At 35.2% G+C, this 72,089-nt stretch overlaps 7 protein-coding genes, 2 long non-coding RNA genes and 1 pseudogene across 10 annotated transcripts in view; 5 read left to right on the forward strand and 5 right to left on the reverse strand.

Annotated features, from left to right (window-relative positions):
• Positions 1–5,019: 5,019 nt before the first annotated feature.
• On the reverse strand, positions 5,020–12,097 carry LOC134246276 (uncharacterized; the record flags this gene model as incomplete). The annotated part of the gene is made up of 3 exons (XM_062728605.1): positions 10,426–12,097; positions 10,171–10,338; positions 5,020–9,603 (listed from the first exon to the last, which is right to left on the reverse strand). Coding segments are annotated over exons 1-3 (6,424 nt in total), but the record flags the coding sequence as incomplete, so codon positions are not given.
• A 4,465-nt stretch (positions 12,098–16,562) lies between these two features.
• Positions 16,563–33,990, forward strand: LOC134246272 (uncharacterized). The gene is made up of 6 exons (XM_062728601.1): positions 16,563–16,576; positions 18,588–18,682; positions 18,890–19,122; positions 19,368–19,528; positions 33,603–33,784; positions 33,899–33,990. The coding sequence occupies exons 2-6, from the start codon at positions 18,607–18,609 to the stop codon at positions 33,943–33,945; spliced, it is 699 nt and encodes a 232-aa protein (XP_062584585.1). The 5' UTR covers positions 16,563–16,576; positions 18,588–18,606; the 3' UTR covers positions 33,946–33,990.
• LOC134246271 (uncharacterized) lies at positions 24,917–27,248 on the reverse strand. The gene is made up of 3 exons (XR_009987607.1): positions 26,576–27,248; positions 25,280–25,374; positions 24,917–25,135 (listed from the first exon to the last, which is right to left on the reverse strand). It is a non-coding gene; the product is annotated as an uncharacterized LOC134246271 (long non-coding RNA).
• Positions 26,988–29,385, forward strand: LOC134246269 (uncharacterized). 2 transcript variants are annotated; one of them, XR_009987605.1, is made up of 4 exons: positions 26,988–27,077; positions 27,259–27,364; positions 27,594–27,721; positions 28,981–29,385. It is a non-coding gene; the product is annotated as an uncharacterized LOC134246269 (long non-coding RNA). The 2 variants fall into 2 exon arrangements; XR_009987606.1 differs by lacking the exon at positions 28,981–29,385 and adding an exon at positions 27,968–28,231.
• Positions 33,991–38,787: 4,797 nt separating the features above from the next.
• LOC134246273 (uncharacterized) lies at positions 38,788–41,602 on the forward strand (annotated as a pseudogene).
• A 13,671-nt stretch (positions 41,603–55,273) lies between these two features.
• LOC134246274 (zinc finger protein 2-like) lies at positions 55,274–58,291 on the reverse strand. Its single transcript, XM_062728603.1, has 2 exons — positions 58,225–58,291; positions 55,274–55,943 (listed from the first exon to the last, which is right to left on the reverse strand). The coding sequence occupies exons 1-2, from the start codon at positions 58,248–58,250 to the stop codon at positions 55,430–55,432; spliced, it is 540 nt and encodes a 179-aa protein (XP_062584587.1). The 5' UTR covers positions 58,251–58,291; the 3' UTR covers positions 55,274–55,429.
• A 2,823-nt stretch (positions 58,292–61,114) lies between these two features.
• Positions 61,115–64,125, forward strand: LOC134246277 (ATP-dependent DNA helicase RecQ-like). The gene is made up of 4 exons (XM_062728606.1): positions 61,115–61,388; positions 62,470–62,632; positions 63,217–63,728; positions 63,938–64,125. The coding sequence occupies exons 1-4, from the start codon at positions 61,115–61,117 to the stop codon at positions 64,123–64,125; spliced, it is 1,137 nt and encodes a 378-aa protein (XP_062584590.1).
• Positions 64,126–64,578: 453 nt separating this feature from the next.
• On the forward strand, positions 64,579–68,640 carry LOC134246278 (uncharacterized protein K02A2.6-like). Its single transcript, XM_062728607.1, has one exon. It carries the CDS (start codon positions 64,579–64,581, stop codon positions 68,638–68,640), a length of 4,062 nt encoding a protein of 1,353 aa, XP_062584591.1.
• A 1,284-nt stretch (positions 68,641–69,924) lies between these two features.
• On the reverse strand, positions 69,925–71,635 carry LOC134246275 (uncharacterized). Its single transcript, XM_062728604.1, has 2 exons — positions 71,500–71,635; positions 69,925–71,361 (listed from the first exon to the last, which is right to left on the reverse strand). The coding sequence occupies exons 1-2, from the start codon at positions 71,512–71,514 to the stop codon at positions 70,207–70,209; spliced, it is 1,170 nt and encodes a 389-aa protein (XP_062584588.1). The 5' UTR covers positions 71,515–71,635; the 3' UTR covers positions 69,925–70,206.
• Positions 71,636–71,821: 186 nt separating this feature from the next.
• Positions 71,822–72,089, reverse strand: part of LOC134246279 (uncharacterized) — a gene marked incomplete at its 5' end in the record, with an annotated part of 628 nt that continues 360 nt past the window's right edge. The window contains 2 exons of the mRNA XM_062728608.1: positions 71,822–71,971; positions 72,087–72,089. The exon at positions 72,087–72,089 is cut by the window's right edge and continues 360 nt beyond it. Coding sequence (XP_062584592.1) covers positions 71,822–71,971; positions 72,087–72,089 — 153 coding nt within the window. The remainder of the gene's footprint in view (positions 71,972–72,086) is intronic.

Below are 72,089 nucleotides of genomic sequence, written 5' to 3' on the forward strand. Positions count from 1 at the left end.
GACTAAATTTGTAGGAGGAGTAGCATTTTCAAAGAATTTCACAGAAATTTCTATTTTTAGTAACAATGCCAACACCGTTCGTCGAAATCAAAAACCGATACACAGAATTATGTATCTTAGTGTAGTCTACTTGTGTGCCAAGTTATATTGAAGACATGTGCTTGGATTTCGAGCCACAACTCACAAGAAAAGGAAAAATGCTCACAGACTTTTTGTTATTTTACATAATTATAATTATAAAATTTCATCAAAATATTAATGTAATTCAGGCCGGGTCTTTTACCTAAGGGCAACTTTTTTTTACAAATGAATTGAAATTTTAGTTTTAAACATATATACTAGTAAACAGATTTCCGGACAACGTTATGGAGTAAAAAATAAAAAGACAAAAAAGCTTTTTGCTCTCAATGTATAACTAGCTAGAGGTACTGTGATCAAAGAGCTCACTAAATGATACCCCCGCCTCCCATATGAATATATACATGTATGGATATTATGGCAGTGTCCATGGTTTGCTATGGGAAATCCAAAATATGTAACGGATACATGTATCAATCTTTTGGAAGATCTCTTGCCCTATCTGTATTGTTTTACGGGATAACTCGTGGTGTCCCATGGTATTCAGAAGCCACCAAACCTCTCGTCATAGGTAAGAATATAATGTCAGTGTCGATGTTTTGCTATGGGAAACCAAAATATGTGTCGGATCATAAAGTAAATAGGAGGTGCACAATGGCATTATCTAGTAATTTAAAAGATTCTCTGAAAGAGGAGTTGCGGATAAGAGATGGATATTCTAAAGCGTAACAGACAGACGGAGGGATGTACAGACAGACGGACAGATATTCCGATTACTATTGGATTTCAATCAGGGGTATAAATACAGTATATATCCCTCCCTTGGGAGAAGAAGCATGGACTCAACTAAAATGGAGCTTAGGAAAGTCAAAACTATAACGTTATATACCCTTTGCCCTAGTTGTCAATAATAAAAGAATCATGAAAATTCTGGGTTTTTACTAACACTTCGTCCAGGTAGTAGGGAAATTAACAAAACAAAAAAATGTAGTGGTCGTGAGGAGGGGGAGGGTAATCTACATCGATTTACAAAAAAAGATCGAAGGCTTGTTCTCCATTAAAATAAAACTTTTTTTGAAAACAAATATCTAATATAAAATGGCTAAAAACGATTTGAAGTGTAATCGTTACCCTTGATGATATAAGAGATCGGAAGCAAATTTGATAAAGCTTTTCAGATGATAGAATCTATTCTTGTACATCGTCAATAATTACACTGCTGAACATTTTCTTATAATTTACACGTTCTGCAGTTTCTGTAGTAGACTTATACCCCTCGCTTGAAAAGCGCATATAGTAATCGGGTTGTCTGTCTGTCTGTCCGTTACGCTTTGGGCTACCCATCTCTTATCCACAACTCCTCTACATCTCATACCACTGAATAAAATTTGATGAGACTTTACAAAATCTTTATTACATATTGCCATTATGCACCTCCTATTTTACATTTTGACCCGACACAGATTTGAGGTTTCCTATAACAAAACATAGATACCGCCATTATATTCATATGTAAGGCGGGGGTATGATTTAGTGAGCTCAGTGCTCACAGTGCATCTAGTTTATTTCAAAATACTAAATATATTAATTTACTAATTTGTTAAAACATAATCACAATTTAACAATAACTGCGTTGTTGGCTTGTACATGTAAAAATCAAAATAACATTCACTAAGTGAAAAAGTACAATAGGAATCAAATTTCATTTTAATTAACTAATGTCATGCTGGTATAGGAGATATAACAAGAGGCCCAGGGGCCATATCGCTCACCTGAGTGTAAGACCTTTACTTGCAAGAATTATGCATGTAGATGTTGAGTATGAATTTCTTTTTATTCATTTTCTGTAATTGGGCTTGATCTGAGCATAAAATTGTTTAGAATGGCTTTCTTTTCAACCAGTGCTTAATTAATGCTTACAGTGTACCTCATTATCAATTTAGTCATAAAGAGGTCAATCTCAGTATTTCTGCGGAATATAGCACTTGTACTGTCAACTCTGAAGTGTACTATGCTTTTATTGAACAATAACATTTCTCTCCTTTTTGGGGGGTGTAACATTAGCTATGATAGTTACTGTGGAATCACAAATTTTCGTGGGGGGTTAATTTTAGTTGTTTTCGTGGTATGACAAGACCCACGAATTCATGTCTACAACGAAATGTAAAATTTCACACACATAAGTACTTATTGATTCTTGATCCACGAAATCAAATCCCCACGAACCAAGAAATTTTCCTCAAACCACGAAAATTTGACCCCACGAAAATATGTGATTTTACAGTATAATAAAAACAGAAAATGCGAATAAGATTTTACTTTTATTTCTTTACAAAATTCAACAGATTTGGTGAAAATTTATCAGACAATTAGTAGAGAATATAATGAAAACTAAGAAGCGTTAATAACAATCAACTATCTAAATTTCATATGATTTCAACAGACATATATAATCACAGTATCAAATATGCAATATTGCAACAATTTTGTGACAGAAATGCAAAACTTCCTGACAATAACATTACATGTAAACATAGATGCTTTTTAAACAGTTCAAAATTTGTTTAGAGGAAAGTTAAATACATCAAGGTAATCGTTTGAAAGATACAAAATATACTGTATTTATTTTTAAGTTCACTTAATAGTAAATCTTTCCTATACATAACGAAAGCGAAAATTGGAAAGATTCCAACTGAAAGTGAATAATTATATGAATAATTATATGACACTGACTTTGAACATCAACTATTATTTTTAAAGAATTTTTAATAAGTAACATTTACCGGTAATTGGAGTACCTGCAGGAATCAGATAACCTAAACTTGATGGTAATATTCCAAAATGGAGTGATTAAGATTTTTGCAATCAATAATTTTGATTTTAAAGCCCAGTCATGAGAAATTATAGTGATCCACCTTTTTTTCCCTGTCTTTTAAAGGAAAAATTGTAATGTTATAAAGAGGTAGGTTTACCTCCCTTTACGGGCTGGCCATTGACCCCCTCTTTTCATACTTACCTGGGTATAAGTCGATTCTCATGAAATTATAATATAATGGTGGTCACATATTAAATATCTCAATGCTGGAGAAAATTAAATATCAATTAGTATGGAGTTAACTGAAATCAGCAATATACTAGTAGCTTAGAATGAGTTGTCAGTTTCTGTCTGATTATGCAGGTTGCTTTCCTATTCTACACAGGTATAAGCTAAAGCTAGTAAAAGTAAATGTTTAAAGCTGAATGACTTGAAATACAAAAATACAATAAACTTAACATTTTAAGACAAAAAAAATCCAAAAAGATAAAAATTCAAGACAAATTATTTCAACACAAAATTTCATATATACAATGAACATACATGTAAATGATGTTAAAAGAAAATATTTGCTCTGGGAAAAATATTAATTCATATACACTGTAAAAATTTATACTCTCATGTACTCCAGTATTGTTCAGCAGGGACTAAATGACACAAGACATAGTAACATTTTTAAACTTACAATATTTCTATACAGCAAAATTTTATATGAACAGATGCCGGTAATATTCGATGAATTTACTTCATAAAATTATAGAATACAGTGTTGAACATATATCAAAGATACCAATTACTTGATGCAAGTGCAACTCTAATCATTATTAAGCAGAACTCATTATTTTCTTTAAAGTAAACTTTGTAAACAATTCATGTAATCTCAAAATATTTCATGTATACCGGTATTCAAAATACAAGTTCATGATATTCATATGTATAATCATTAAAGAAAAGAATCTAAACAGTAAGGGTAAAACTATTATCTCACAAACATCAATACAATATATTCATAATTTCTAAATATTAATTAACACATAATATATACAATGATCATCATTTTTTTTTTACATGAATGATTGTTATTGATGGTACATAAATTTCCCTTAACATGCAACATTCAATTATTTGTACATTTATTGTCTGTTAAAAATTAACCCACAATAAAAATTCATAATGAAGGATTCCTGTTTAGTACAATCATTTTAGTACAGTTATTTGCAAATTTTTAAGGCTATTCAATGCATACATATAAAAAATAGTTTAAAGTTACTAAAAACAAACAAGATTTTACATCAAGTAATTGGTGTCTATAAGATACTGTATACAGGGAAATATTCGCCCCATTTCATTTTTCCCACTGTCATCCATCTGAGGTAAGACAAATTTAAAACAGGGTAAATTAAAAGAACACGTAGTATGATTTCTTCAATAATACTGTGAGTGGGGATAATTTAAACGCTGAAAAAATTGTGTGAAAGGCTGAAAATAACACAGCCAGGGCGAATATAACCCTGTATACAGCAATCAATGTACCAAATGTCACTAAGTGACACTGGCACATCGATAGGTGGGAGAGGGGACAAGATGACGTATCTCCCCCAAATAAATACTCTTGCGTCCCTTATATCAGATTTATAAAGAATATGTACAGTAAATCATTTTATGGTCCGACCAATATGCCTCAATCACATCAGTTTCACAATGAGGGAAGTTTGTGAAAATCAAATCAAGTTGTGAACCTGAATCATGAGTTACCTTTTTGATCAATTGTGTGCATTTTAAATTCAACTTCATAAAGTTCAGAAATTCTTTGTGACCTGTAAACAAATCAAAATTGAAATCTCCAAGAATTATCAATTTTTTCTCTGTGTCTACAAAAGGTTTCAAGTGCAACATAACTTCACGTTCAAATTCTTTAAAAGAACATGCTGGGAACTTGTATAAAACAACTATCTGCACTTCTCCAAGGTCTCTGAAATTTATTAAAGCTATGATGAATTCAAGCAAAGTGTTACTGAATTTTGAGATACATGTCATCAAATGGTCTTGTTTAACATATAATGCTGTTCCATGATGAGGCCGATTGCTGTCACTTCTCTTTTCATGATTAAACAAAGTCAAGTAACCTTCCATCATAAAATTCTGTTCATCATTGATGGTTAGTCTTGTTTCTGAAAAACCAATAACATCTGATGCTACAACATTGGGTTCATTTTTAATTTCATCAAAATGTTTGTGAAGAGATCTTGCATTATTAAACATAATTTTTAGTTTGTTCTGCTCTGTTTTGTACAATGGAAGATAACACAGCTTTAGAGGTGCTTCCTTCCTCATTCTTTCCATTTCTTCTACAACTTTATCATCAACAGTTAATGCTTGCTCATTGAAATTCAGAATATGCAATTTGTCAACAGATCTAACTCTACTAAGAGCTACATAATGAATGTGGGGTGTTTTCCTTATCCTTGACTGAGATAAATCTACTACAATTTCATCAACAGTGCAGCCCTGAGCCTTATGAATTGTCTTACCTGCAGCTGGTCTTAAAGGAAACTGTATTCTTTGATATGTAGTTGAATTGAAAACAAAAGATCGCTGACAGTCAAATATCGGTGTCCAATCATCCATAACACCATCATGGAAAAGATGTCTGTATTTCTGTCGAGCAATTCTCCCTACTGCAGAATCCAAAAACTTCACCCATACTATACTTGGCCTTGATACACCAGGTAATCTGTTTTCAACAAGAAATACAGTACATGATGAACCATTTGTCAAGCCATCAGTAACATCAATATTAACTGTAATGTCATATATCATTCCAATGGCTAGAGTTAGTTTTGTCATGAGATTTGCAGTTTTGCTAACATCATCTTGATTTTGCAATGATCTGAGTAGTCGGTCTTTCACAGACTTACTGTGGTCTTGGAGGACACTGTCAACAGCTTTTACAATAACTTTTTCACCAGGAAGTTGCTCTATAAGTTTATTGTTATATTCATCTACTTTTGCATTCATTGTGAAAAGATGGGGAGCATTGTGTGGATAATTTGGACTATTTTCAGCAATGATGCACCTGTGAATTATATCCAAGTCCTCAGAAGTCATCTCATTGTGACGAAGACGGTTCAAAAGCTGTGCAAATTCTAAATCATCCTTTTGTCGCATTACTTCATCTAACTCGAATAAGGTGAAGTTTTCTTTCCAAAGATTACATGCAAGTGCTTGGGCATTTTGTTTTAAATCTTGAAAAATCCAGCCATCCATAATTGGTTTCAGTTGAAAGAAATCTCCAACAGCAATAATACTGATGCCTCCAAACGGCCTCTTCAAACCAGTAAGAAGCTGAAGTCTGCCATTGATAAATTCCAACTTTGCATTGCCAGCCATTGAAATTTCATCTATGATGACAACTGACAAATTTCTGTATTTAGTTCTAAATGTGTTGAGTTCATCACAATGCATATTTTGCTGCCTTTGGTTAATTTTCTGGTGAAATGCAGAAGCAATTGTCTGACCACCAATGTTAAACGCAGCTTTACCAGTGTATGCACAAAGAAGAATTCGTATATCGTCTGGATTTTCACCCTCCTTAGCACATAAATACCGATGTAAAGCTTGATAAAGCGCTTTAATTAACACTGACTTCCCAACTCCTGCACCTCCTGAAAGATATGCATGAATAGGTTCCTGTTTAGACTTGATCCATTGCATAACATGATTGAAGAATTCGCGTTGCTTCAAATTTAAACTGGCTACAAGCTTTAAATACTCATCATCAGGTAATCTAACAGAACTCTGTTCATTTAATTGTCTTGTTGATGGAATTCCAACTTCATTTCCTATATCATACTCTCTCTGTTCAATTGGCCTTTCTGGATTAAAGTGAACGAATGTTTCAGAATCAACATTTCCTTCATATTCATCATCTGCGTCAGTTTGTTGAGCACCAGGAGCTAATTCATCATATGCTTCTGTCAAATCATCCTGCGCCATCTGTTCTGCCTGCTCAAGCACATCAGCATTGTGTTCATACTGTTTGATTTTCTGAGCCAAGAAAAATTTTTTCTGGTTAAATGACTGCTCAAAGCTCTGCTGTCCACACAGAAGATCAGAACATTCATTTCGCCATGGAGTGAACAGCATTAGTTTTTCTCTATAGTAATTTTCTGGGTTTGTCTTTAAGCTATAACGCACATATCTTATAACTCTTGGTGTTTTTCTGCGCTTGATTTTAATTCCATTTCTCAACACAACTAATGTGCTGTCTTCTTTAAATTCACCCTCAGTATCACTTCCACTATCTTCATTTTCTGACTGGTGCCTCTCATCATCATTTGTTTCCATTTCAGACAGCTCACTTATACTTTCCTTTGGGAAAACTACATCTAACTGTGACACATAGTCAGCTAAACACCAGTTTTCAAGTTGTTTTGGACGTTTTGCATATCTTTTGACTATGTTACTGCATTCTATGTCTGTGGAATTAGCATTCAACTTTTCAAGTTCTGAATCAGGTTTGACAAGTATTACACGGTCATCAACTGGAGATGTGTTTATGAACATTACATCTCTTGATGCTTTTGTAAGGGGCATTTGCAAAACTAGATATGCAGCTTCTTGTGCTCCAACTTCAACACTGTTAAGAAATTGATTTCCAATGTGTCTAACTTGTCTCTTAATGTCAAGATTGCCCTCTCTTGCTTCCTTAGCAGCTCTACTCAGCAGCTCACTCATTCCTCTTTGGGATTTACTTATGTATGAGACAATGTACATTGCACAAGCATATGGATCCAAAACATACTGAATATCAATGTTTGCTGCCCAAGCATGAAGAAGAGTACTGTTGTAAGCATTCACTCTCAAGTCACAGGGTTTACGTTTTAAAAATACCTTGGGTGTTCTCAAAGAACTTCTGATGCATTTTATATAATCATCTTCAGAAAGTTGTAGTACATTCTGCAAAAAGTCTTGGAAAGTGCAGCTTATGTCACATCCATTTTTAAAGTCATTCACTTTGTCTTGCATAGTCTTGTGCATTTTCTTGTATTTATCAATGTCACTGTCCAAAGGTTCTAATATCATAGTAGCTTGGAGTGGTGGAAGTGGAAATCCAAATCTACAAACAGCCTTTCCTTTTTTCTTGCATGTTTGTGAGTGTTTATGAACCTGCAATTCTGTCAAATTGTCTTCTGTATTCCTTTCACACTTCAAGTAGCTGTCAACAAATGCAGCAATTTCCTTGTTATCATTTTCTAAGTATTTTGGAGCATTTTCAATCCAAACAATCATGTGAACATGTGGTGATCCCCTCTGTTGAAATTCAACTCTATAGAAAAAGTCCTGTATCTTACCAATAGGATGATGATCACTCTTAAGCACAGTATTCAAAAAAGTCCGAAAACGATGATCAAAATACCTTGTGCATGTAATCGGATCTTTCTGAATTAACTTTGACTTTTCAGTCCATGTCATGCTCTCAATTTCAGAATCTGTGTACTGTTTGTCATCGTTTAAAACTCCTAATGCTCTGATCAGATCATTCCAACGTGTATCTGCAGCAGAAAAGGACATAAACCAAGTTGGTAGACCAAGCTGTCGTATCATTGCAAAAACGTCTTTCTTTCTTGTTTCAAGATAAGGAGGAGAATTTCTCAACTGTTTGAAAACATAAAATCCCTCATTGTGTCTAACAATGTCATTGATTTGATCAGGATTTCTTATTTCATTTGCAGTAAAGGTTTTCCCCTTTGTTTTGCACTTTCTAAGGGCTAAATTGCATTTGTCTGTTACCTGTTTTAGTTGAATCTTTTTCAATTTGAAAAACAAATTTGGTACCGACTGTGCAGCACGTCTATCAACACTTCGTAATTCCCACTTGGCAATATCAGCATATGAAACAGGTATTTGACGCTGATCGTTTTCTACCTTTCCTTTGCCACAAAATATTGTAGGAAATGACAAATACTCAGCCATTTGATCTTGATACAAACTAATTGGTCGCTGTCCCTCTCCTGGAGCAAATGTGAAGATCTGATTCATGTCATACGAGTCACTGTCTAGTAAAGTATCACGATTTCCATCCTTACCACTATCAACTTCACAGAATTCATCAGAGTCTGATTCATCTGATTGGTCATGCATTGCTGAATCTTGATTGGTGTGACCCTCTATAAACTCTCTCATTAATTCGCTTGCGGAATTGGTGACCTCAAGGAACCAGTTGTCATCTATGTTTATGTTTGAATTCTGATAATATTCACTGTTTTTCATTAACCAATGTAAAGCAATCAGAACCTTTGTAGGTCGGATATTTTCATGACAATAAGAGTGCTGAAAAGATAGTTTCCTTTTTAACTTCACAGGTATTGTAATATTTTCATCAAGTCTCCTGGGAAGACTGTTGATTGTTGGTTGAATGTCAACTGGCACGTTTACAACATTTCCTTTTACTGAATACTGCCCTCCTCTTGGTAATTCTCTTATCTGCATGAAGGGAATTCTTAAGGATACGAGTCTTTCTTCCAATGGTAACAGATTTAATTCACTTGGTTTTTGAAGCCATGTCATTCCATTTGCAATAGAGAGTTTTGGCGTTCGACTTTCTTTTAAACTTGAATTGCATGTGTTGCATATCCATTCCTGCCCATTTACAGACTTTGTATTAGTAAAATACTTCCTTTTGATTTCAGCATGCAACAAAACATTATCTACATTTGAAACACTTTCGTGAAACCATGTCTGTTGGCAACATGTGCATACAAACACAGGACCCAATCTTACATTGTTGTGAAAATTGTCAACACACTCAATTGCATCAACTCCAAATTTACTTTTTCTGTATCTTTGTTTTTCAGTTTCAATATAGTCCGAATTCCCCCGTGAGTGTGCTTTAGATTGTTTTGCAGCAATATTTTCTGATGATCTATACTCTTCATTTTTTCTCTTTTCTTTCATCTTCAATCTTTCTTTTTCTAACTGGTTAGAATTTTGTCTCATTTCTTTTTTCTTCTTTAAATCTCTTGTTTGCTCATCATGCCTATACTCTGCATCTTGTCTCTTGTTTCTTTTACTGTCCCTTTCCCTGTCTTTAAACTCTGGATCTTTTCTCTTGTTTTTCTTACTGTCCCTTTCCCTGTCTTTAAACTCTGGATCCTGTCTCTTGTTTCTCTTACTGTCCCTTTCCCTGTCTTTAAACTCTGGATCTTTTCTCTTGTTTTTCTTACTGTCCCTTTCCCAGTCTTTAAACTCTGGATCTTGTCTTTTGTTCCTCATACTGTCCCTTTCCTTTTCTTTGAACTCTGGTTCCTGTCTCTTGTTCCTCATACTGTCCCTTTCCTTCTCTTTAAACTCTGGATCCTGTCTCTTGTTTCTCTTACTGTTCCTTTCCCTGTCTTTAAACTCTGGATCTTGTCTCTTGTTTCTCATACTGTCCCTTTCCTTTTCTATGAACTCTGGTTCCTGTCTCTTGTTTCTCATACTGTCCCTTTCCTTCTCTTTAAACTCTGGATCCTGTCTCTTGTTTCTCTTACTGTTCCTTTCCCTGTCTTTAAACTCTGGATCTTGTCTCTTGTTTCTCATACTGTCCCTTTCCTTTTCTATGAACTCTGGATCTTGTCTCTTGTTTCTCATACTGTCCCTTTCCTTTTCTATGAACTCTGGATCCTGTCTTTTGTTTCTCATACTGTCCCTTTCCTTCTCTTTAAACTCTGGATCTTGTCTCTTGTTTCTCTTACTGTCCCTCTCTTTTCCTTTAAACTCTGCATCTTGTCGTTTGTTTCTTTTACGGTCTCTTTCATTGTCTTTAAACTCTGGATCCTGTCTCTTGTTTCTCTTTCTGTCCCTTTCCCTTTCTTTAAACTCTGGATCTTGTCTTTTGTTTCTTTTACTGTCCCTTTCCTTTTGTTTGAACTCTGATTCCTGTCTCTTGTTTCTCATATATTCTCTCATGTAATCCTTTTTATCTTTCTTTATCGCTGTTGTTTTTAAGTGACCAGTATTGGTACCAGCAGATTGTTTGTTTGTGAGAGCAGTTGTTGTTAACTGATCTAATCTACAATATTGATGTGTACTTTGATTATTACTAGGGAAGCTATGAATAAGTGTGCGAAAGGCAACAGGCATCACTTCAAACTCAGTTGCAAATTCAATGTGCATACTTTCATACATTGCATACAGAAATCCTAACAAATCATCTAAGCAGCAACTGTGTCTCATCAGAGACTTTCCATCACATTCAGACAAACCATTTTCCCCATGAGAATGCGAGTCAAAAAAATAAAAATCATTGTCTGAAGCTTTGTACAGTGCTGAACATATCGAGCCAATCATTATTAATACATATCTAGATAACCCCAATGCTTGTTGCAGACATTCATGTAGAGTTTGAATTTGATTTCTGTTATCATCTGTAACTAATAAACCAAACAATGTATCAAACTTGTCAACAATGTGATGATTTTCACCAGAATCAATATGAAGTGGTAGTTCATCAAACATCAGTAACCTACTTTTAAAATTTCCAGCACTCTGGAGATTCTTCACAGCTGTGCTGTACAAATTATCTCCCTTGAGCAGAGTCTGATCTAAAAAGGAACTAGTAAATGAAAAATTTTCATATGAATTTGACAACATCATAAGTGAATTGCATGTACACTGATTACCTCTTGAAAATGATGAAAACCTCATGCTTCCCTGATGGAAGGATCCAAACACGAGATTATCTGAATTCTGATGCATACAATTACCTTGCAGTGCATGTGTTGTTTCATTTGGTATATTGTTCATTGTAAACGGAGTAATATTCTGAGTTGTAATCTGAGATATATTCTGAGTAAGCAACTGAGAGGAATTCAGAGTAATCATTTGAGGCAACTTTTGAGGCAACATTTGAGCCAGAGGCAACATTTGAGGCATAGTTTGAGCCAGAGGCAACATTTGAGGTATAGTTTGAGCCAGAGGCAACACTTGAGGCATAGTTTCAGTCAAAGTGGTCTCAGGGAGAGCCGCAGAGACCACTGTCACAGGGGTGGTAGAGATCACCCCTGCCGGTACAGATGTCATAGGTGTTAGGACGTGGCCTACACCCAGAGGCACAGATGGTTGGACGTGGCCAACATCTGTGGGGTACTTGTCACCCACATCTGCCTTACAAGATTTCGTCTTCTTCACAGCAGCTTTCTTCCAGCTCTTCTTCCTAGGCATTCTGTGATCTACAAAAAACATAACAATGTTATAATCTATAGTATATAATAAGGATCAGCATAGCCTACACATGATACTAACACACATTCTCGAATTCATAATGCTGCCATCACTGACACTTTCAGATTTGAGAGCAGTTGTTCGAAACTACATTGCAGATACTTTTAAAAATATATACTTACCGGGGGTACTTTAAGTTTGTAGCACAAATCAAATTAAAGAAAGCAGAAAGTTGAAAAAATTTAAAACCTGAAAGTTAAATTCAAAATCACATGCAAAACATATGACAACATTCATTTAAAGAGGTCACTTGTGTTGCACAGTGGTTAAAGGCACACACTAAGGAGTTTATCCTTAGTTCGCTGGTTCGAATCCCACTGTGGGATGTGGAGACTGATCGCTTGGACGAGACCCTTTAAACAGAGCTCCTGTGTCTCTGTAGGTGCTGGAATGAAAAAGATCCCTCACTGCTCAATTGCCCTGAGTGCCAAGTATTGGACAAAAATTTGTAGATCTCCACTTGCAAGTGGTGGCATCTCATACGAATGAAAAATTCAGAGGGTTGTTAAATAACATACAATCAATCATTTTATGAGAAACGCAAGTTATATGCAATTTGTAAACCATTTTCACACAAGACTTACCTTGAACATGTGACACACATTTAAGAAATTATATGTACCATATGAATGTATACAAAATATACTGGCATAGCTTTTGTGCAATAAGTCCAAATTACATACCGTGTAGCGGGTTATTTTAGTGGGGTGCTAATTTTAGCTTATTTTGGCATTTTGATGGTAGTCCACTAAAATTTTAATCACTAAAAACAAAATATACTGGCATAGGTTTTGTGCAATAAGTCCAAATTACATACCGTGTAGCGGGTTATTTTAGTGGGGTGCTAATTTTAGCTTATTTTGGCATTTTGATGGTAGTCCGCTAAAATTTTAATCGCTAAAAATAGTCAATACTCATCTTAGTGTTAATCTGCAAACCGCTGAAACTCTGTCAGCTAAAATAAATTACACCAATTTATTGGCATACCTTTGAGCATGCATAACACCAAATTTTACACCCGCCAAAAAAACTTGCTATATGGTACCTAACCATTGTGGTATTCCATAAAAATTTTCTTTTATCGTGTTTATCGAGAACTGTGTGTACATTGGTATTGTATTTAACCTGCAGTCAAAATTATAAAAGCAACCCTTTAAGCCATTTCATTTTTTTCTCCCTTATGCCACTACATGTATCTTTATTTTTTCATAACTCGTATCTAAAATTACAGTCTGGATTCTTAAAATTTCCTATTTTGGTCAAAACCTTTTATTCTGCCATTTCCTCTAAATATTCCTATAACATGTTTTATAATTTGCTAGCATTTAATACCTTGAAATTTCTTTTGAAAAAGATTGATTAAAATCAATTCCTTTGAATTACATCATTTTTATCATCATAAAGTCTGCAAGTTTTGGAAGTATATATAGTTTTCTTGTCCACAAAAACTTTAACCTTGCTTATAACCTTTGATTGGCTCCTCATCCACTATGGCTTTCACATTTCACAGGTGTATTTCTTGTGATAAGACTTTCCAACTTTCAATTATTAAAAGAAAAATTAATAAACATTTATCATTATGAATAAGTTTAACTTTCCAGTGTTTATGTTATTTGAATTAAAAATTTCAATTATAATTCATTATTTATCAATTATGCCCAGCTAATTATTACCGATAATTGATTCTAATTATTTCCGATTTCCCATCACTAGAACTTGAATCAGACTGCTAATTAAATAAACCACATTATTATTATTCTACTTTTATATAGCACCTTATGTAAATATGTTATTACCCTGAAGCACCTTACATGTATAAAACAAGTACCAGGGGCGGATACAGGATTTGTGGTTGGGGGGGGGGGCGTGGATAATTCTGTTGAGGCAAGAGGTCTGGGGGCCGCCTTAAGGCCCTTAGTAGGTCCAGGGCGAAGCCCTGGTGGAGGCCCAGGGGGCAAAGCCCCCGGAAGCTCTTGGGTTTTCATGTATTTTAAAGTAAAATCAGGCACATTAATAGTGCATATTTTTCAATTATTTTTGTTAAAAGTATATAGCATATAGGTGGGGGCCCAGCTCCCGGAAGCTCCTGGGTTTTATTGTATTTTAGAGTAAAACCAGGCACATATTAACCAGTGCATATTTTTCAATTTATTTTTGTTAAAAGTATATAGCATATAGGTGGGGGTCCAGGGGGCGAAGCCCCCTGAAGCTCCTCGGTTTTCGTGTATTTTAGAGTAAAACCAGTGCCGCACAATAATAGTGCATATTTTTCAATTATTTTTGGTATAAGTAAATAGCATGTAGGTCCAGATGTTTGAAAAATAAATGTTTTGAATATTTCACATTTCTCATTGTATTGTAACACATGTCACTATATAATAAACGATTTACTTACTCATAATGGTATTGGTTAGTGATGTATCAAAGTACGACGTGTTTAATACTTGTCATGTCATACTTTGAGTAGTAGGGGCGCAGCCCCCGGAAGCTCCTGGATTTTTGTGTATTTTAAGAATAAAACCAGGCAGAATAACACTTATTTGATTAGTTTTGTATCAAAATGTGGCATTATAAGTATTAGTCACATCATACTTTGAAAATTTTAGGGGGGGCGTGCGCCCCCCACGCCCCCCTTAAATCCGCCAGTGAGTACAATATAAAACAAAGAACAAGTGCAATATAAAAGGCAGAATTGTAAAATCATGAAAATGACACCTTTCTCCTATTAATTTTTTTTTAAATAAAAAATACCCAAAAACAATAATGAACTGCAAGTAGATCTATAGTCTTTTTATTGTACTGTTGTCTTTTTTAAGCATTTTACGCACACTACTAATAATGTCTATGCTTTTTTTTAGCCAATTGTCAGGAACCTGTGTAGGCGATATTCTTCATCTCTGCGATTGACACAAAATCACAATTTATGTAGGAGTTTCCTTTCTGCAAACTTCGACAAACACTTCGTACTGCTGCTAAAGTACTTTCATTAATAATAAGTTATCCTTTATAAATATGTCCTGATGACAGGTGTACCTATATGCGAGAGTTGTCACTGTAGACGACTCACATTTACAAAAGTTTTTCCCCTTTGTGGGAACTATCCGGGGTCAACCAGCGTAAGGCACTGTTTTCCCTCTATAACCTTACCAACTTTATAGATCAGTATCTTACTTCTACTCTTAGTAATTAAATCTGCATGAATATGATCATAATTTACCTTACCCCATACTCTGGCAATACAGGTACAGATCCAAATTGTTCGATAACGTTTGAAAATTAAAAATATTAACAAGTAACTTAAAAAGGACAAAGACAGTGGGAAAACGAGCGTTACGCCGACAACGGGACATAATTCTTAGAAATGTAAATATATTAATTATGCAATGACAAACTATTAGTCTATTACGCTTCCTTCTACTAAGTAAATCTAAAAAAAAAAAAAATCTTCTCAATCTTTCTTAACACTAGTAAAATGTAGCAGTGCCTAAATGGACTTGTTTTTCTCCATGTGACTTTCTCCGAAGGAGACTTCAACTGCGCAATACGATCGCTGTGCCTAAACACTGCATATATGCTGCATGAACAAATATACGCAAGGTAGTAATTATTCAGCTAAATCCTTTACTCTTCAAACCTTACAGAATGAAAACAACAATCAGCAATGAACACTTTTGTTTCAGATCAAAATTCGGTTACTTCTTCACCGTCCACATCAAAAATGGCTGAAGGAGTGAGCCTCGTTTTCATTTATTATGTACACCGCGCCCGATCGAAAAAAAAATAAACAAAGGTAAACCTAATCCGTTATCATTTCGTACGGGCACAAACTAGACAAAATTGAATGCGCACTAAATAAGGTTGCTTGCATATTAATGTAACTAATCATGGCTCTGTTGCTTATGAGATCTAGAGAAGAAGATTTTTAAATTTTAAAGGTTTTCTGATGTATTCTTATTTAAAATTTACTCATCCATTACGGACCAACCCTTACCCCAGGGGTCATGATTTGAACAAACTTGAATCTACACCACCTGAGGATACTTCACTATGAGTCTAATCTTTCCTGGCCCAGTGGTTCTTGAGAAGAAGATTTTTAAAATACATCATTACTTTTTCACAAATTCCTAATTATCTCCCCTTGAAAGGGAGCATGGCCCCTCATTTGAACAAACCTGAATCCCCTTCACCTAAGGATGCTTTATTGCAAGTTTGGTTGAAATTGGCCCAGTGGTTCTTGAGAAGAAGATGAAAATGTGAAAAGTTTACGACGACGACGACAACAACAACGACAACAACGACGACGACGACAGACAACGGACAGATTGTGATCAGAAAAGCTCACTTGAGCCTTTGGCTCAGGTGAGCTAAAAAGGTATGATAATCAATATTTTGTGGAAAGGACTACCTCTGCATTATTGGGTAAGACAGATGTATATGCATTCTTTTTTTTTTTTTTTTTGCAACATGACAATATTCAAATAAATCTTCACAAATAACTGATAAAATAAATCTAGCGAGTACATTGCATAATATAATCAGTGTAACGTATTCATACCCCTTAAATATTTAAACTGTCACGTTCGTATGGACACATATACTATATACATTTAATATTGATCGATTGATTTTGTTCAACGCCGAGTCGGCAATATTCCAGTCATATTTCGGTGGTTAAAAGTTATGTTAACGCTTAAAAATATTTTGGATTTCTCTAGATCTGACAGCTTCCATTGAGGCTACTCTTTTCGGAAACCAGAAAAATGATCTTTAGATTGCCGGGATTGTTATCTTGGACACGAGGCACAATTAACCGTCCCATCCGATAGGATTTAAAAATTTGTAAACAGGCAAATTTATAATAACAAAAATCTGCTAACTTGAATTTAAACATTTAAATCTTACTCTAGAAATCTGTAAAAGAATATGGTTTACAGTTATTGCACAGTCACGAGATATGTCTTAAGGAGGATGTTCCCAGTTTAGTTAATATGACTGAGTAAACTTTGATTGCCCAATGCGTATGTTTGATATAAAAACTTAGTCCTGTAGTTCCATGCCAAAATTACATGACTGGTTAACTTTGTTTTGTATTATATAAATTTTATTATTATCACAAAAATCCCAAAATATTTGCCAACTTAGATAACATACGTAAGTTTTTACTTAGTATTTTAGATCAGTGGAGGGAATTTTCAAATAAACAATTAATAATGAAGTGCATTATTTGCGGCACTATCGCTTTTGTGTTCCAGGGAAACCAGTATGAGTTGGGATTCAAAAAAGTTCAACAACAGAACTTAATTTTGTTTATCAAAGTGATATATAGTACTTTGTTAAATATCAAAAAATAATCAAAATGGTGTTCATATGTGTTCACTAAGCAGAGTCACGATCTTTGAGCAGACTTTCCTCTATTACATTCCCCCTTTCTCTGCCAGAGAATGGATGCTTGCTATCCTTCTAACTCTCGATTTACACGAAAACTAAACTTTCATCCATGACAAAATGCTCTTTTTATTATAGATGAGCCAACCACCCCTATATTACGCTTCTTCTAAAAGAATTTTTAAAAAAAAAAAGGAATTCGAAATATTTATAAAACATGTGATAAAACCCAAGTTTTACACCGGCACCTAGACACGTGACACTTTAAAATTACCCTATGCATTGAAGGTTGCCCGAGTGCTAAATACATGTTTTATAAAATTTTAATTGGTCAATGACCCTTGTAAATATAGATTCGACTTGATAACGTGTGGTTTGCAACCCGGAAATATGTCAGAGAAAAGCCCCTTGGAAAATTATGTATATGCATGTATATCTTTCACTTGCAATATTTAAATAAATATATTTTAAATTTGACAAATTTGTCAATGGGAAGGGGACAAAATGGGAACCGTTGTTCCCTTAATTTTCCGGCGGATCTGTTTATATGGTATGACATTTATTTTTTGCTTTCTAACCTAACAATACCCATAAGAATAGTATGGCCGGGTTTATCTCTGCATTTCTGAGTAGTAAATAAGGCATGCTAACTAATAGGTTTAACGTAATAGATAATTATGTGAATATCTATCCTAGCATTAGTTTTACTCTACAAGCATCTCGTGGAGGTGAGACAGTTTAAACCGAGTTTCCGTACTGTAGCTGGTGTTAGCACGAAAAAAAAATATCTCACTGCTACCTCAATGAGTATATAGATCTAAATTCTGAGCCCTCTCCCAGGAAGTGGTGGTGTCTAATTATATGTTAAAATTTTCGAGAAGGACGTTAAACAAAACCAATGTATATATACATGTATTTAACATTGGGATTTTAGTATGTACTCGTAATATTCTCTATACAGTCATTTTCACAATCTTTAATAATATTTTGAAACATCTCTTCTCAATATATTTTGTGTAAAAATATTAATTTTTCCGTTTAGTAGATTACATACAGGACTAGATATGAGAATTCATATTATGATCATCGTGATTGAACTCCTTATTTTGAACTATATTGTATGTGGAGTGACAGCAAAAGGTAATTGCAAGTATTAATATTTCAACTCTTCAGATTTTTTATACGAAATTCTTATTACTACATATGATATTCTTTTGAGTACACTGTATATATCAATTGCTGTACAAGCTTAAGTATAGATCACATTTTAGTAAATCATAAAAAATTCATAATAAAAATGTTTGGCGTCTTACATACTTAAATACAGAATAGACTGGTTACTTTCAGGAGACTGGGAACTTGTTTTCCATGCTCTGAGCGGGAAAGGGGAAAATGTCATGAAGACGTGGCAAACAAAGTTTAAGAAAGAATGTGATATCTTAAACTTAAACAGCTGTCCTTGTTCCGTTAAAGATGGTTGCCTACCGTTGTCTTATAGATGGGAAACAGCAAAAGATCAATGTCCAAAAATCCTAAGAAGTATCAAAGTTGACTTCTGGGAATGTCTCAATATTCAAAAGGTGAAGATAATTTATTTTAAACTTCATGTTTCTTTTTACCACGACAGTAAGATATTTAAAAAAAAGTGAATGAACTGTTAGATATACAGTGTCATGATTGAAGTTACGATTGAAGCAAAATAATATTAATATATTGTTGTCTTATGTAACGATGAATGTACTGTTCGTAGGATTTTGTGATAATATACTCGGATCCCTAACGTTCACGACTAAATTTTAACGAGAAATCACCTGTTACTTTAAAGGTAAAGGTTGAACTAATTTCTAAAGAGAAGACTGTGGCATTTGTCGAATTTGATGGAAAAGGCTCCACTTACATGAACTGGTTCCATAAAAGCAGAGTACAAAAAAGCAGCTGGCCTGATATGCGAAAAGGAGGACGATTTAATTTTTTTTCTCTCAACAAGTAAGTGGATCATAAAGTTAAAAGTAGAAGAATATATATAAAAATATATATACTTGTATAAATAAATAAATATTTTTTTTTATATATGAAAAGAAAACACAAAATCTTCAGCGTTTTCATTGTCATTCTTCAGAAGCTTTACAAAAATGTATAACCACACAACAGTTAAGTATAAATAACCGCGAAGCGGCTCATTAAAGGTGCATGGACACAGATTTGAAGTTAAATAATATTTTCTGTATAATATCACGACTTCTATATTTTAATACCATTTCCCATAAAATATATTAAAAATTTTATTTCATCTTAAAGTTATTGAAACTCCAAATTTTTGGATGGGTTTGATTGACACATCCTTGCACTCTCATAAATTTTACCTTTATTCTTTATACTTAGGAGAGGTTTGAATCTTGTTTTGTATTACCCGGTAATGAGAAATATTAAAACCTTAATCCGGAAAAATAATTATATTCAGAGTAGAAATGTTAGAAAGCAAAACTCCTTCACAAGTATCGTCATTCAGAGCTAAGTGTTTTGTACAGATTTTTAAGTTAGCAAATTGATCACACTCGTGAAACGTACAGAGTTTTTGTAAAGAGGGCACGAGCTCCGTTTTGTTGATGTTTACGATTCACTGGGTGCGTTCAATGGTTAAAGTCTGCATACCACAACTGCACGGACTGACAATATACTGTATGTTTTGCTTTCGAACATTTCTACTCTGAATTTTGTTTTATATTTTTCATTTATACACAACAAGATTGCCACTTTTCCTAAGTATTAAGAATAAAATTAAAATTTGTAAAAGTGCAAGGAGGTGTCCAAAAAATTGAAATTTTAATGCCTTGTAGATGAAATAAAGATATTTAATTTATTTATCTGTGAAATGCTATTAAAATATATAAGTCGTAATATTATACAGAAAATATTAATTTCAAATCCGCGTCCATGCACCTTTAAAAAAGCGTAAACTGCTCAAACCCAGGTTATACCATTATAACTCGGGTAGGTCTTTTTTTTTTAATTATAATATTTATATAACTTTTAAAGTCTTACATAACTTTTTAATCAAATGTTGAAGCTTTACAATTCTGAAAAAAATATTTTTAAGTCATGTAACACCTCTGCTGGCCCTTATTAAATTACTTCCTCATGTCCATCAAGTTTTCTAAAAAGTTCAACCTTTTGACCCAAAATTGATAGAGGTCTTCTCTATGTAAATGTATCCGACCCATATTGAAAAAAAATCAGTGATATTTTTTTATGGCATAAATTTGTTAAATACTTCATTTGAGTGTATTAACACATTAAAAAAAATAATACCAAAGGAAATAAAAAAAAAAAAAGGCAGTCTACGTTTCTTCTGTGGTAATGCTGCCCTTTCTTGTCTCCTCTGCCTTTCCATCTTTTTCCTTTTGGCAAACTTCTCCGTGAAGTATCCTCGAGATAGTCTATGATCCTTGAATGCTTAAAAAACTTTTTAATTCATTTTTACTTATTCTTGTCATCAAAATCAAGTCACATTGAATACATTTTTTTTTACCAAAATATTATAATTGAAATCATCATAAATAAATGTTTTTCTGTTCAAAGACTAGTAGCATATCTTCATGTAGCATGGTGAAGTGACAGTAAAAATCGGTAGTTGCAGCAACAGAACTTGATTACTTTTAACTAATAAAACATTAATATCATTGTATCGTCATATTTCAAGTGCATCAACCATTCTAACTATTCATCATATAATAAATACCTATCTCTTTCCTCACTGCCTTCTCTTCTTTCTTTGACAAAGCCCACATCCTGGCAAACATGTCTAAGTACTGAAGGATCGCTGTTCAAAAGGAAGTTTATTACAGTGAAAATTGAATAAGTTAAATCATCATACTTTTGTCGGCAAAGTTTTCAAAAATGTGACCTGCTCTCCTCTCCATTACCTTCAGGTTTGTATGAGATATATATGGGAGATCTTAAAAAGGAATAACTTTTGGTTGACAAGTTTTTCTGTATGCCCATTGTTTAGGAGATTGATCCCTCGGAAGTTCCATAACTTCTTGGGGATCAATCTTACAAACTGTAGGATTGCAGAAAAACTTGCTTGCGCTAAAATACCTTTAACCTTTTTCGCTCACCTAAGCTGAAAGCTCAAGTGAGCTTTTCTGTTCACACTTTGTCTGTAGTCCGTCTGTCTGCCTGTAAACTTTTCACATTTTCGACTTCTTCTCAAGGATCACTGGACCAATTTTAACCAAAATTGCCACAAAGCATCCTTGGGTAAAGGGAATTCAAGTTTGTTCAAATAAAGGGCCAAGCCCTCTTCCAAGGGGAGATAATTATGAATTAATAAAAAATGAATGATAACTTTTAAAAATCTGTTTACATAGGAATATATAGGAAAAATCTTTAAAAATCTACTTCTCTAGAACCATTGGGTCAGGAAAGATAAAACTCATGTTGAAGCATCCTCAGGTAGTGTAGATTCAATTTTGTTCAAATAAATGACCCCCAGGTGTAAGGCGGGGCCACAATAGCTGATCAAAGTTTTACATAGGAATATAGAAAAATCTTCTCCAGAACCATTGGGCAGGGAAAGATGAAACTAATGTGGAAGCATCCCCCAGGTAGTGTAGATTCAATTTTGTTCAAAACATGACCACCCGGGGGTAGGGCGGGGTCACAATGTCTGATCAAAGTTTTATATAGGAATAGTTAGGAAAAATCTATTAAAAATCTTCTTCTCTGGAACCATTGCACCAGGAAATATTAAACTCATATGGAAGCATCCTCAGGTAGTGTAGATTCAATTTTGTTCAAATCATGACCCAAAGGGGTAGGGTGTGGCCACAATGAGGACTCAAAGTTTTGCATAAGAGTACATAGGAAAAAATCTTTACAAGAATAGAAAGCTTTGTTTAGTAAAATTTACTTGTACCAGGTAAGCATCTGTAAGTAGTGAAGATTTAATTTTTTCAAATAATATGCGGGGATGGGTGTGTGTGTGTTAGCATTCAATCTCTACCCAGTGTTATCGTTCCACTTATACCTCTGTCAACGTCTTAAAAGTAGGACGGAAGCGGAGGACGTTATTTATTTTTCAAAAGTTGTTTAAAAAGGCCACAAGAAGCTTAACATCTTTACATTTCTATATATGTGTCAATGCTGCAACACTGCATGAAAATTCGGCTTTACAAAACAAGTAAAGATAATGTAAATTTATTATTTACAATGCCTTTAATTGGCTTTTCTGAAAAAAGTCAAAGTTGGAAAAGGTAACCTTTACATTAACTTTACATGCACTTAAATATGATGTAATGTCCCACATTGTCTTGACTTTACAAAAAAGTAAAGTTAACATTTACAACCATTAAACACCATATTTAGGATATATTAAATCTGATAATTACAGATCTTAAATTTAATTAAAAACCATCTTTAATTACCACAAAAGTTAATAATTTCTGTTTAACATTCTAGTGAATAAAGCCTTATGCAATTTATAAATAAGATTTTTCTTCCAAGTCGATACTGCGGAAGTCTGGACATCATAATTAATATATAAAAAGTAACAAAAAGTTGACTTTAACTTTGTTTATTACAATTTTATTTACAAACATAAGATCAAAAACATCAAGATTCTTGACAGTATATGTTGCCCACATCATATCCTGCAAATCACATACACATAAATAAGTATCGAAGACAGAGTACATTTCACGAAAATGTTTTTCGTACGTGACATGTTTTATAATAAAACCAACTGTACATTCTTGAATTTAAAGTTGTGAATCAACATAAAACTACTATGTTCCTCTTTCTTGTGGATATTGGTTTCAGTGGAAATCAATAACTGTCAAAATGTATTTGTCACATCTCCCTTTTCAGAGTCCAAAACTTTTCTTCCCATGCAGGCATTCTTCTAATGCTTTTCCTAAAAGAAAAAAAAATCTATAAGTATATTTTCAGTGCTATGCATAAGTATGAATATTTTCAAAGGCATCTGTTATCAGAATTCACAATACCATGATTTAATCAAACTAAAAACAATGCACAACCTAATTAATGAATAAAAAGTTCATACATGACCTTTAACCTTAAAAATAAAAATTGTATTAATTTAATAAGACGAGTGGACCTCTTATTATTGACATATTATATGAAGAATCAATGGGTTAGGTCATGTATCCCTTATCACAACAAGAGGCCCAGGGGCCACAGAGCTCACCTGAGCACATCAGCTAGGAAAAAACACATATCAGATCAGAACTGAAAGTTAACTTAAGTTGGGGGGGGGGGGGCTTGAATTTTAACCCCCAAGGGGATCATAATTTGAACGAACTAGAATCTACATTACCTGAGGATGATTCCATACAAATATCACTAATCCTGGCTTTGAAGTGCTTGAAAAGAAGATTTAAAAAGGTTTCCCTATATATTTCTATGTAAAATTTTGGTCGGCCATTTTGGCCACGCCCTACCCCCGGGGGTCATTACTTGAACAAACTTGAATCTACACTACCTGAGGATGATTCCACATGAGTTTCATCTTTCCTGTTCCAGTGGTTCTTGAGAAGAAGATTTTTAAAGATTTTTCCTATATATTCCTATGTAAAATTTTGATCGGCCATTTTGGCCCCACCCTACCCCCGGGGGTCATGACTTGAACAAACTTGAATCTACCCTACCTGAGGATGATTCCATATGAGTTTCATCTTTCCTGGCCCAGTGGTTCTTAAGAAGATTTTTTAAAAATGCCAATAATTTTTCTCTAATTCATAATTATCTCCCCTTGGAAAAGGGTGTGGCCCTTCATTTGAACAAACTTGAATCCCCTTCACCCAAGGATACTTTGTGCCAAGTTTGGTTGAAATTGGCCCAGTGGTTCTTGAGAAGAAGATGAAAATGTGAAAAGTTTACGACGACAACGACGACAGACAACGGACAAATTTTGATCAGAAAAGCTCACTTGAGCCTTTGGCTCAGGTGAGCTAAAAAGCCTAATCCCTAAAATTACAATTTGAGAATTATGTACTTTTTATGGGTACTTATCACAATCAAAGAATAAATCCCTGAAACATAACGAAATGATAGGTTTTCCTGACTACTCAGTAGTCAGTTAACAAAAAGAACAAAATAGTGCTACATATTTAGCTTAGCTGTACATGTGTACAGAATCATACTCAAGTTATGGTTTAGGATATATGTACCTTTTTCCCAAATAACATGTTTCTGCTCATGAACTTTTTCCTGATATGGAACAGTAAAAGGACTTTAGGTGAGAGTCCCTGAATTGAAGATGACAATCATGCTGAAATAGAATTCATACAGTGATTAACATTTTATACACCTGGACAAATGTATAGTCAATATTCTTATTAAAAATTATGAGTTTGAAGCACACGGTCACCAAAGAATGAATTGATTTTGAAAATTCATACACAATGCAATCACAGTTAATAGCTATGAACTGCCAAACACCCTTTCTTTATCAAAAATACTTTAAAATTAAATCTAAACAATACTTGCCATCTATAATATGAAACTTGAGAACCTGCCTCTTCTTCATGGCAGATCTTTTAATTTTCTCATGGTAGGCCGAGTAGCTTGAGCCTATACAAAAGAAATTGAACATTTTATACGAATACATTTGACAATAATGACTCCCGAGCAAGTCAAGCACTAAATAATGTAAATGTTTGTTCAAGTAACATTTCACGATACTTATTATTTGATTTTTTAAAAATGTGCTTGTACCAAAGAACTTTGGGATCCTCAGTCATGTTTTGTCGTCTTCCTCGCCCCGTCTTGATGTTTTCCTTTCAACAATCTGCATACTGATTTCACTCAACCTGTATTTTAACAAAATGGACACAATTAAAATACATAATGTTATAAATAAAATAAACTTATTTGCCAATTTTGGAGTTGAAACTCTCAACCAAGGCATACATACATCTGTAACTAAGTTTTATGACAACTGATTGTGTATATTCTCAGTAATTAGCAAAAACCCGGTTTCAGTTTCAAATTCCCGGCCCGGCTCGGTTTTAACTACTCATTTTAGTCCCACTCCAGAATTGTTTTTCTTTGTCTTGTTTAATATTCCAGAGACATACACCTTTACAGAATAAACTGAAACCCATAAACATTTAATCCCCAAATTATCAAAATACTAATCTAACATTCTGGCAGTAAATAACATATACAGCCAGGGCTCTCGATTCTCTAAAATTGGGGCCGTTCAACGGCCCCGTTCCCAATGCAAAAAAGGTACCTTTTTTCCCAAAAGAAAGTGTAAATTTCCCAATTTCCATCCAGAGTAAAATATTAATTAAAAAATAAAAGTCCATCAAACCGCAAAAAAAAAAACCCAAACAAAACACATTTGCAAATGAAAGTGAAACTGTACTACTATTTTATTAGTTCGCGCCAAATGCATTCGTAAACTGGTTCGGGGAACCAGGTTATTGTTTTTACAAAAATGTATACAACTATGAGTGCAGAGTATCTTGTTATGTAGTTTCGACAAAAACCAGCATTTTGGTTTCTAAAATAGACATTTCATTTAAACATTAGTAAGCTGCACCTAGAAACATACCGCGCTTCGGCATGTTCAGTCTCGCACTGTATTGGTAAGCAAAGTTGCCCATGTGATCGAGGAAATTCGGGACTATGTGACTAGCGACTGTCACGCAGTAAGACATATAATCGCAATATCAACACTCAAAGATAGTAATGACAAAGCTAATGTACTTTCATAAATAGCCTACGTACCCATGTTTGTTCTGTTTAACTGTTTATTCAAACCAGAGTTAGCATTGATGATAAAATGCTAGAAAAGTGAGGATTTTTTTTAATGAATTTGTGTTATCCAACTTTTCCCAAAATGACGATAATTTTCCCAATTTGAACGGCCCCGGCCCCAGTCCCAAAAAGTGGTGTGAGAGCCCTGACAGCGAAGTTTTGCCTGACTTTCATTGTTTCACTACATGTATGCACAATGTACTGATCTATGTTGAAAGTGAAAACGGCTGGAAATCGTAAACAAACCTGCAGTGCATGCCAATCCGGGAGTTCGAGCAGTTGTCAAGACAAGAATCTCCTTAAATCTAGATGAGGTTTCAAAAAATTACCTCTGGTTGCAAACTTCGTCAAAATAGCGATGCAGACCCGCTCCACTTGATTTGAAATGATTGGCTATTCAACCGAATACACAGTGCCATATTTGGGTTACTTATCAGAGTAGATCGTTCGTTTTACATTCGAGAAGAGTTTACATATTACTTGAATGAAGAGGATAACATAATACTGAGCTGAAAATTGTGTGTAAAGTATGTTTTAGTAGTTTACAATACAGACTGTAAATGTGCGGGAGATTTTATTGATATTGAAGCTTGTAAACAAAACCAATAAACGTAGGACTTATTCAAGGCAATGTATGGGAACCAGTCTAAAAGGCAAAGAAAATTCCGCCAAGTAAACAACAAAGGGGGAAAGGGATTTGGGATGTTGTCAGTTGTATGTATACATTATGTGCGACGGTGACTGCAAGGTAATACATGTGTCTTATTTGTTGCGAATAATTCGTTTCATTTTATTATGGAAATTTATCCGTCCCAACACTGGCAGAAATATAATTAATCTGACTTCAAATTCCTTCCTCTGTTCCCCCAAGTACATGTAACACTCTTAGCTCTCATTTTTTTTTAAATTTCATTGTATATTTTTTGTAGAAACAAGGAATGTGGAGCTAATGCGTGCTGCTAAGGATGGAAAGGTCTTGTGTTTATTGGTTGTGCCTGAGTCACCAGCCACAGGTGTACCTTATTTCCATTTTAGGTAATGTCTTTTGAGTTTTTTTAAGTAGAGGGAACAATGCATTTTTCATTCAATATAAATGTAAAATTCTAGAGACAATTTTTTTTTCAACATTGCTGGATACTCACTACATGATTTTATCTAAAGAAAAGTATTTAAATTATTTTCTCACATTTTTTAAAGAGGCCGAGTATGGTGAAGAGATAATTCATTTTTTATTCAAAATTTTATTTTCCATGCATTTGTACAGGGAGTCTATATACATTTGAGGTGAGCGGCAGATTTAATTTTGAAGATGGGTGACTTTCAGATGTTGTGATGAAGATTGTTGAAAGGGATTATCCGCATAGAACCAATCCATATGAATGTGCAAGTCAGGTGAGGATTGGACTTCAACGTGTAATCCAGAAATGTTTATACATAATGTGCAATGGTGACTGCAAGTAATACATGTGTCTTATTTGTTACGAATAATTCGTTTCATTTTATTATGGAAATTTATCTGTCCCAACACTGGCAGAAATATAGTTAATCTGACTTCAAAATTCCTTCCTCTGTTCCCCCAAGTACATGTAACACTCTTCGCTCTCATTTTTTTTAATTTTCATTGTATATTTTTTGTAGAAACAAGGAATGTGAAGCTAATGCATGTTGCTAAGGATGGAAAGGTCTTGTGTTTATTGGTTGTGCCTGAGTCACCAGTCACAGGTGTACCTTATTTCCATTTTAGGTAATGTCTTTTGAGTTTTTTTTAAGTAGAGGGAACACTGCATTTTTCATTCAATATAAATGTAAAATTCTAGAGATAACTTTTTTTCACCATTGCTGGATACTCACTACATGATTTTATCTAAAGAAAAGTATTTAAATTATTTTCTCACATTTTTTAAAGAGGCCGAGTATGGTGAAGAGATAATTCATTTATGTTTGTTTCCTGTAACCCGACCGACCCATTCAAATTATCCCTGGGTGGATTTTTTTTCCCTGACAAATGGCAAAACTTTGTTTGATCAATCAGCTGATTCCATTTATTAAATTAAAACAATAGCTTGCAGCTTAATTTGAGACGTAAAATATGTCAACGTAGTTTACATTTACCTTAAATATAAAGAGTAATCATTATTGTAACAAAAGTTTCCCCCTACAACTTTCTGAAGTTTGTTTTCTGCCGCTAGGCAGCCATTTTGGATGCCATGTTGGGTGTCCACTGTAAATATAACATCTGGTATTTTCAGTCTAGGGATGTTTCACCAGTCATAAGCAAAAAAAAAAAAAAAAAAAATTCTGACCTACCGACCCTTGATTTTTTAGGAATGTTACAGGAAACAAACTTTTTTTTTTAAGCCTTGGACTTCAACATGTAATAAAGAAATGTTTATATATTGCTTAGCTTAGTGAAAGCACGCCACAAACATTTTAAGTATCTCAGTAAGTTTCATGGATATCACAGATGTATCACTATCATATGTTTGACATAGAGTCGCATTGTCTAAATTTCCATTATGTTTAGATATACATGTTTTAAGTTACTTATGTATGTCTTCAAAAGCTTGTGCTTTAATTTCAATAGAAGTAATGAAAACCTCTTTAAAAATTGTATTGTTTTTCTTTATAATTTTGAAAATGATTTTTATTAGGACTTGTACAACACCTGAGTACCTAGATGACTGTTGAACTAATTGGTGAACAAGAAAAGATGTCAGAGAGGGGAATCCAATACAGATGTCATGATCAAGAATATATACTCTTATCAATGATATGATCAAGAATATGTAAACTTTTAACGATTTAAAATATCTTATTTGTAAATCACTCTTCATTACTTAATTGTTCACACATTATCCTCTACACTTATGCTATAAATCTTATCTGTTTATTAATCACCCCCTCTTATCTAACCCCCCTGCTGATCGTAATGACCTGTGTATTGACTCCTGATCTTAAGGATCTTGTAATGTGCTCCTAATCGTCAGGAACGGATCTTGAGTATATATATATAGTGCGACAGAATTTTAGAATAAGATAGGAGGATGGAAATATAGAAGACTAGTTAGTAGATAGAACTGTTAGAGATAGATAAAGTACTCACTTGGACTATTACCTAACATTTCTTGGATTTATATGTACATGTGATTGTTTTACTTGGATTTTATTTTTTGTGAATTATTTTTCCTGAATGTTTCTATTTATGATGTGCTGTGTAAGTAAACTGTAGACTAGAATTTCGGCATCTATTTTCAAGATATGAGGAACTAGGATAAATTAATTTATTCATGCAAACTGACATTATGAAATGTGTTGTAAGACCGCTCGGTGCGGCGCTACAAACTAACTAGGAAATATCTTGGAGATTTATAGATGAACATGCAAGCATTCATGATTTTGAATGTTATTCAGCCAGAGAGTTTTTGCACAAATTTAATTTTCAGTACAGTAATTTAAACTGGGTGTGTAATTTTCAGTACAGTTATGTAAAATGAATATGTTACTTATTATGATTGTCAATTTCTCAACAGGACATAATTGTAGTTTATTTATACGATCACTCTTGCAGAACAAAACACACAGAACTTTTTTTTCTCTGTGTGCATCATACACTTATAAACGTTTTACACCACCATGTTTACATATTTTACATTGATGACATGTAAATCGAGCACACACATGAAAATGCGTATATCTGGATACATGCAAACATGCATCTACCATAACCTATTACATATTTTCCAAGGTGTGTGAAGTCGAGCACATACATGAAAATGTGTGAAGCTGGACACATACACAAATACACATGCATTTGCCACAACCTATTACATATTTTCCAAGGTGTGTGAAGTCGAGCACATACATGAAAATGTGTGAAGCTGGACACATACACAAATACACATGCATCTGCCACAACCTATTACATATTTTCCAAGGCATGTGAAGTCGAGCACATACATGAAAATGTGTGAAGCTGGACACATATGCAAACACACTAACATATACCACAGACATAAAAACATAATCTAAACTAAGTCAAGCACAGACAGGCTCACTGGGTGAAGCTGGATTCATACATGATCTCATGCATTTTGCAATCTGCATCCTCACATATATTCTAATAGATTTTTCATCATTTTTTGTGTTTGTGAATTTGTAAAATGCATCATTTTGCATTACAAGTTGAAGATGTTATTAGCCTGTATATAAGCGCAAATCAAATAGCCTTTTATGTAATTTTTTCACATTTTTAATTCAATTTAAACTGCAAAGTTTATTTTATATATGTACATGCACCATAAAGAATAAATAATATTGTACCGGTATTGTATTTTAAAGTGAAATGGGACCTCCATTTCATAAGCAGAAATGTGAAATTTATACTTATCATCTGTATTTTTTTTTTATTTTGTCTCACATGTATCTGAATGTTTAAAGGAAAACAAAAGTCAAAGATAACTCAATATAATGTTTATATTCAAGGTTATAACTGAATATATTGTTTGTGCTGTATATCTGACTCATCTTATGATGAGAAGCCAAAATACAGAATATTTAAGATCATTTTTGTTTGGAAAATGAAAATTATCAATATGCCAATTTTTCCCATTGTTATATTATTACTTAATATATCATTAATATCAATGTACATATAAAAAATCTATGCCATCCAATCCAGAGAGTTGTAGGCAATCCTGGTGCAGATAATATTTTTTTCCCGTGTTTTGTAGTAGAGCGGGAACACATTGTATGAGAGGAACGTATATTAATGGTTTTGGTTGTATATGTGGGCATGGCCAAAGGAAGGCCAGTGAGAAATGAGTATTCAGTAAGGTGTTCAAATCATTCTAAGCCAGTGCTCTTCAATACACACACATTTTTTTTTGCTTTATATATAATATATATATCATATTTGTATAAATATACTGGTAATGGAAATAACAAAACTGTTGAAATGTATTTTAATTTGGATTTTTTCATACATGCAAATATTATAGGGTGTTCGTGCATTTTTAACTATTGCACTGAATGCACGTCCGGCATTCTCCCTTGAGACATTATTTACATAGCGACGGACACAGGTTTTCCATAGTTAACCATCTATGGTTTTTGCCTGGGCGGTTTTTAATGTCTGTGATAGGGGTATAATTTATTACAAGTAAAATATTTCACAAATGCATTCCAGTGCTTTATTGTTTCACATTCAATGTAATGTATGTTAGATATGTATCAAAATAAACGCCAGCTGCTCCAACTAAGCTAACCTGGCTTACAGCATAGTTGTTGTATTATTTGAGGTGTAGTCTGTCAAATAATGATGAGTCGAGTGTTTGATTCTGTAGATGACCATTTCTAATACTAATTTCAACTGGAAATGGATACAAGATAATAAAAAAAATATCTTTGACATTTGTCTTAAAATTCTGGGTACTGACTAGATTAGATTCTTTAAACTAACTGTGAAAATCCAAAGTATAAGTGTATTAAACAATAGTCAGCATTTAAATAAGACTTTTATAAAATATGTATATTTAATGAACTTTGATATGGCATTAAAGGTGAAAGGTTATATTTAATTATCTTTTCGAGTAAGTAAAGGTTACCTTTTCACCTTTACTTTTTGTAAAGTTAACACAAAGATGACCTTGCTTTTTGGAGCACCTTTAATGAAATTTACTTCGCAAGTAAAGTTTTGTAAAGGTGTTTTTTCAAGCAGTGCAAGTTGTTTGTCTATAAGAACTAAATTATGTTGATCATTATCGGCAATACGTTTTTAATTTTCCACGTTCGTAATATCCTGCCGAGAAATAATCCCTTATAAGATGTGGTGAAAAAGCGATATCTTGATTCTTATTCTCTTAAAAAAAAACTTTCATTTCATACAGCAAGAATATAAAAGTTTTATTTTAATAATTTATGATGCAATAGGCAAAAGTAAGTTTTGCCAAGAATCTTGGCATTTAAACGATGACAGAGTTGTTGTAGCGAAGCGAACGATAACTCTGGGTAGAGATTGGTTAGCATTTGGTCACAATGGGAGATTGAGTAATCTGTTGGAAAAACTTTATAAATCTTTTCAAGTATAGCCAACTTATACATGCTTTATTTATATAGGGACATTCTCAAATAACAGAAAATTCAAATTCCCCTCCCTCAACAAGTCGGCTTTTTAATACTATGCTGATTTGTGTTTTAAGTTTATTCTGCTGAAGTTACGAAGAAGATCAACATGACCCGGAATGTGCCGACATAAAAGGATTTGTCAGGCGGTCTAATGTATTTCGGATACCTTAAAGAGAGTTTGCTATTGAATATACATGTATAGGAGAAAGCTCGTTGGAAAAAAATTCAAACTTATAATTTAAAATACTTGATGTAATGTTTTTGTAGGTCATCAGTAAATGTGCTATGAATTTTCATTGGAAAAGCTGAAAGGCATTTTTAGGAGGTGATACACATAAATGAATCTTAACCTTCGACAATTTGACCTCGGAATCAAAATGAGTCTGTTCTGGACCATAGTAAGCTCTGCATAAGAAATCACAAAAACTCGGTTTTTCAACATTTCATCCGGAAACGAAAGTGTTGCAATCACAAAGAATTTAAATTATAACTTGAACCTTTGTATTATTGACCTAAAAATCAACAAAGGGTTTTACCTCACCTTATCTGAAAGAAAGCCCCAGTGAGCATTTCCAATCACATTTTGTCTGTAGTCCGTCCCTCCGTAAATTTGTCACATTTTCCAATTTCGAACTGGACACAAAACATCTTTGATTGTTCAATTGAAAGGCCATGGCTTCTTCGAAGGAGAGATAAATACAAATAAGTAAAAAAAATAGTGGCATCTTTTAGAAAAATTCTTCTCAAGAACCACTGGGCCAGGAAAAATGAAATATGTCATAATGGAAACATCTTCAGATAGTGTAGATTCAAGATTGTTCAAATCATGACCCCCAGGAGTCTTGAAACCGAAGTGTTCAACACAAAATGTATAAAATATTGACGTAGATCTTTGAAGCCAAAGTCATTACGGGTCTTATGTACGACTTTTGGATAAATGGTTTACAATTTTATTGCAAAAACCTAAAGGTTTTTCAAAATATCGCTCAATAATGAGTGTTACACAGAAAAAATGCAGACAGACGGACGGACATACAATGTAAGACATACCAAAAATTAATGTCTCCACTTTCATTGAAAGCGGGGAACGATAAAGGTTTGTATATTTATCTGCACCCAAAATTAAAATGTAAATAAAACTTGTTTACAGGGAAGCTCGCCATGGAAGACATTTCTTCATTAGCAAGTTATATCATGGGTGTCCTGGAGATTCGGGATGGTTTGTTGTTATGGATGCCTCGGGATCCAAACCCTGCCGCTGGGAAAAACAGAATTCCTACCCTCAATTTCTATACAGTAAAGATGGAAAAGTTATAAAATGGCAAAATATGAGTAAGTATGGACATTCAGAAATTCCAATAGTATAAGGATTAATTATATAAATAAAAGTTATTTTTAAGCCACAGTGTTTGAATTTTAACTCTGAAAAAAATTACTTTTGTACAGAGTATGGACGAGCTGAAGTTTTAAACATCTATATAAAGAGAGCTTAAAGACTCTAAGACCCATGTTGCTGATTATGCAATATTGTAAATAAAAAAGAAAGAAAATATACCATGTTGTATTGTTCTTCCTTAACAATTAAAGATGACAAGCAGAATAATATAAATTAATTGGTGCCCCGCTGTGTCTTTGTTGGTAAGATGTCATTATTTTTTGCTTATTGTGTCAAATATGAACGCCCTATCACATGTCAAAAGTTATCACCAAAGTAGATTTTTGCGAAAAGGTCAAACAAGAAGGAAAGTTGTCAGAGATCAGAGCAAGGTTGGATATATCTTGTCAAAGAAAATGCACACGTCAAATATGAAGCTTCTTTGAAATGTAGGTCAAACGTTAATGTTAAGGCTCAAGGACACAGGGTCAGAAATCTCAGTATATTTTGATAGGTCTTGCCACAGGTAATAGGTCTTGCCACAGGTAATACACAAGTGAAATCCCAATCTCTTCTCATTTAAAAGATATTACCAAGGTAAAAGGTTTTGAAAAGTAAGCGAAACTTTAAGGTCAAGGTCACATGGTCAACAATCATAATATATTTACTTTTAAGGAAAGTCTTGTCACAATAAATACACATTTTTATCTCATCTAATTCAAAAGTTAAGGGCAATTTAAGGTTTCACCAAAGGTCAGCATATCCAAAAATTTATTTTTACAATTGCTCAAAACTTATGCGAGGTATAAAGTTTAAACTTTTACAGTGTATAAATAAATCATTAAGTAACAGATAGAAGGTTTGTTTGAAAACAATTATTTAAAAAAGATTTTTTTTTTGAGACAAATTATATCAAATAATTTGCATATTTTAAAAAAGCACTTGTTTAATGCTGCCCTTTTACTGAAAACCATCATTGAAGAAATAATATGTGCTTATCAATGAAGGGCAAGTTTGCCCTGAATGGTCTCTGAAAGGCTGTTATTGAAAGCATATGTAAAAGGACAAGACCCATATAAAATACTTTCGATCTCAAATTCTAACATTTGGACAAAATAAACGGGAAAAAAACTTTCCAGAGGCTATCGAAGTCCTTCTTGCCTTCATTGAAAAACATTTCATTTTATTTGTTTCTGCAATGGTGAATTTCACTTAAAGCAGATGTACTTAAGTGTATTTTGTAAAAGTATATATATATATTTTTTAAAAAGAAGTGCTCTCCATAAATATTCTTTTTTAAGTATCTGTTATCAAGTGATACTTTCTATCTTTTAATCGATGATATATTTATAAACTGTAAAATATTTAACTTTATAAACTACATAGTTTTGGAGCTATTGTATTAATAAATTTTTGGGCATGTTGACCTTGAAGGACCTTTGTGCTATATTTTAAAGTCTATTTATGGTGTTGTCTATGAACATCTGATGACACAATAATATTAATATATAGAAATACTGAGTATGTATTTAAAAATTATCAACAGGTAAGGTCGTTGCGCATTTCCTTCAAGTAAAATTAAATATATTGCAAAAATAGGTCAAACGTCAAGGTCACGGGGTCAAAAATCAACGTATATTTTAAAGACATTGTCTCAGTAATACACAATTGTAATATGAAAGTCCTACCTCTATTCATTAAAGAGATATGACCAAGATTAAATTTGTGTGACAGACGGCCAGACTGGCAGAGGAATGAGATTTAATGTCTCCTCGTTTTCACGAAAGCGGGGGACAATAATCTTCGATGATGTTTGTTTAAAATAAAGCAATGTCGGTCCGTCACAAAAATTTAACCTTATATCTTCTAAACAAGAGGCCCATGGGCCTTATAAGTCACCTGAGCATCATGTGATTGAATTTGGTAAATGTTTTAAGCTAGATGCTATGGCATTCACAATTTTGAAAGAGGCACCATAAATGCTGATCATAACTATATACTTAGAAATTGCTTAGTTTGGTTACTTAATATCCATAGGCAGGGTAGAGGGGACAATAACTGCATTTCAACTTATAAGTAATATTCAGCAATAATCAGTAGTGCCCCTAGCACACATGAACCCCCGACCCTAGGTCCAAGCATTGCACAATTTTTGAAAAGACACCCTTGCTTATCAAAAATGTTTGATTAATACCAAGGAGCAGATTTTAAACAACTAATTCATTTTCACTGGAGCCCCCACCCCCACTTCTATGGTACTCCTCTACCCTCTATGGTACCCCTGACCCAGAGGCCTTGAAATTCACAATTCTGGAAGAAGGACCCTTATTCATGAGTTCATCTGCTAAATACCCAGGAGCAGAGAAGAAGATTTTCAAAGATTTAGTGTATTTTCACTAGTATATAATTAATCAATAGAACCCAATCCTAACATCAGAACTCCTAATCCTGGAGCCATAAAATTCACAATTTTGGTAGAGGCACTCTTGCTCATTATAACTATGTTACTTAGTTTTAGTTTAAAACCTAGGAGCAGAGAAGAAAATTTTCAAAGAACTAGTGCATTTTCACTATATAATCAACAGAGCCCCACCCTAACACGAGAACCCCTGAACCTCAGGCCATAAAATTTACAATTTTGGAAGAGGTACTCTTGTTCATCATAAATGCATATATGTACTTAGTTATGTACTTTAATACCCAGAGGCAGAAAAGAAGATTTTCAAAGAATTAATGCATTTTCACTATGTATAATCAATAAAGCCCCGCCCTAACACCTGATCCCAGGGCCAGTACAAAAAGTTATGACGCACAACGACGGACAAAAACGGATAGAAATATAGGTCAAATGAGTGACTCTCATCAATATCTAACAGCAAATGAAGATTGATGAAAATATCTTAGTTTCTTTGAAACTGAGCTTTGAACTGAGCGAAATGCAAAGTGTACTGTCAGAAGAACAGACCGAAGAACAGAAGGATGGAAGGACAGAAGACAGACAAATCAAACACTATATGCCCCCGCCATATTCATAGTGGAACATAAAATCATAACATGCAATGATTGTCGATTAGCAATGATATTCATGGTGGACATTGAATTTTCAAGGTTAGTTGAGATTAATAACACGAATTCTAGTCGGCAAATATTATTTTCCATCGGCGTTTTAGCTCTACCAGCTAGCCCTTGCTTCAAAACAAATATGGTCGCTAATCGACAATCATTGCATGCTATGAGAGTGTAGAATTAAAGAAAAACTAGTGCTAATTGTAACGGGGACCGTTACAGATGTTCCCCAAACGCTCCCAACTCCCTTTTGGTGCCACATTCCCCGTAATCTCTATTAAATAAGAAATACTTTATGGAATTTAGACTTAATCAAGGTCTTCCCAGAAAAATACAAAATATATTTAAAAATAGGCATTGCACGCTTATTCATGTGCGTAACGACCATATTATCTTGTCTGCACTATCTAAAATTTAAATATACTTAATATCAAAGCATTTAATCCAAAAGTATTAAAAATACACTCATTCCAGTATATTTTTAATTTTACTCATTTCACGTGCACGCACGTGCAGGCACGTGCATAATGACTACACCTTGTTGTAGGATTCCCTTTTATTTACCTATGTTCTAAGTCTCATCCTGTTTGGTTGAAAAACAAGGGAGTTATAGCCATTTGAAGTTTCAGCCAATCAGATTGCAGCACACATGCCTGCACGTGATTTCATAAATTTTTATCTTTATCGTATTGAAGGATATCTAAATGAATGACTATATTTTAAGATTCAGAACATTTCGTCAAAAAAAACAAAGGAGATATAGCCGTATAAAATTTCAGCCAATCAGATTGCAGCACACGTGCATGCGCGTGATTTCATGAATTTTTTTCTATGTCATATTTTAGGATATCCTAATGTATGACTATGTTTTAAATTTCAAAGCATTTCGTCAAAAAACAAAGGAGATATAGCCATTTAAAGTTTCAGCCAATCAGATTGCAGCACGCGCGCATGCGCATGATTTCACGAAAGTTTTTATATATCATACTGTAGATCTTCATAATGTAGGACTATGTTCAAAATTTCAAAAGATTATGACAAGACAAGAAAGATACTAAGACTTTAGTTTCAGCCAATCAGAGCAAAGCGCACGTGCATGCGCGTGAGATCTTGCCATTTTGACCATGCCATCTTGTCTATACTACTAATGTATCCTTACATTATGAGTTTAAAAAAAATCATCAAAAAAAAGAAAAGTTACAGCAATATCCATTATATTGGTCATTTCACGTGTTGCACGTGCGCGCTCTTGCAAGCACGTGCGCGCAAAATGACCTTCGTTCGGCAAATCTACATAACATGTCTACTGACCCTAAAAACATTTTACCTTAGTCGGATGTATAGTTTACAAGATCACTCGTGGACAAAATTTTCCCAGGAATAATAATAATAATAATAAGAAACAGAGTAAAAACAATATGTTCCCCAACTTCGTTTGGGGAACATAATAAATTGCTCATGGAATTACATTCTTATATTTTAATAAAAATATCAATCATTGCCTGAATCGGATCAATTTACTACCTGTGTACTGGAATTATTCGAATCAAATGCATAACCGGAAATCGATCTCTTTTGATTGATATACACAACTGCTGGTTGTGCAACTGATCGATTAGCAGGCTTGGTTCAAGTGTTATTAATTTCAAGTCTGTATCAGAAAATTTCATCGAAAGCAACAGGAGTCCATAAAATCTGCAGGAAACGAAATTGATAACTTGAGTTATATTGGGTAAGTAGGAAATTCAACATTTTGATGGAATTTTATTCAGTAAGAAAGTTTCCATACCTCTAAGCCGAGTTACACATCATGATATAACTGAGATACGTCTACAATATTATATTTATTTGTCAAATTAGAATTGTAGATGTCTGAGCTTGACCCCCCCCCCCAATACCTATGGAGAGGAAGTTCCTTCTCTACCCACACTCTGCACGTGATATTAAATCTGTGACTTCACACTAGCCTACACATCAGCAGAAAGGAATATACGCCACTGAACATGGACTCCATTAGAAGCTCACAAACGTAAGTTTTCATTACAAGAATTTAAAACTCTAAAAACAATTCCTAATTCATCTGAATCATTGTAATTTGTTGACAGTAAAATTAGTTTTCACTTTTTACACCACTGAATTTAAAACATACCCTAGTCACTTTCATTTAAAAATTTCACTTTTTAAAAAAAATGAATGATTTAGTCGAGTTGAAAAATAACTGATTCAGTTGAGGAAGTTTTTTATTTTATGATTTACACGTATGAAATAATGTAAAAATTCTTTTTTTTTTAATTAAAAAAAATATACACTGTCAACATTTTTTTTAAATAAAACATGATAGTTTATTAAGCTTATCAATTATGATAATTATATTATAGATTTACAAAAGTGAAACACTAATTATACACAAATATAAATTCCACTTTAATCATTCTCAGTACTAAAGCCATACAACGCATATCAGAGTCAGTGTTTGTGGGGCTGTGTCGTAAAGTTGGGACCTCACAACTGGTGGCCATGAGGAGAGATGTGGTGGACATCTGGGAGATGGTGAGAAATCAAGTGAAAACAAGTGATGAGATCAGAGAGATGTTGAGTGGAAGTTTCAGAGAAGGACTCAAACTGGAAGGATCAGATATAGACACTATGTCCTGGCTAAATAATTACTGTGGGATCTGGAAATTATCTCAGTCTCAGTATTACAACATACACAGACAAGCACTGATCCTCTGTGACTGTTCTGATAGTCCACCAGGATTTACTTTGTTATATTTACTGTCACCTAGCTTGTACAGAGACATCCAGAGAGTGTGTGTTAGAATGTCTAGCAGATATTATATATCTAGTTCTAAATACAGACAGTTCCCTTTATCTGATTCATCACTACCTTATAACACCACTCAACATGGACCCTGTGTCAGTGGAAGATTTGGAACACTAGAATATGATTACGCCCCCTGTTTTGTTAGTGACTTTTGGCCTCCCTCTGCCTTCCCGTGGATAGACATATGTCACTCATGGCCCCAGCCTCATGTTATTGTGATATAGTGAAAAATGGATGTCACTTTGTAGCAATTGGACATAAGCTAGGAAATCATGAAGATCATGAATGGAGAATTTCTTTCTCCCAAGCAGAACAAAAACTCGTGTATGTAATGAATCACTGTCAATTTTTAACTTACGGCTTACTTAAATTGATCTTAACAGAAATAATTAACAATGGAGTAGGTGATGATGATAAATTACTGTGTTCCTATCACATGAAGACAGCCGTTTTCTGGGTGATTCAACAAAATACAATACCTCACTGGTGTCCACAAAATCTCCTGGGGGGGTTTCTGGGTCTGTTTTAAACTCATCCTCAAATGGGTGAATGAGGGGGTCTGTCCTAACTTCTTTATTCCAGGCAACAACATGTTTCTGAGTAAAATTCATGGCGTCAAACAACATCAATTATTTATAAGACTGTCAGAGTTGTATGAGAAGGGTTTAGCATTCCTGCTACACAGTCCCTCCATTAGGTCTTATATTATAGATGTCCTCTATAACCCCAGAAACTCCATCTGTACAGATGATCATACTCTGATTTCTGAGGCTGAGTTTGATGAAAATCTATTTGGTGAAACATTACGTAATAGAATAATACATAAATTGGACATACATATCTGTATGAGATATCTACATACAATAGAACAGATGATAGGTTCATCCCTCCTGACACAGTATCAAGTCTTAGTGCTACAGAAACTTACAGCTAATGTCCTTCAATATACTGCTTTTATATTACACATGGAAACTTACACACCTGACAACAAACTGAGTTATAGAGCTGACAAAATGTCCTATCGCATGCTGAAATTAGCAGCCAAATTTGGTTGTATTACAGACATGCTGTACATAGCAATGTATTATTACAAGACGCTTAGATACACAGAAGCTATATCTATTATAGAGATGATCAAGGTTAAGTTAGCACAGCCTAAATATGTGATGTATATGGGTAATGTAGATACAGTGATGTATACTGAGGCTGTAAGAGGAAAGTCCTGGTCTACAAAGATGAGACAGACTGCAGCAGGGATTCTCAGACTTAACTATGAAATCTATTTCATCAGTGAATTATTACCAGAACAACAGTCTGCTCTACAGAACAGTAGCCATGTATTAGATATCCCACCCTTGGTACTGTTATACATACTAGAGATCTTGTGCTACAGACATGTAGACACAATGCGAGCACAAACAGCTCTAGATGATCTACAGACCCTAGTTTACTATGATCAGGGACAGTTTATAGATTACAGAGACATATCGTGGCAGATTCTGGGGATCTGTCAACAGGTGACAGGGAACCTCCAGGCTGCTCTATACTCATACCAACAATCTCTCAGACAAGAACCAAACAACAACATACAAACAGCTACAGAAATGAGAATACAGAGAGTTTACCATTTGGATTCCCTTAATTAATTAAATGTCAGATGATATTTGTAGGAGTTCACGGATAGAGATTATCATTTTCATATCCTCTTCTGATTTCATATTTTCTTTTCTGTCTGTTTTATTACATGTATTTAAAAGCTAATGACAAGTCTATAATAAAATGAAAGAGGCACTATTGCTTATCATAATTATACACTTAGCATGTGTACTCTAGTTACTTATACCCAGAGTTAGATCAGAGTAACAAAGAGAAAATGCATCTCAACTTTATATTTGTGCACCCCACCCCACAGGAACCACTGACCCTGGGGCCACATATTTCAAAATTATTTTTATCATAAATTTATACAGATGTAATCTTTTAACGCACTTTGAAAATTTTTTTCAAAGTGCGTTGAGTTGGTTCCAAATTTAACGCACTTTGAAAAAAAAAGTTCAAAGTTTGTTGATTTTGTCCCAATTTTAATGCACTTTAAAAAAAAAATTTCAAAGTGCATTGCCAAAAGACATCCCTCCTATTCATAACTATGTATATGATTCATTGATTTAATACCCAGGAGCACAGAAGAAGATTTTTAAAGAATCAATGTATTTTCACTATATAATCAATAGAGCCCCAACCTAACACCAGAACTCCTGACCCTGCATGGGGCCATAATTTACAATTGTGGAAGATGCACTCTTGTTAATCATGACTATGTACTTATTTTATTTGATAACCAGGAGCAGATGAGCAGATTTTCAAATCCGTTCACCCATAGATGCTGTATACCAAATTTGGTTGAAATTGGTTCTGTGGTTCTAGAGAAGAAGCTTGAAATATTCAAAATTTAACGACTGACATACAACGGACGAAAACAGATAGCAGTAGGTCACCTGAGTTTAGTCAGGTGACCTAAAAACAAGAGGCCCATGGGCCACATCGCTCACCTGAGTAACTTTGGTGTTGCTGTTTTTTAACCGATTTCCTCCTATTGTGGCCTAGTCGTACCAACCCCCCCCCTTTCCCCCATGTCACAATTATAACAATTTTGAATGTACACTACCCAAAGATGCTTCCACATAAGTTTAAGATTTTCTGCGCATGGCCCAGTGGTTCTTGAGAAGAAATTTTTTTTCTTAAAACATTTCTATGTAAAACTTAGATTCCCTATTGTGGCCCGGCCCAACCCTCAGGGATCATGATTTTAAAATTTAAAATCTACACTACCCAAGGATGCCTCCACATAAGTTTCAGTTTTACTGGCCCAGTGGTTCTTGAGCAGAAGATTTTCATAGTTTTTTCCTAAAATATTTCTATGTAAAACTTTGATTCCCTATTGTGGCCCTGCTCAACCCCCGGGGGTCATGATTTTAAAATTTAGAATCTACACTACCAAAGGATGCTTCCACATAAGTTTCAGCTTTTCTGGCCCAGTGGTTCTTGAGAAGATTTTTAAAGTTTTTTTCCTAAAATATTTCTATGTAAAACTTTCATTCCCTATTGTGGCCCCGACCAACCCTCAGGGATCATGATTTTAACAAATTAGAATCTACATTACCCAAGGATGCCTCCACATAAGTTTCAGCTTTACTGGCCCAGTTGTTCTTGAGAAGAAGATTTTTAAAGTTTTTGCCTATATATTTCCATGTACAACTTTGATTCCCTATTGCGGCCCCGCCCAACCCCCGGGGGTCATGATTTTAACAATTTAGAATTTACACTACCCAAAGATGCTTCCATAAAAGTTTCAGCTTTACTGGCCCACTGGTTCTTGAGAAGAAAATTTTTAATGTTTTTGCTTTTGCTTATATATTTCTATGTAAATCTTGATTCCCTGTTGTGGCCCCGCCCTCCCCCCGGGGGTCATGATTTTAACAATTTAGAATCTCTACTACCCAAGGATGATTCCACATAAGATTCAGCTTTTATGGCCCAGTGGTTCTTGAGAAGATTATAAAATTTTTTGTCTATATATTTCTATGTAAAACTTTGATTCCCTATTGTGGCCCTGCCCTACCCCCTGGGGTCATGATTTTAACAATTTATAATCTCTACTACCCAAGGATGCTTCCACATAAGTTTCAGCTCTACTGGCCCACTGGTTCTTGAGAAGATTTTTTAATGACCCCACCCTATTTTTGTCTTTTCTTGATTATCTCCCCTTGTGAGGGGTTTTGGCCCTTCATTTTTACAATTTACACTCCCCTTTACCTATGAATGCTTTGTACCAAGTTTGGTTAAAATTGGCCCAGTGGTTCTTGAGAAGAAGTCAAAAATGTGAAAAGTTAACAGACGGACGGACAGCTAGACGGATGACGGACAAAATGTGATCAGAAAAGCTCACTTGAGTAATATACCCCCTCCATTCCCCTGTAATCTTAACACACTTTAGTTTACCTGGCTAGGAAATGTATCTCTTTTTTTGACCCCCCCCCCTTCTCCTGTAATTTTTACACACTTCTAGTGTACCTTGCTAAGAAATGTATCTCTCATGGACTCATGAGTTACTCTAACATGCTCTAAGTTCGCATTGAGATACTTTTAACTTAATGCCAAGTATATAAGTAGCGTAGGGACCAGCCTTCACTTGTAGGAGTAACTTTAGTGTAAACCTGACTAGGAAATGTATCTCAACCCCCATTCCCCTGTAATCTTCACACACTTAAGTTTACCTGGCTAGAAAATGTATCTGCCCCTATTTTCCTGTAATCTTTACCCACTAAAGTTTACCTGGCTAGGAAATGTACCCCTCACCCATTCCCCTGTAATCTCAACACACTTAACGTAGCTATGGATAGCGATCACGTGACATTGCATGTGAATTCTAAATTAAGAATTTTTCGGTTCGCTTATTTCGGAAATGCGCATAGTTCAATATGGCGGACTGCTGTTGTAAACAACGTGCTTCGAGAAAAGTACATGGGAAACGTTATAGGAACGCTCAGCTGTAAAGGTAGATCAAGTAAATTAGAGCGAATGAGAGAATATAACATCTTAAGGTAGAGACCGATAGCAATCACGTGATAGAAAGAATTCGCCTATGTGCACGTGCTGTTTTTCCGGATTCCGCAACACCGTCAAATAAAAGTTTCAATTTACACATTATTGTCTACGCTACAAGATGGCCGACGAAGAAATCGAGAAATTTCCTCGATTTAAAAGACAAACCCACCATACAAATTTAATCTTCACGGTTCTCGAAATTGAAGCATCTTCATAAGAATCAAAATAGAAGTAATACTGAAACCGACCATCAACATGATTTTGATGAAACTACTCCTTGTCCGGTGTCCACTTTAGCACCACGTGGGTACACCGTATCGATCTGTGCCTGATGTTGTTTTCAATATAGACATTAAAGATAATGAGCCTGCAGATGTTAATTGGTAGGACGGAAGAAGTTAAATTTTTGCTGAACAGATTTTTGTTTGCTGTGTCCGTGTCAGATACAGGCATAACGTGATTATTTACGACTTAGTATCATGACTATGGTGCTTGTTTGTTTACATACAGGTCTGGTACAACCACTAAAGTTGGCTTGAATTACCTACATCGATTTTTTTACCTTTCGAAAGTAGTTTTATTTAGCTAAAATGTAAAACTTATTTTATGACCAGACTGTAACTTTTATAGTAGAATAACAAAACCAGTCATTTCTGGTGTCAGAACATGATAAAGGCCGGATTGGTAAAATTGGCAAAATGTAAAGTAATCATACTTATTCATGCTTAACATACGAGGTGGTGTTTGGTTACTCTGTAACTCGAAGAATGGAAAAAACATATTTTGCTTATATTGTTCACATACAGAAATGTGTAAACATTCTCTGCTTTTAATGAAAGATGCTTTTTAATTCATAATGAACCCTTTGTATAAATGATAGAGGACATTTGTCTTTTTGAAATTTTTGAAATAAAAAGCAAATTGTAAAGAGTTGCATCGAGAAAAAAAGAAAGAAACAACTTTAGGATCAAGTGCCAAAAAATAGGGTCAGTCTGGTATGGAAGGGAATTACCGCCAAAAGTCTATGTATCTTGCTTTTATTCTTATTCTGCCTGCTTCTTTATGCTTTGTTATTGTTGTAATTATATGTCGCTTTATTGTTTTCATATTCGTCTTTATTACATTTCACTTTGACTTTTATCCTTCTTCATTTTGCCCTTACTTCTATGTTGCTTTATTCTTGTAGATTCATTTTACTTTCTTTTAAATTGATTCAGTTTCTTAAATGATTATCTCTATTACGAACGTGAATTCAATCACACAAAGAATGAAGCATATTCAATGAAGACGAATACAAGTTGTCAAAATTTAGTGCCGCATTATAACGCTAGGTGGCAGGGGTGTTCGCTACGAGTGTTGGTAAAACTAGGTAAGCAAACCCGGGCCGGGGTTATTCGAGATTTTCCAATTTTCTGCCTTAATACTTTATCAATCGAACTTCTGAACTGATCCAATGATGGAAACTCCATATTTATTTTCTCTGGGCACACAGGAATAGCGGCCTCTTTTTTCAGACATAACTTTATATAATTTGCTGAATATGTTCATGGAAGGGCCGACCCACTTTTTGTAAGGGTAAGGGTCAAATAAGGTTAATGTAGTATAGTAGGGAAAAATTTAAATTTGATACTATAGAAGAAGTTGAATCTAACCCAAAACCCACCCCGCCCCGAAATAGGATTCCAATGGCGTCGGACAAAGTGAAAGTTGGGGCCCGGGGGCGGGGGCAAAGTGTAAGAAATATTTTTTAGAACTTCAAAAAAAAAAAAACTTGACAAGCCAAAAAAAAAAAAAATGTCCACTGTCCAAACACAAAAATCCTATTTCGTGGAGGGGGGGGGGGGTTTGAACCTCAGTGCCTTTTTTTTTCAAAACACCACCACTTTCCCTATTTTAAACCTATACTGCATCGTGTCCATGGAAAGGGGGGGGGGGGGGGCTAAACCTACGCAGCAATGTTCAATGTCTGTTCTAAGTCTATCTTTGGAAAGAAAAGTGGGGGCTAAGCCCCCCTCCCCCTCCCCGGTTCCGACGCCTATGTATTTTCAAGTTTGGACAATTTCCTTTTTTTTTTTTTTTTTGGTTGTCAAGTTGTTTTCAGCCAGTTAGCTTGAATTTTTAAAAACGATGCTACGTCAGTGTTCTCTCGCCTGAAAAAAATATAACTCTATTAAAGTTATTTGTTGGATAATTGAATTCCAGTTTAATTGATATAAAAATGTTAAATATTTTGATACTAGTTACCCCTTATAAATTGATTTATTTTCAGGACCTTCCACTGAACTGAACTTTATTTCACGACAAATAGTAACTGCTCATGCGTGTGATTCTAGGGACGGGGCTTTGCAAAGGAGTGAGGAGCGTTATGGGTATGCGAAGTCGGAACCAGGCTACACCCCAGGCATACTAGAAACTCCCCGGTTATAATATTTTATGCTGAAATAGTACTTTTCAATAAAGAAAAGAAATATCTTTGTACGCACCGTATTTTACATCAGCCAGGAGAGCTAAAAAAATCTTAAAACTTGAAAATTCTATTTGGTGGTGGTGAAGGGGAGGGGGGGGGGGGGTTTCGTCAACTTTTTTCAGTACCAAATATTACTCACTAAGTTACGGAAGCCCGTTGGTGCCACGTACGAAAAATATTTTATCTGGCGGCCGCCACTTATAATTTGGCGACCGCCACATATATATCTGGCGGCCGCTACTTATTATTTGGCGGCCGCCACATATATATCTGGCGGCCGCCATTTATTATTTGGCGGCCGCCACTTATATATCTGGCGGCCGCCACATACATGTAATTTATATGGCGGCCGCCACATAAATTATTTCGCAAAATGTGAGTGTTATTGGGTTAAGAAGAAAGAAGATGGATGTTGACACAACCGCAGCTTACTGATAAAAAAGAAAATGATAAAAAACGAATTCTGAAATATTGGAACACTATTCTTGGAAATCCAAAATGCAAAACTTTATTTAATTCTCAACCAATCATAGCTTACAGCAAACACCATGATTTATGTCCGTGACCCCTGATGAGGCTTCCTAATAATCGAAACACTCTACAAATACTTGCATAATTCAAATCAAATATTAATCTGCGCTATGCAAAAACATATCTATTAGAGGTGTGGATTGGAGTGTTGGTTCATAAAAAATCTCTTACAAGTTTGGTTGATTGATGTTGCTATTATAATTTTAACACTGTATCCACCTCTTAAACCACACATTAAAACATGCGTGCGCATCAGGAAGCCAGGTGTTATCTGGCGGCCGACATATAAATTATGTGGCGGCCGCCAGATATATAAGTGGCGGCCGCCGGATAAATATTTGGCGGCCGCCAGATAAATCATGTGGCGGCCGCCAAATAATAAGTGGCGACCGCCAGATGTTATATAGCGGCCGCCAGATAAATTATGTGGCGTCCGCCAGATATTATATAGCGGCCGCCAGAAAAATATGTGTCGGCCGCCAGAAAAATGTGTGGCGACCGCAAGATAAATTATGTGGCGGCCGCCATAAAAATTATTTGGCGGCCGCCAGATAATAAGTGGCGACCGCCACATAATTATCTGGCGGCCGCCAGATATACAAGTGGCGTCCGCCAAATAATAAGTGGCGGCCGCCAGATAAAATATTTTTCGTACGTGGCACCAACGGGCTTCCGTACTAAGACAGACCCTGAGACGTGCTACTACCCCACACGCTCGCTGCACGAACGGTACACGAACGCTACACGGTTTGCACGAAACGCTGCACGGTTTACACGAAACGCTACACGGTTTGCACGAAACGCTACACGGTTTACACGAAACGCTTTGCACGAAAGGCTGCGCGGTTTACATGAAAGGCTGCACGAAACGCTTTGAACACGTTTCTCACACGCTTTGTACACGATTCTCGCACGTTTTGGCCTCGGTTTGGATTTTTACACTCGGAATATCTCGGGCATTATTACGGTTTTATCATTAATTTAATGGAAATCTTCACAAAGTCACATTTAGCACCTGTTTAAATTAAATATCAATTAACTAGTATTACTTAAACCGATGGAAATATTTAATACTCTGACAGTTGTAATTAATAAGTAAATAATTGTCATTTCGTATTTATGTATTTATTTATTTATTTATTTATTAAACTGTTTAAAAACGAAATGCCGATATTATGAATGACTGTTTAATAAAATACATTTTTTAATTATATTAGTCATTCATTTCAATGTAATATTTTGACGAGTATAATTTAATAAATTAAACACAAATTCGATTTCTTACGGCAGGAATATGAACTCATTGATTTTAAATAATATTGATTATATTGTGTTTGATTTCCGTAGGCAGATTATTTTTCTAGATTTTGATTTAGTAATAAAATTTGCCTATATACTCTACTGACGATTATTGATACATTTTTTAATGATTTTTTTTATCTTACGTAAGCATTATCTATAGGAGGGAAACCGGTAAAGGGGGGAGGGGTTAAATGTGATGTCTTAATCTATTTTTATTCTCTTTCTCTTTTTACATGAAGCTTATCAAATAACATCAGAATACCCATCATACTGTAAAATCAATCATTTCAAAACCCGACTAAACGTATGTATATATGTGTACACTAATTAATAGTCGCGGCATTTGACTATACATTGTACATACAATGTAGATCGATCTTTACACCGGCATTCAGGTATATTACAAGAGAACTGAAATATCTTAGATGAAATAAAAAGCACGTGATTTATAAAACAAATAATTTACAATTATTCATGATTTACTCCTAAGCTTTTCTTACATGATATTCATGAAAAGACTACCAAATTAGTTCTGTTAATTTTACTGTTTACGGCTAGAAATTTGGATTTACAAATAAAAGATGAAATCCGCTGATTTATAAGTTGTACCAATTAAATGTTTTTAGAACCATTTTATTTCAAAAACAATAAAATCCAGTCGTAATTTTCAGGTGTCATTAAGCCGTGAACTCGTATAACAAAACAGGTTTTCAGTTGCCATGCACTCGGAGCCCGTGATCGCTGTTGTAAATGACCTTGATCACAGTTGAAAGGCGGAAAGAAGATTCCAATACATTTTTAAGGGGTGTATCTGTGCACATATTTAATAAAGCATTTAAAAAAGAATAGAAAATTAAGCATTTATTTAAACTAACATTAGATTGAAAGTAACATGTACAACAAAAAATGAAAGACTGTACTAGTAATTTAATTTACCCCCCCCCCCCCTGTTTCTAAACATGTGGTCGTCAGTGCATGTGAATTAAAATTATAAAATCCATTTATTTGACAATGATGAGCAACAGGTTTCATGTATTAAAATGTATTAAATGACACATCGTTTTAAAACTTTCTTTCACGCACTTTAAATGTAAAGACAAGAGCGGAGTCCTGATATATTTTTGCTTTAAATTAAAAAAAAAATTTACCGATATCTTTATTTGAGAAAAAAAATATTTCAGAAGCCATAATCGCGTTGAAAGTATATTGAATTCAATGCCCTTAAAATTTTTGTACATAGTTGATTAATTTGAACACATTTTCTATAGAAGGAAAAGAAAACAAACAAATATAAATTATACATTACCGTGTAATTTCATTTTGTTGTTTCTTTTTTTTTTTACTCCTAAAATATCACAAGCATAATTAATTTAATAACAAAATACTAATACAATTTAACATCCTGACCCATCGATAGCCATATCTAAAATGAAATGACTTCCGAATGAATCCTACACGATTCTTGCAAGAAAGTCACACGTTTCTCACACGGTTCTTACACGAAAGTCGCACGTTTCTCACACGCTTTTCGCACGCTCGCTACACGGTTTGCACGAAACGCTTTGGAGCTTACACGAAACGCTGCACGGTTTACACGAAACGCTACACGGTTTGCACGAAACGCTGCACGGTTTACACGAAACGCTACACGGTTTGCACGAAACGGTAAGCGCACGAAAGTCACACGCTTTTTTGGGGTAGTAGCACGTCTCAGGGTCTGTACATGACTTTTAAAATATAAATTGACTATTAGTGCTGCAACAAAAAGTGTAAGGGATGGGGGCAACAAGCCTTTCGCTGAACTTTGCCAGTAGTAAAAAGTCTGTTACGTTTAGGAAAATGTTTCGTGGCCACCCTCCCCTCTACCGGTGCTGGCGCGGATCCAGAAATTTTTTTCTAGGGGGGGTCCACCCCTGTCAAAAAAAAACCCAATCCCAGAAATTTCTTGACAAGCAAAAAAAAAAACAAAAAACAAAACAAAAACAAAAAAACCTAAACTCGCCCAAACGTGAAAATCCTACTTCGTTGGGGGGGGGGGGGGGGGGTTGGTTAGGGGGGACTTCTATTGCCTCAAATCCTTCACTGTTCATACCCATTTCACACATATTCATGTTTACCGGGGGGGATTCCAAGGTAATTTTTTTCTTGCTTTATATATACATTTCTTAACCTTGTAAATTCCAGGGGGGGGGGGGGGCTGACCCCCGACCCCCCTCTAGATCCGCGCATGTGGTGAAACTTACCCCATAGGAGGTCGTTCAGACGGAAGTCAGTAAATATATTGAGACTTGGGGGTGTGATTGTACATTGTATAACGTCCCTTTAAATTGGAGAATTTTTAACTCAAATGGAGAAGCCACCTCTGCCGGCGGAGAGCTATAAATTTGTCCTATATACCCGGCACTTATAGCCATTGAGCAGTGAGGGATCTTTTTTCGGGCCAGCACCTACTGCGATACGGGACCTTGGATAATACGGTCTAGATCTCATCCGAAGGACTGAACTCCACGTCCCATAGTGGGACTATGATTCGAACCCACGACGTATTGATCGACTCCTTACTACTGTGTTTCGTGACTCTAGAGCAGACGCCGTAACCACAGTGCCATGCTGGCGACTGCACCCGGGGGGGGGGGGGGGGGGGCGGGGCTGCGTCCAAGGGGGGGGGGGGGGAGTCATTATCCATTAATAATCGTGGAAATTATCTATGTTTAACTAAATGGTTAAAATGATTTAATTATTAACCACTATTAAAATGATATCATTAAAAAATTTATTCATATAGGACGGATAACTTTTCTTCAAAAACTGAAAATGTTAGTATATAAACATTGTTTTACGATTTAAAAAAAAAAACTATTCGGGGGAGGGGTTTCTATGAAGGGGGACGAATTGCTATATACAGCGAGATTGCCCACGGAAGACTAGCTATATATTAAAACTTCCCCGGGGGAAGTCTCACTGTATAATCTTCCGAAGAAAGCATCACTATCACGGCGGGGAATCTACGTCATCAATCGGGATTAGAGCACACAAAAATGGCGAACATTTTGTCGACTGAAGCTATGAAATTGCATTTTATGTTCAAGGATCGCAATATATGGAGACTTCAGGTAACCTAAAGAATGTAGAAAAGGTAGCAGGTCTATAATCTTTAAAAAAATTCCTGAATTTAACGTTAAATTTGCCAAACACTTCGACACAGTTATTGACGTGAGCGCGAAGTGTTGGGGTATAGGGCACACAATTTTACAAAAAAATCGCATATGTACAAATATCCACAAAATGGTGACTGTCTAAGCTTAGAAATAATAACCCATATGTTAGAAGTATGTTTTTTATGTTACTTTTTATGTAAGACTTTTAAATTACGGTTGGAAAATACGATTTTATTTGTGTCTTGGTGAAACTGATATAGGTCACACAAGTTATAAAGAAGGTATGGGGCACACTTTTTTTATTGATGTACAGCTTCCAGTACTTTTTAAGCTTACATAATTCTATCATACGCACTAAAAATTTAATTAATCGAGCTTTACTTGATACTTCTTAATTGAAGTTTTCAAATTGACTTCTTAAAAATGAGTTTTTGTTGATTAAGTCCTCTTTCAAACATCAACTGTGAAAACTGATAATTATTTTAAAGAAAATATACCTTTTACAAAAGATATCTAATATAACATATTATTTAAAAAAAAATTTAAAAATTGTAGATCAAACGAAATAAATGACAAAGAGGAAAAGCAATTTGAGTCTAAATCTCCCAAAAAGGCACAGACACAGAGATAATGAAAATAAAGATATTTCAAATGCACAAAAGCGGAAACGAATTTTCTCAACGCCTTCAAAAAGGATATCGTTCCGCCCATGGTGCACTAACTTTCAGGGAACAAGATTGGGATGTAAGACCCCATCAAAGACGGTCAGAAAATCACCTTCAAAATCTCCAGCTCGGAAAATTCCCAGAACGCAGTTATTCAACGAATCGCTGATCAACCGCTCTGAGGACAATTTTGATATGATACCAATAGGTAACGAAAGAGAAAATAGTACTCTCCTAGATAAATTCTTAGAACTGGCACCAGATGTTGTTTCTGCGATTCAAAGACATGATCAGGGTTGCAATTTTTATAACCTGTTACAGTTGATTGCACAAGAAAGGTTTCCATGGAGAAATATTTCATACACCCTGCTCAGTGATATTATTCAGTGGCACAGTAAAGAAAATACAACATGCATGCGATATAGCAATGAATCAAAACTTTTCTGGAAGCTGGGCTGGATTATATTTGGGGGTAAATTTATTAGATTTATGAGTGGATTCAAAAATGCCACACAACTTATATCTGGAGAAACGAGTCGCGGAAAATTCAAGCCCGACAAAGCTGATGTTAACTTTGCTGTGCCAGATATCTCCGTTCTTCGTAGTTTTTCTCCGTATGGTACCCAATCTCCTCACAGATCACCAGGAATATTTACCGATTTGATGAAGGACATTGCAACAGCACTGCAAAACACTTCTGCATGTTTATCTTTTGATGGAAAAAAACTTAAACAAGGTTTGACAGACAGAACAGGTGATATAGACCTTCTTGGATTTGAAAAGGGAAAGTCACTGCATCAAAGGCAAAAAGAAAGATTTGAAGAACTAGATAGAATAAAGGAAATTTTAGACATAATTACATCTAGAGCAGACGAAGAAGATGTACAGGAAATGCCCATTGATTTGAAGAGAAATATATGCAAACTGCTCAAAGGCATTCTATTATCACTGTCCAAATATGCACAGATTTCTCGAAAAACAAAAGTCAAAAAGAGCTACGCAAAAGAAAAATTCATCCAGAGATCTGGTGCAGACTGGAAGCGAGGACAATTTGTGTACGTCATCAGTGCCATTAATGCACTACTTTTTGAAATTGACGCTTTCTTAACAAGTTACAAAGACGTCATAGAAAAGATATGCTTTTATGTGTCTGTGCTCCAAGGATCCCATGGTCAATACATTTTAGGGAAAAATGTTCATTTGAACGCTTGTGAAAATTATGAGGCCCTATCCACAACAGAATCAACAGATACTCGTCTTGTTAAGCAGCGTTCCGAAACATGGTTTTACATTAGGAGGGAGGGGAGAGTTTCCGGTAGTACTATATATGCAGCAGTTGGTTTGGATGGATTAAAAAAGCTACAAGAGCATTTTGAGCGTGTTGTTTGCAAACTGCCCGAAAAAGAAAAAACAGAGTCATTGAAACAGATATTAGAATATGGAACAGAGAATGAGATAAATGCGGTTTCAACCTTGGTATCTAAAGTTCTACCTGTTCTGTATCCGGATTTAGTGTACTTTGAAGAAGGTTGTATTCGATTACAATACAATGGAAATACATTTATGATTGTGTCGCCTGATGGAAGCATACGACACAGAATCAATGGAAAGACGGTCGATATAATGAGCGTTGAATTCAAGTGTCCAATACGAAGTTTGCATGAAGAGTTGCCTGAAAGGTACTTGCTTCAATGTCTTGCAGAAATGGAAGCTTTAAAAGTAGAAAAGTCTCTTTATGTCTGCTGGAGACCTGACTTAACAAGTGTGTTTGAAGTGTCCCATAATCATGAGCTTTTCGATCGTGTGGTAGGAGAAGCTGCTACTATGTATTGCATAGAAAATCCAAAACGTCCAACCAAACTTCCAAATTCCCTAGCAGAAATTAGAGCACTTATAAAGCAAGAGTGTAATAAGGCAAAGTTCTTAGGAGAATTTCCGTCTACATTTGATTGTCAGGAAGATTGCATTAACAGAGGTTTTACCAGAAATGTTACTAACAAAGATCTACAAGATTTGATTAAAAAACTCCACTGTTTATTGATAGACGGATATGAGCTTCAAAGAGAGAAAGCTACAGAGGCAATGGTGTTTTTATGTTGTGACCTGGACAGAAATTGGTCAAAGGATCCGTTTAGATGGGCCCCAGTCTGCTGGTTTCCAAAGGGGTACAGCCTAACAAATGAGATATTTAGACCAATTGTGGAGGAGGTCCGAAACCAGTGTCATCAAAATGGAATACATGTACCGTGTTCTTCCTTTGATGGGCAATGGCATAATATTGCAGTTAGAAGTGTCAAAGGCGAACCATTGACAATCTATCAGTTGCAAAAGGATGTATGGCGTTTTGTGGAGAAAACACAGAAATCCCAGATTGTAAAAGCTTTCAGCACAATCAACATGAATCCCACTTGGACAATTACGAGGGTCAGGTGCTCTGAAGAAGACAAAAGAAATGAGACTGTTCATATCTTATTCAAAGGCGAACCATTGACAATTTACTTTACACAATTTTCAAACAAATTAAATTGATGTATCACGAATTCCTTGATTTGAAGAATTTTAGTTTGGAATACAATAAAAGTTATGCACAAAACGTTTGATTTATTATGATTTATTTAGCATTAACAAGTAACAATGTTTGCAAAGTACTATGCAAAAATAAACAAAATCAATATGAAATCATACCTGAATACTTAGTAAAACAATAAACGAGGAGAAAAAACATTGCTTTTTGTTAGAACAATTTTACGAAATATGAAAAATCAACTGGATTTCTTCCAAATATCTCAAATTAATCTATAAAAAGAACTGTTTCTCTGAACAAAAAAAGTAATGAATGTGTACAAGCAAAGACAGAAAATTTACACATTAACCATGTTAAGCAGAACAAAACATTTAAAATGATGTCACATTTCACTCGAATGTTACAGAAAGAGAATTAGCCTAGAATGTAAAACATCTGTTCATACCAAATAATACTATCCTTAATCATTTTTACTGTGTCTCTCTAGGTGTTTATCAAGATAGCGCTTTGTTTTGAAGACTTTCTTGCAAACTCCACAAGGATACAAGCAGGCATTGTGAAGTTTGAAATGTCTATTCATATTACTTTGGAACCTAAACAATTTGTTGCATTCTTTGCATCTATGTCTCTTTTCACCTGTGTGCGTTCCCATATGATCCATTAATTGCGCTTTCTGTTCAAATGGCATATTACACTGATCACACTTGTACTTCATCCTTTTCTCCTCTCTCTTTGTATGACGTTCCAAATCTTTTATTGAGAAAAATTTCTTCTTACAAGTTCTGCATTCATATTTCCTAATTTTAATATGTTTACAATCGTGTCGTCTGAAATTGGCATTGCTGTAAAAGGCTAATCCGCATTCTTTACACTTGTAAGGTCCAACTCTCGAATGTCTTAACTCGTGCTGCCTTAATGAGCTCAAGTTTGATAGTTCCTTGGCACAAAATTGGCAAAGTCTTTTTGAGATCTCACTACAAAGGATGAGGAAAAGAGTGGAATAACTTATTTTATGCTCAAATATTAGCAACAATAAACATACTAGTGTCAAAAGTCTTTTTACAAAAAGCCAAATAAGGATCCAGGAACTTTTTCGAGGGGGAGGGGGGGGGGGGGTTACACAAAATCAAAAAATATTTTGACCCTAAAACATTTTGATAAACAACAAGCAAAAAAAAAAATAAATAATAAAAAAATAAACAAACATGGAAAAATTATTTCGAGTATTTGTATGTAAGAGGGTGTTTGTTTCTGTGTTTTTGGAGGGGCATGATACTTAACATAGAAATATCGTAAAGAACTTAGAATATAAAATCTAGATTCTGGATATCCTTCTAGATCCGCGCTTGTAAAATCGCGGTAAAGGATGAGGTGACTTGCGGCCCCTCGTATACTGACAAAAAATTAAATGTCTAAATTTTACTCAAATTTTTGAATGTAACTAATCACTGATATGTGTACCTTTATAGAATACTAATTCTAACAAAAATAGAAACGTGATTTGAAAGATATAGATCTTTTATTGTGGTAGGGGTATCATGTTTACATTCAATTCCCATTGCATTTTAACCCCGCCCCACTCTTTGAAGCCCTTAAAATATACGAGCGCATGTAGGTACAATTTTCTCCTTTGGCTGGTCACTGTATTTTATTCAAATCTACCTATATGTGAAAGCAGAAAATTGTACCTAACTGCGCTCACATGCTATTTTTTAAAACATGTAAAATCTAGTTGGCCTTTCCCATTATAAACAGATCGACGGAACAAGGTTTTCTGATGTAAGAATGAATTCATATGCTAATCGAGGCACAGGCGATACTTTCTAACTGACCAATCAGCTAAATGAAATTCGTTACGAGTGAGTACCACAAAAATATTATGGTAACATGCTTGGAATTTTACTGCTTTCCGATATCTTTTATGCATTTGAGTCACAGATTAGACACGGATCTACATATGTACCATTTCCGAGACCACAGTAAAATTTTTATACAGTTACAAATAATTGATAGAATATACATGATATACATTAGTTTAAAGTTTTGTAGCGTGTTTGGTGAGCAATTCGTTAGGTCTGTACACGTATTCCCGAGTATCGGTGAATACAAGTTTCATGTGCATTTCTTGTCCTAAAAACCGTAAATGCTGAAAATTCATGCGTATTATTAAGTATAAACAGCATTGGCTGACCATTATAAAAGTTTGAAATGTAGAAAAGGACAACAGGTAAATTGACCAAAACCACGTGTCTGCGATAAAATGTTAACGTAGTAAACCAGCATGTTTAGTTGTTCTGTCATCGGATTGGACAATGACTAAGTGCGAAATAATAACAATAGCCATATAAGGTCTTCTCGGGCACGCATATCCCTCTATTGTACTAAGACCCGCCCATTCTCTTGCCATAAAAGAACATATTCGCACAAACCTGGCCGAATTTAGCTGTGATAGGGTCTAAAAAATCAAAGATAATGCAGTATTCCTTATAATTAAAATGTGTCTCAACTATTGAAACTATTCAAAAGGCGTCGTATTTATTCACTCATGTTTGAAAACTACCAACATCGTTATAGATTAAATATAATTCGTCGTGGAAAAAGGGGCCCCAGATAGCAGTTATGTCACATCATCCTTTGATATAAATGAAAGTTAAACTCTTAATAAATTTAGGATTTTGCTTCTAGATTTGAGTTTCATCTTATAATTTTTATATGAATATAACCAAACAAAAAAAAATGAAGTATTAAGTACTAGTGTTTGAAAAGGTACTACAGGGATACGTTGTACAGGTCATTGTTAATAAACTATCGAATACCAGTCATTAAAAGGGAAACGTCAAGTTTTGATTGCATTGACAAAGAAAGGTATCATAATAATGTGGCCCATATCCCGTTTTAATACTGGTGTGCCCTACATCATTTCTAAAAAAGGGAGATTTTTACTTTTTCCCATGAATTAATAAACTTTCAAACAAGTCAAGATATTTCAAATGTTAGTTCTTAAGTGAACAAGGGGAGAAGAAAGTGTCTGATTCATATGAAAATGTGAATAAGCGGTCGAGTTTTCAAAGTGTGTGCCCTACGTCCCGAGTTTTTCTCCCTTGTTTACAAACTGTGTCGAAGTGTTTGGAAGAATAAGATTCTATCACGGGCCAACGTAGAATATCTACGGTAGTTGACACTCTTTTGCATACTTTAGACAGTATATTGCGTTAATATTGTTTCGTTATTCGTGCAAAAAAACCAACTTCTTACCTCGAGGTGGAGTTTTCAAGCGCCATTTTTGTGTGTTCTAATCCCGATTGATGACGTAGATTCCCCGCCGTGACTATGTAGACAGTCTTCCAGGGGAAATATTACCATCTTCCGAGGGAGTGGCATTATCGGGTACATACCTGAACTTATAACAAACATCATTTGAAAATTTAAGTTCGATTGATAAAGTATTAAGGCAGAAAATTGAAAAATCTCGAATAACCCCGGCCCGGGTTTGCTTACCTAGTTTTACCAACACTCGTAGCGAACACCCCTGCCACCTAGCGTTATAATGCGGCACTAAATTTTGACAACTTGTATTCGTCTTCACTGAATATGCTTCATTCTTTGTGTGATTGAATTCACGTTCGTAATAGAGATAATCATTTAAGAAACTGTATCAATTTAAAAGAAAGTAAAATGAATTTACAAGAATAAAGCAACATAGAAGTAAGGGCAAAATGAAGAAGGATAAAAGTCAAAGTGAAATGTAATAAAGACGAATATGAAAACAATAAAGCGACGTATAATTACAACAATAACAAAGCCTAAAGAAGTAGGCAGAATAAGAATAAAAGCAAGATACATAGACTTTTGGCGGTAATTCCCTTCCATAGTCTGGTAGCAGGAAACATGCAAGACTATTTTTTTTTTTTTTGCCTTATGTAATATTTATGTACATGTAATAAAATTATGTAACTATGTACTTGTTGTATGCTCAAAAGGGTGTTGATTATAAAGATATAGATTCTTAAAGAAATATTAAATACTACAGGTAAAGCAAACTTTGGACTAGACAGTGTATTCAGCTTTCTCTGCTGAAATAATGTGGCCAAATCAAGTGTCACCTGGAATGAGGAATGGCAAGGGTGCTTTTTACTTTAACTCCAAAATAGCCATTGGTTTGTATTTAAAACTTCATTTGTTTCCTTTCTTATTTTTTCCTTTCAGTTTACACTTGCACATGTATCAGGGTAAATCCAGAATTTTTTTCCAAGGAGGGGGGTGGGGTTGGTAAAAAGGAGGTGTTTTATAATACATGTATTATAGATTTAAATTTATGATTTTAAGTCCTTGTATTTTTAAGTTACACACCATAATGTACAAATTATTGTATACATGTAGAAGAATTTTCTGAGTCAAATAATTTCTCAAAGATCATATTAATATTTCAGGAAAGTTCAAGCCAGATCTACTATAGCAAACTGAACATAAAGTGGCATACTTGTGTGACAGGAATCCATTAATATGTATGCTTGGACTGAGATTCTAACTGGGGATCCCTGCATCGCTAGTCAGGTGCTCTATTGACTTAAATACATGTACCAGTAAATGCTTGTGTATAGACATGCAAAAAAGACATATTGTACGAGGGTTGTCCCAAAAAGTCGTAGACAATGTTCATAACTTTTTAAACACGCAACCAATACTAACCAAATTTTGCATAGATATAATACATTCAATGTTCTTTAAAATTGTGAATTTGTAAATAAATATCTTTCATATTAATTATATTGGAGCGATATGGTCTGTCGGCGCACGACCAAAATTTGGAATGATTTACGCATATAACTATTACATTTGCTTTTATTTCTTTGGTACTATGTAAAAGATTGAATTAAAATTTATATCACTGAAACCAGAATCACAATCGTAATAATATGTCAAAATTTCAGAGAAATTGAATTAGAAACAGACGACTAATGGCATGATTTTCAAAGTCTTGTTGGAATTAAGACTGATGAAAATGACGTCATCGAATGCGTACCCGGCGCAAGGAAATGTGATAAATTGTTTTTGGTATGTTTAATCTTCATCAGAGACGGGGGAAAAGAGTACAAAAAGGATATTACACACTAGATTTTAAGAGAGAAGTTGTTTTTAAATAGCATGAGATTCAAAGATAGTTTTTTCCTCTATATCGAAAAAAAGGTATTGCATGTAAGAAGTAGAGTACTGTTAGTTAAACGCAGACATTTGGGAACGTTCTAGGCCATGAACGTGGTCAAACACTGTGTATTCTCTGCTTCTATTGACTTAAATACATGTACCAGTAAATGCTTGTGTATAGACATGCAAAAAAGACATATTGTACGAGGGTTGTCCCAAAAAGTCGTAGACAATGTTCATAACTTTTTAAACACGCAACCAATACTAACCAAATTTTGCATAGATATATAATACATTCAATGTTCTTTAAAATTGTGAATTTGTAAATAAATATCTTTCATATTAATTATATTGGAGCGATATGGTCAGTCGGCGCACGACCAAAATTTGGAATGATTTACGCATATAACGATTACATTTGCTTTATTTCTTTGGTACTATGTAAAAGATTGAATTAAAATTTAAATCACTGAAACCAGAATCACAATCGTAATAATATTTAAAAATTTTTGAGAAATTGAATAAACAGACGACTAATGGCATGATTTTCAAAGTCTTGTTGGAATTAAGATGGATGAAAATGACGTCGTCGAACGCGTACCCGGCGCACGGAAATGATAAATTGTTTTTGGTTTGTTTAATCTTCATCAGAGACGGGGAAAAAGAGTACAAAAAGGATAATATTACTCACTAGATTTTAAGAGAGAAGTTGTTTTTAAATAGCATGAGATTCAAACATAGTTTTTTCCCCTATATCGAAAGAAAGTTATTGCATGTAAGAAGTAGAGTACTGTTAGTTAAACGCCAATCTAATTAAAATTAGATCCTTTGATCCGCTCACCTAAGATCGCTACACAAAGGATCTAACAACTGCGCGTTAGGGGTCACCTCAGCATGACCTTTTGAAAAAAATATACAGCCAATGAAAATTGGTATGTGACGTCATCATCCGACCAATGAGTAAGAGTGTTTTATACAGCTTCTAGCTTACACAAGCAAAATGGCTGCGCCCATACGTAAAGTTGAGAGAGAATTGGATATTAAATTAAAGAGCGAACAGGTGGAAATATTGCAAAGCCTTGTGGAAAAGAGGGACTGTATGGCAGTTTTACCAACAGGGTTTGGCAAATCATTGCCTTTTCAACTTCTCCCGCTTGTTCAGAAGGAGATGGGTCGTACCGGCATGGTTCTGGTGTGCTGCCCGCTTGTGTCTTTAATGAGAGACCAAGTGGATAGAACAAATACAATTAAAGGCTTGACAGCGGCATACAAAGGTATATGGCTTTTAATATTATTTTGTAATTATATATATTCATAAATAATGAAATGAGGGAGACGAGGACTAACTCGTCACTAACACTTTGAGGAAATTCCGGTTATTGCAAGTCGTGAAGTTGACACGCTCAAGATTCCTCACTGCTCAAAAGCCCTGCGTGCTAAGTAAAGCTTTGAACTTAAAGCCCTTCATTGATGTTTGGGAATGTTTTATATTTGTGCGAAAATGTAAAAATTCTCACATCAGACGTAAAACAATAAATAAACAGGTCCAGCACAATCTCTTGATTTAGCTATATAGCTTGAAATAGCTATATAGCTTGATTTAGCTATTTAAAATAGCTTGATTTAGGTATTTCATCATACTTTTTTTCTAAATTTGTGTAATTTTTTCAGTAGGTATAAAAATTCTAACTTTAATGCAGTGATAGTTTGGAACTTTGAACTGTTCTGTAAACAATGCATGTGAAAATTGCTAATCAAAACACGTCTCTTTCATAGACTTTGCACTCAAAGTTCTAAAAGTTTTGGGGCTCTCTAAGGCAATTGATTCATGACCACACAGTTACTTCTGGAATGAAATTATAAAGGAGGTAAAGATAATTGATTGGTGATAATTCAGCACAATATGAAGCAATCATACTTATCCATGCCTCAATGCACACAAAGTGGTGTACAGTTACCCAAACAATGGAAATACATCTTTTGCTTAAAAGTGTTCAAAAGCTGCAATGTTAAAATTATCTTTCATTTGGGTTGCTTTTTTGAAAGTCCATAGTACAAATATGAGTAATCACAAACTTGCGACTTTTTGTCTACTTCTTTAAAAAACCATTTCTGTGAAAAAGTGCATATAAATAGCTTTATCAAGCTATTCTGAATAGCTTAATAAAGCTATATACCTATTTCAAGCTATATGGCTAAATCAAGAGATTGTGCTGGACCTGATAAACAAACCACAGTGACTCAGATGAGAGTTGAATCAATAAATATGCAAACATGGTAATTCATAATGTGCAAGCATTTTGTTTGAATTTGGCAGTTTACTCGATATAATTAGGTTCTGAAATAAAATATTCTATTTAATAGGTCAAACTCCTGATTTGGACAAGGAGATATTGGATGGGAAAATTGATGTTGTGTATGGGAGTCCCGAGTCATTACTGGGTGAATGGAGGGAACAGCTGCAACATCTTGATGTATCTGCTATTGTCATTGATGAATTTCATTTGATTTCCACATGGTAAGTAGTCAGTTAATATGTTTGATGGTGCGACCGTTGGAGCGAGGGCAGTTTTGTATATTTTAAAAACCATTTCTAGATCTGCCTCTTCAAACCACACAAGACTCATGAAGGTTAAAGGTCAGATGCACTCGGTCTAGACTGTGACGTCACATCATTTGTATGTTAATTTTGTTTCCTTTATGAGTGTAAAAAGTGAAAGTTTTTTTAATGGTGAGCATTTAATCTGTTTTATATCTGCAATTTCCATTAAAGCAAGACGAGTTTCTTTTTTTATTTGTGAATTTTTCCTTGGTTGTCGGAGAACGTAGTTTAGAAAACTGAAAGCGGTGCATTGTGGGTCCATAGGTACTGCGGAAAAAAATTCTATTGAATCAATGTGCAGCAGTCCAAATTTTCTCTTCCCTCAGGCATTGCTTTAGGAGCTCGCAGTGATGCTGCGCTCGCTATAATAAGAATTGTTGGTACAAGTAGAAACAGTTCCAATACGCTTTTCATAAAATTTAAATAACTCTGAGTTACCTTCTTAATATTAAGAAATGGAAGAAGAAATCTTCCTTAACAATTTTCTTGAAATATTTTAGGGGAGATGATGATGCACAAAATGGGAAGAAGGCATTCCGACGGTGGCTTGGTGAGCTGGGAGAACTTAGATCCCTGTTCCCTAGTGCTCCTTTGTTGGCTCTGAGTGCGACATGTACACAGAACATACAGAGACGAGTCATCAAAGCCTTAGCCTTGAATCATCACACATACGTGTATAAATCCCCTGACAAGAGGAACATCAAGTATAGTGTTAAAAAAGTTCCCGGTGACATTGATATGGCATGGACATGGTTAGTGGATGGTCTCATGGAACTGGGAGCTTTGTTTCCAAAAACACTTATATACTGTAAGTCCATTAGTGATGTAGCGAAGATCTATGACTACATAAATGATGAGGTGTCCAAAGAATTTGAGTCATTCATTGGTATGTTTCACTCTGAGACGGAGAGTTCTATAAAGGAAAGAATATTGTTATCTATCAGGGATGAGCAGAGCCTACTGAGGATCATCATATCCACAAATGCAATGGGTATGGGAGTGGACTTTAAGGGTCTGTCTAACATTGTTTTATATGGCCCACCTTGTTCAATGCTCGATCTCGTTCAAGAAATTGGACGTGCAGGGAGGGGGGGGGGGTGAGAAGTCTATAGCCGTACTTATGTACAACTCTCATCACCTGCAACAGTGTGACTCTGACGTGAAGAGACTTTATAAAGAGAACACATGCAGAAGAATTCTGATGATGGAACCATTTCTCAGAGAGAATGATCTGGATGATCTCAAATCCAGCACTGGAGACTGTACCTGCTGTGATATTTGCCAAGAGAGCTGTTCGTGTGGAAGTTGTGCTCTTCTGCCATTTGAAAAACTGTGTGTGGGAAATACAGATTCAGGACACGATACTGAAGACTCAGACAGTACTGAAGATCTCTCTGATTTTGATTTGATGATTTGAATTTAATTCCTTGATCAAGTTCATATATATAGTTGTAAAACTTGCTTGTTGTGTTCCTGTAATTGTGTATCATCATTCAATAACCCAATATACATGTAGTATACAGGGTAAATTTTGCCCCCGTTTTATTTTCATCCCATTTGCTCATACCTTTGTAACACAATGAGCATATGCATGTACAATTTAATTGAAATGTTAATTTTGTACAGTGCACTTACTGATGTTGTAATATGAATTTTGCTTATTATCATTGTTATAATTTAGTTAATCTGATGTTTTTATCCGGAATTATATAATCTTCTTTTGTTGGTTCTGTAATACTGTTGCGTACTTATACAAATAAAGTAGTTCCAAAATGGCATCCTTCTGTGGAGCACATGTGTTTTGACTGTGCACGAACCCATTGTCTAAAAAGACATAACATTGGCGACGAGGATCGTTCAGGATGGCAAAATTCGCAGCCATTGGTCGTATCGACATCTTCGACAACAGTGTCGAAACCTGGAACTCGTACAGTGAGCGCCTTGACCAGTATTTTGTGTGCAATGATGTCAAGGAGGAAAAGAAAGTTCCCGCATTGCTAAGCCTCATAGGGGGTAAGACTTACCAGTTATTGAGAGGTTTGACAGCACCGACTAAACCGGCAGACGTGGAATATGCCGCACTCGTGAAAATACTTGGTGATCATTTGAACCCCCCTCCTGTAGTAATCTCCGAGAGATTTCGATTCTACAAAAGGGACCAGCGGGAAGGTGAGTCTATTAGAGACTATATAGCAGATCTTAGAAGATTGTCAGAACACTGTGCATTTAAAGACAGTCTGAACGAATCGCTACGTGACAGATTAGTTTGTGGCCTTCGGAGCGAGGCAATTCAGAATAAACTGATAGCAGAAAAAGACTTGACATTAGAGAAGGCGACGCAGATAGCACAGGCTATGGAGACCGCATTCAAGGATGCAACCGAGCTGCAGTCCAAACATGTTGGAATGGTAAACAAGCTAGGGGTGAGACAGAAAAAGGGATATTACTCTGCTGGAACTGGAGTAAGGTCGCCACAACCCAACATGCCTAAGGTGAAACGAGGTACGAATTCAAAGAAATGTTTTCGTTGTAACAGTACAGCTCATGATCAAAGTCAGTGTTATTACAAGGACAAACAGTGCTATAATTGTTCGAAAATTGGACATTGTAAAAAGGCGTGTAGGAAAACAAAGGAGGTACACAACGTGGACTGGAGTGAGAATCTCATTGGATCATTAGATGTGAATTCTGTTGAAAAGACTCATTCTGGAGCAATCGTAGTCAACACAAACATTGACGGTGTAGATGTTGATATGGAACTTGACACGGGCGCAGCAGTCTCCGTGATGTCCAAGAAAAAGTTCTGTGAGTATTTTCCAGGAAGGATTAAGAACTTACCTGAATCAAATATGTGTTTAAAGACATATACTGGTGAAATCTTGAAGCCCTGTGGAGTGGCACATGTAACTGTGAGTCACAACAACCAGAAAAAAGATCTAGACTTGTACGTGATGCAGAAGGCAGGACCAACGCTCTTCGGAAGAGAGTGGCTCCAGCAGATTTCACTCGATTGGCCGTCCATCAAGTCCATGTCGTGTGTGACAGACAAGATTCCAGACACTTGTTCAGATAATGTGAAAGCGGACTTAAAACACATGTTGGGAAAACATCGTTCAGTTTTCCAGAGTGACATAGGTACGGTTAAGGGTATTGAAGCTACACTCAACTTAAAGCCGGACGCTAAACCAAAGTTCTGTAAAGCCCGCTCAGTACCGTATGCTCTCAAGCCTAAGGTCGAGGCTGAACTGGGCAAACTAGTCAGAGATGGTATCATAACCAAGGTGGACTACAGCGAATGGGCAACGCCTATTGTCCCTGTCATCAAATCTGATGAAAGTGTGCGCATATGTGGTGATTTCAAGGTGACACTGAACCCTGTTCTTGAAATCGATCAGTATCCGCTGCCCCGCATTGAAGACATTTTTGCAGCACTCGCAGGTGGTAAGCGATTCACCAAGTTAGATTTACGACATGCATATCTGCAAATGAGAGTAAATGAGGAGTCGCGCAACTTATTGACAATAAATACAGAGAAAGGACTCTACCGCTACAACCGTTTAGTTTATGGTGTGGCCTCAGCTCCTGCGATCTGGCAGAGGACCATCGACACAGTCTTACAGGGTCTCACAGGCGTCAAATGTATCATTGATGATATGATAATAACGGGCTCATCTGAGGAAGAACACCTGAAGAATTTGGAAGCTGTATTAACGCGCCTGGATGAATACAACTTGTGTGTGAACTTGAATAAGTGTGAATTCTTCAGAGAACGTGTTTCTTATTGTGGACATGAAATAGACTGTGAGGGTCTGCACAAAACGCAATCCAAGATTGAAGCAGTTGTCAGTGCGCCAAAGCCGAAGAATGTTTCTGAGTTGCGATCATTTCTGGGCATTGTTAACTATTATGCCAGATTTTTGCCTAACCTTTCAAGTCTTTTGTACCCGCTACACCAGTTACTGTCCAAGAGCCGAAAGTGGTCCTGGTCTAGCGAATGTGACAAGGCATTTTCTGAAGTCAAACAGCTTATTACCTCTGATGAGATTTTGACTCATTACGACCCACAGCGAGAGGTGCGATTAGCATGTGATGCTTCACCTTATGGTTTAGGGTGTGTATTATCCCATGTCGTGGATGACGGATCAGAGAGACCGATAGCATATGCATCTCGCTCATTGTCGTCAGCTGAGCGGAACTATTCACAGATAGATCGTGAGGCTCTGGGGATAGTATGGGGTGTGAAACGTTTTCATACATACCTCTATGGAAGACACTTCACTTTATTGACGGATCATCGCCCTCTTGTGTCCATCTTCAGCCCCAGCAAAGGTGTATCAGTCACCACAGCAGCACGCATGCAGAGATATGCTCTGTTTTTATCAGGGTATGATTATGACATTATGTACAAAAACACCAAAGCGCATGGAAATGCAGATAGCTTATCGAGGCTACCACTGTCTGACTGTGAATCTGATGATGATTATCAAGATATTGACTTGATGTACCTACCACAATTTGAAACATTACCAATCACCAGTGACCGTATTAGACAGGAAACTGGACGTGATCCTGTCACTGTGAAGGTATATGGTTATACCATGAATGGATGGAACTTTTCGGTCAAAGCAGATGATAAGGAGTTGTATCCCTACTTTACGCGTAAGGACGAGTTAACCATTCACAATGGATGTTTGTTGTGGGGAATGAGAGTTGTTGTTCCAACAAAGCTTAGGGATCACATACTTAAGGAGCTTCATTTAGGTCATATTGGAGTAGTCAAGATGAAGGCATTAGCTCGAAGTGTGGTATGGTGGCCTGGGATCGATCTTGATATAGAGAGGATCACGAAAGCATGCTCAGGATGTCAGGAATTCAAGCGTGCACCTCCAGCAGCTCCCATTCATCCGTGGGAGTGGCCCACAAAACCTTGGGAACGTATCCATATAGACTTCGCTGGGCCTTTTATGAACTGGATGTTCCTAGTAGCAGTAGATGCACACTCTAAATGGCCCGAGGTCATAATGATGCGCGAGACGACATCCCACAAGACTATTGAGGTCTTGAGAAGTATCTTTGCTAGGAATGGTGTTCCTACGGTGTTGGTCAGTGATAACGGACCTCAGTTTACGTCAGACGAGTTTGGAAACTTCATTCGTACCGATGGAATAAAGCATGTGACTTCTGCTCCATATCATCCTAGCTCAAATGGATTAGCGGAACGTTTTGTACAATCGTTCAAGTCCGCAATGAAGTCAAGCAAGAAAGATGGAGGTTCTGTGGAAACGAAGTTATCTAACTTTTTACTAGCCTATCGCAACGCAGCACATTCAACTACTGGAGAGTCACCCGCAAAGCTATTCATTGGTCGTTCATTGCAGTCACGACTAGATTTGATAAAACCAGACATTGAACAAAATGTTAAAAACAAACAGTTTCACATCGCAACTAAGAGATCAAGTTCATTGCGTGTGTTTGAACCTGGGCAAAGTGTAATTGTTAGGGACTACCGTCACAGTTCAAAGTCGGACTGGGTACCAGGAACCGTTCAAGAGCAGACGGGACCAGTTTCTTATAGAGTACAAGTTGGGGACAATACATGGAGAAGACACGTGGATCAGATACAGGATTCTTCACTAAAGAATCAGGGAGTTGTACCCAGTGATCTTGAGAAATTTGTGCCACAGGTACATGTACCAACTCCTACAGTTAGTGCTAAGCTGTCTAGTCCGGAAGTCCTTCCGCAAAGTCCGAAAGTCAGGCAGTCGAGTCCAGAGGTGTTCAACAGGAAGAAAGCTAATAGTCCTATCCAGGAACAGAAATCTCAGCCAGAAGTTAGGACCGAGCCTACAACACTAGCCAGACAAAATCCAAGACGAAATGTTGGACCGCCCAAACGTTTCAGTGACTATGTTACTTTCAAATGAATTGTGCATTTTGTTTTGTATAATGGCACAGTTTTGGGGCACAATAATCCCCGTGCCTTTGTGTTGACCAAGAGGTCATTTTCACTTTGTATTACTGTATTGTGTTGAATGTATTGACCTGATAAAACATGTCTATGAAGTTTAAAATTTGAAATGTGTATATTGCCCAAATTTCATTCAATTTCAGTTCTGATTTTAATTCTTGTGGAAGTCAAAATTAAGTGGGGAGGAATGTTATAATTTAGTTAATCTGATGTTTTTATCCGGAATTATATAATCTTCTTTTGTTGGTTCTGTAATACTGTTGCGTACTTATACAAATAAAGTAGTTCCAAAATGGCATCCTTCTGTGGAGCACATGTGTTTTGACTGTGCACGAACCCATTGTCTAAAAAGACATAACAATCATGATTATAATTAATACTAACAGTGTGTAGAGCAATGGACACTAACCCTTAATCATGAGCTTGTTTACAAACTGTGCGAGATTGGATACAGTAAGAAGAGTTTCTTCATTGACTGACAATTCGTGTTCACGATGTGTTGTTCACAAACATTGACACTTTCCAATCAGACTCTTTGCACAGAGACCAATCTAATCATCCAAAGAAGGTGCAGAATTCAGTGTTCATGTGAACTGCATTGCCTTATCCTATAAGGAGATGGGAGACAGATCTTTAGTGAGGGGTGGAATACATGTATATCAATATTAATGATGTGACACTACAACTTACTGATTGGTGTCTCCAGTGCTGGTTTGATACTTTTGATGCAGCTTTCCTTACAAAAGATTTGCGCACCGGGTTTCAATAACTTTTACCATCTCTGAGACCTATGAGATGCTAATGATTTCCTCTGAGATCTTTAGCTAATAAACATTTGTGTACTATTGATTTGCCTTTGCTGTGAATTTTAAAATCAAACTTTATAAAATTTCAACAATCTTCTTAATCTGAACGTTGTTTGTTATACTTTTTAGCAGAAACTTAAAATGTACAAATTCGAAAATATCAATATTACATGTACAATGTATACTGTGAAAAATTGGCTTTTGGAAACAAACCAGGTGAAAATGATTTTCAGTATACCTGCCGGGGGGGGGGGGGGGGGATTTTAATACTGTATACAGTAATAAATAAGTAGAAGTCATGCATCATTAAATGTATCACAATTTATCTAGTTTCAGATGGTATAACTTTAACAGTCTGTCACCAAATAAATACAAAATCGTATTTGCATACAGAGAATTTTACAACTCTAAACTTCTTATGAGTGAATAAATGGTATTTCAGACTTTCTTAAATTATTAGAAATTCCACAGAAAATATACATTGTGTAATATATATAACTTTAAATTATAGCATACATGCACGTCTCTTAAAATTTTGAAAATTGCACTTTTGGATATGCACAACATGTACAATGAAGACTGCTTGTAAAAGAAATGGACATGTATAGCAAAGTGTTAATTTTATTCAAAAAGGGAATTATACCTGATGAATAAATATCATAAAAAGCATTCAAATATTAACATTTAAAATGTCCATTGAATATTGAAATCAGATTTTAAAATCGACAATCTCTAAGTCGCCCAAATGGTGACGATGGTTTATGCCGGTGAAGCAATGTTGACAGGTCTCGTGAACAGTTCAAAAACGGATTTCTATCTAATCCAGGCAGCTTCTTGCTTAACTTCCTATTTACATCTCGAATTAGAAAGTTATGGTCTAACAAATCTTTGACAACCTTCTGAACATCTAAAAGGTAAGAGGGATGGTGATGAAATCCTTTTCTGTTTCCAAACTCACTTGCCTGCTCAAACTGGTTTGTAAGCTGGATAAGTAATGGATACTCCTTTGAATGCCTTAAAATGCTTTCCTTGGTCTGATGGCCTGTGCATGCAGCCTTACTGTCACGATTTAGCATTTCAATATACTCGTCTAGTGAAATGTTGTTATTCTTTCCTCCCTGAAGATTTACATATCTGTTAACTATGAAACGCTCTTCTTGGTCTGGAGTCAAAAGTCCTGATGCCATTGCTGTTGTATGTATGGAGGAGATGGAATATTTAATCTTCTGGGTTTTATGGTAAAGTGGAAGCTCGTACTTAGCCGAACGGACACATCGACCACCATCCCCCATATCAACGCCATCATCAAAATTTTTATGAAGCATGACCAGCTTGAATAGCATCAAAACATAGTCTTGAACCTCATCACTCTGTACATGTTTTCCTTTTTTCATTCTGCTCAATGAAACACTATGTTTTTCTGACTCATGGGCCTTTAGAGAGCTAACTCTTTTGTAATCCTTATCACAGTGATGACACTTAAAGCGTCCATTGTTAAATGTTGCTGTCCAGTAGTTTTTTTGTGCATCCTGTAAATCATTTCTTATTTCCTCCATCACATCTTCTTTGTCATCAAAGAACCATTTTACAATAATCTCTTCACACAAGTCATTCAGCCACTGAATCTTATCACAAGATGACAATTCTGAAAGGTTTGGTAGAGATATATTGGCTATATCTACAGACCCCATCTTGTCTAGGAACAGAACAACACAAATAGCATCGAGAACTGTGTAATATAGCATCTTATATGCTCTATATGCATTCTTAACTTTTCCCTTTGCACTTCTATGCCCTAGTAGGTTTCTGTAATAATGCATTGTGCATGGTTCCCCTGCTAGGTCAGAACTGTAGGTTAACTTGAAAATTGCCTGAAAAATATACAATAATTTATCATATCCATGATCAACCTTGAAGTATTTTTTTTCATGCATCTGCCATGTTGGTTACTGTTTTAGTTACATTTGTACATGTACGAATCTGACAGGATTTTATGAAATGCCACTTACTTCAAGAAAATTCATCAGTCGATGAAAATCTTCACTTTTGGAGATGAATCCCTCTAATCTACCTTTCGACGTTAATGAATCTTTGAGGGCAACTTGTGCACATTGAACTCTCTCGTCAGTTAGACGGTCACCTTAAAGAAAAATTTCTATAGAGGCATGAATTTTATTAAGTTTCCACAAGAATCATTTTTTTTTTTTTATCATTTCCTTTTCATATCAGTTTTGATGGTGTTTACCACTGATGTTTTTATTTGTGAATAAACTTTATTTATGACAAATATTGTAATGCTACATTCCATTATCTTTAAGATGTTAAGTTACATTAATTGTGGCTAACATTACCTCCAAAAAAAAAAACGGCATCAACAACTTCTTCATTTTCAGTTGGGACATACTGATCAGTAAGAAATTTAAGAAGGCGAATCATTTCATCCGTTTTATTTTCATTGGTATCAAAAAGTCCAAGAGAATACTACAAAATAATGACAAAAATCTAATTATTGTAATTGAAAAAGAATGATCCATTGGCAATTCAGTTACCATATAAAGTACACTTCTTTAAAATATCCATGTTTAAAAGCTAGTACCTG

This window comes from Saccostrea cucullata, unplaced genomic scaffold (assembly GCF_032062105.1).
Source record: "Saccostrea cucullata isolate Sc308-1 unplaced genomic scaffold, CSIRO_AGI_Scuc_v1 ctg2256, whole genome shotgun sequence".
NCBI lineage: Eukaryota > Metazoa > Mollusca > Bivalvia > Ostreida > Ostreidae > Saccostrea > Saccostrea cuccullata.

Excerpts from the sequence above, each read along its gene's own strand:
- LOC134246272 (XM_062728601.1), top strand. The coding sequence starts at position 18,607 with ATGAGAATTCATATTATGATCATCGTGATTGAACTCCTTATTTTGAAC. Across the intron at positions 18,683-18,889 it reads ATGTGGAGTGACAGCAAAAG|GAGACTGGGAACTTGTTTTC; the intron begins GTAATTGCAAGT and ends GGTTACTTTCAG. Across the intron at positions 33,785-33,898 it reads TATAAAATGGCAAAATATGA|AGTATGGACGAGCTGAAGTT; the intron begins GTAAGTATGGAC and ends ACTTTTGTACAG.
- LOC134246274 (XM_062728603.1), bottom strand. The coding sequence starts at position 58,250 with ATGGCGCTTGAAAACTCCACCTCGAG. Across the intron at positions 55,944-58,224 it reads CTTGAAAACTCCACCTCGAG|TGAGATCTCAAAAAGACTTT; the intron begins GTAAGAAGTTGG and ends CATCCTTTGTAG.
- LOC134246277 (XM_062728606.1), top strand. The coding sequence starts at position 61,115 with ATGGCTGCGCCCATACGTAAAGTTGAGAGAGAATTGGATATTAAATTA. Across the intron at positions 62,633-63,216 it reads TTTCATTTGATTTCCACATG|GGGAGATGATGATGCACAAA; the intron begins GTAAGTAGTCAG and ends GAAATATTTTAG. Across the intron at positions 63,729-63,937 it reads TATGGGAGTGGACTTTAAGG|AGAGAATGATCTGGATGATC; the intron begins GTCTGTCTAACA and ends ACCATTTCTCAG.
- LOC134246278 (XM_062728607.1), top strand. The coding sequence starts at position 64,579 with ATGGCAAAATTCGCAGCCATTGGTCGTATCGACATCTTCGACAACAGT.